Genomic DNA, 71,828 nt, shown 5'->3' on the forward strand with positions numbered 1-71,828 from the left:
TAAAACATGCCATCTCTTTTAATTATACGTATCAACCTCGAGTAGAAAATATCTATAAAACACTTTATTAAAAATTGAGGTATTCAATTGAAATAAGGCTTAATTCGAGTATTTAGATAGAATATCCTCATAAATTTAAGGGCTACCTATGTGAGCCATGAAAAATTTACAGAGAGAAGGCAACAGCCAACATGTGTGTTGTTGTTTTTCTTCTTCTATTTCATGTGTTTCTCTTTTGAGAGGAAGCCATGTGTTGTTGCTGCAAAAGAGAATGGCCTTTTTTCTTCATAAATCTCTTTCTCTCTTTTGTTTTTGTAATTTATGGTTTTAAAGTTTGTGGCTTTTTGCAAGAGTTTCAATTTACTCATCATTCCTCTTTTGTGAATCTCACTGTCTGTTTTTCTCTCTCTAATCCTTCCCCCACTCCTTAGGTGGGCCCACTGCCCAAATGGGTCCCCACAACTACTTTTTTGGCAGAAAATAGACAAGATTTGATGTGGTACAATGTTTTCAAACGAATACTTCTGTCAAATACACCTACTCGTATGAGAATTTATGTGTAAGATAAGATTATGTGATTTACAAATATGATAAGAGTAGTACTAAAAATAAAAATATTCTTAAATTAAGCAATTCTATGTAACATTTCTTGTATTATTATTCATTGCATAAGGATCTCTGAAGCGTTATTCATCTCATAATAATTTATACTATATTATTATTAATCACATAAATCATCTTTATACAATGTTTTTTCATAATTAAATTGTATGCTAAACGTGTTGAAGTTTGTCCTAAATTTCCTAACTTATTTGGATTCTATATCATAATTGTGTTTTACTTCAAAAGAATTTTTTGGTTCAAAAAGTTTTCTTTATGGAAAATGATTCTAATATATCTATCTATTTCGTGTAGGAGATGTTTTGGACTTCTATATACAGAAGATTTGTTTTTCTCATACACAACACAATAACATCCACAATGTAGTAGTTTAAAGAGTTTCGTTTGAGGAGAGATTATTCTGTTAATAGTTTTTATGATTATATATTAGTTTTTCATATGTAGATCAATTGATCAAACCTTATGAGAATATTTTTTCTCTTTTAGTATATTTTTCTTTGTTGTCTGAATTATAGCCGTCAAGGTTTGCAATTATTAACTCCGCATGACCCCCTGTTATTTCGATTCCAACAAAACGACCCGTCAGAAGCAACGATCTTTTTGCTGTAAAGAAGTAACGATTAAGGAAACTAATTAAATGGTATCAATAACTTATCAAGTAACATAAGTAGTAAATTTAATTTGGTGAAGAACAAGTGCAGTTTCTATTATTTTCAAAGTTTTTAAGTATTTTGGGACAATTGTTTTTGAAAAATATAAGACAAGTAAATAAGACAAAAGGGAGTATCACTGAGTTGAAAACTAGTCTAAAAACATAGGAGTAATAATTACAACGTTCTTACTATTCTTTTACCTTCTTTCATTAAGGTCTACGTATAAACAAGTTTCACATTTATTGTTTGCCGATGGAATAACTACTTATTTTCTTCTGGTAAATATGGTGAACTACGTACTTTAATTAGAGGCAGATTTAGCCCCAAGCATGGAATTAATTCATATGAACTCAATATTCTTTGTCCAAATTATAAATTTATTAAATATGTATAAATATTAAATTAGAAACTCAATTTTTATTGTATACTCCCTCCGTTCACTTTTACTTGTCCACTATATTAAAAATAAATTTTCACTTTTACTTGTCCACTTTAGCATATCAAGAGAAAGATAAACTTTTTTTCTTTGTTTTACTCTTAACATTAATTACTCATTTTCAAATCATTTTTCAAGTAGATGAGACTATACACACTAATTAATATGGATATTATGGTAAAATATATATTTCATTTATTAATTCTTAAGGAGCGTGCAAAATTAAAAGTGAACGGACGGAATATAATTAACTGAAAATAGTTATAAAAATTTGAGGCGGATTCATGATTTAAATTATGAATTTAATTTTTAAAGACTTAATCATTTAATTTCCTACTTCTGTTGACTATATAAAAATAATTCAATTTGAGGAAAGTGGAAAATGGCCTAAATCAACCCTTGCTGACTTTCTCTTTTTATTTTTGTACAATAACTTTTTATTCTAAACAAGAACTTTTAATTTAAACTTGACATAGGAGGATGGCCCAACTACGCGGCAAAATAAGGATAAGCAGTGTTGAAATAACCCATTAATTGGGGGGAATATTAAGTCCTTTTCAAAGGTCAAAGTCAAAAAATGATTTTGGTTTGACACATAAAATTATCCTACTCATTAAGTTTAGGTGAAGTTTCATTAATTAAGACCATAATTATTGTGAACTTGTTTTAAAACCCTGTCAGGTCATTTTCACACTATTCTCTTTAGACCTAGGATTACTTTTTCTAAATTAAGTACATAGATTTTGATTAATTACTATTAGGACTTCATGGAGAGACATCATCTCCTCTTTCGCAGTTAATAATTTCTACTTGTAGAAATTGCTGGAAACTTCTGAAGTAAGAAAGATTTACTCCCTCCGTCTCAAATTATTTGTCATGATTATTAAAAATAGTTGCCTCGATTTATTTATCATTTTAGAAGTTCAAAGCATAATTAATTACTTTTTCTCTATTTTACCTTTAATAGAATTTTATCATTAATGTAGATGACACATAAATAGAGTAAAATTAATGGAGAGAGATTATAACTTAGACATAAATAAGGATAAAGTAGGTCAAATATACCTCTCATATTTTTAAGGGACGTGTAAAAAAAAAAAAAAAACGACAAATAATTTTGAGACCGAGAGAGCAATTAAAGAATCATCTTCAGCTGCATTTTAAAGTAAAGGATGCATTCCACTGCCTATGACAAACTCAATTTCGTTGCCTGAAATTAGAGAATGGAAAGGAAAATGGAAGATAAGAGAAAAAACATTATGTCTTTTTTTTTTTTTTTTTTTATAACCAGAAAATTTCATTGTAGGTCCTATTTTTAAGTCCCGGCAAAACCTTTGAACAATTGAATAACACAGGTAAAATTTGTGCATCTGATAAATTTTTTGAATAAAGTAACAAGATAGGTAGAATGAAAAGATAGTATCAAATTGTGATCTCCCATTAAAACTTGTAAATAATTAAATAACATAGGCAAAATTTGCAAACTAGCTAAACTTGTAACCAATTCAATAGTATTTGACCGTACTGAAAAACTTGTGAACAATTGAACAAACATAATTTCTTCATTCTTTCGATTATATAGCTGCAAGGCTATTTTTGCAAAATTTCCTTAAACGGGGACAAAATATAAACACTGGCCTCAGTTATCATATTTGTGCAAATCTTCCCTTTTTAATGGTGGTATGTGACTTCGCTTGTATGTCCTTAAATATTTCATTGGACATACTATCTTCCACAAGAATATATATCAAATAACTCCTTTATGAAGGCTTAACAGATAAAAAGAAAGAGATAATGTTCTAAAACACACCTCAAGTATCACATTTTTTTTTTGAGTTTTCTACTTGAACTATTTGGTGTGAGCGTTTTCTATCTAAATTAACATCAATTAGCGCCTATGAGGTTTTTTGATTTCTTTTGCCGTTTGGGACTTGGATAATTAGAAATAAGAAGAGGGTTGGGGGGGTGAGGGGGTGGGTGGAATCACTAGATGTAACATAAAAGAGAAACACGTTTTTTGACTTGTCAAGTCTATGACTGAGATCCTTTTACTTTTAATTAAAGGTTTTAACGTCGAGCTCCGAAAATGATTATTTTTCATAGGAGAAAAAGGTACATCCTTGGTGTGTCCTTCACTCCTTCCGACCCAAATGACAAGTCATATATGATAGTAGTATTAAATTATTTATATTTCATCCGTTTCAATTTATGTGCTACATATTTTTCTTAATTCATTTCGAAGAGAATGACATACTTGTAAATTTGAAGCAATTAATTTTACACGTTCTATTTCATCCTTAATGAGAAGTTTTTATAACTAACACAAATGTTATAACATATTTAAGGTCACAAGTTTAAGAACATAAATTTCGAAAGTCAGTATTTGTTTTTTAAACTATTTATTGATTCAAACTATATAGCACAAATTGAAATGGAAAAAGTATAATTTAGCATTACCGTGAAAATGAAAATTTGGAAAAGTGGTTATGGTCAATGACTTTTAACCTTCATGAGTTTTCATTTCAATTTTCGATGTTTTACAGAAAGAAGGAAAAAGAGGGTCCAAATAATGGAGAGCTGACCCATTCAATTCAAGAATATATATATTGCAGAGAAGAATCTGAAAATGATTCCAAATTAATAAACTGGATTTATGATTTTGCATAACTGAATCTTGGACTGCTTCAAATACCAGACTCTGTCAGTCTTCCTTGACGTAAGCCTTCGCAAAAACTTTTTTTTTTTTTTGGCCTTTTGTTTTTCTTTTTCTTGTTCTTCTTTTGTAACCTCCCATTATTTTCTTCCCCCCTTTTTTTTTCTGCCCTTCTGCTTGAGAAGCAATGAAACAGATCCAAATATGTGGCACTTAATTTCTCTCTTTCACAAATTGTTGAAGTCAAATCAAATTAGTCATTTTTTATTGTTAGGAAATTAACGGAAATGCTCATTTAAATAATTGCCCGAAAATATTCGTATTTAGAAATATTGCACTTCATACTTTAATAGGACAAATATTTACAAAATACACAGTAAATATATATTGTCATGAAAAAATTGCAAGTATATTCTTCGGGATAAAAAATAAGAAGAACTTATATTCTAATTTGAAAGGTGGGCGGCCATCAATTATATTCTAATGATAAAAGAATTTTTAAGATCATGACAGTTCTTTTTATGGTTTAACTTTTAAGTTACTTGACCAATTTAGTATAGAATTAGAGTAGGAAAGATAAACTTGGTTTTAGGACTATATTTCTTGGTTTTAGGACCCAATGCCGTTTTGTTCCATTTATATTTTAGTTGTTTTATTGATTTAGAATTTAAATTATAATTTAAACCTTGCCTTCATGGAGCCTTTAAATTTTTTGAAGCAATGTCACATTATTCATTTTACCTTTTACCATTTATTTTTTATATTATATTTCTAAAAGAAATTACGTGTACGTGACACCCCTCGGATCAACATAAATATCTAGAATTTACTCTATTTATTTTTAGCATTGAGCCATTATATTTCTAAAGTTATAAGTTTTTACATATAAATTTGTACACCGCATCAAAAGTTTGGGGTTCAATTGAACCCCAAATTATAATGCTCAACACTGTGATCCAACTCTTATTGTTGTATGCCTTCGAGGTATACAATTACGTGAACTGTATAATTCGAAGTTCTTATTCAATGTACGAAACTGTGTTATTTAATTTATTTTATGGAAAAATTTTATTAATGAATATAGGCGAATAATTTTTTTACCTTGCCTAAATAGTCCTGTAAAAATTCATGTATTATCTTACAAAATTAAATATTTAAAAACTATACGAAATGTACTTGAAGCTTCAATTTTGCTCACTTAAATATATGCCCGTCAAAGTTTATTTAGTTTGACCGTCGGAAAGGGAATATTTTGAACAAATAGAGTAGTTTCATCATCCGGGAAGTATCGAATTGACGTTTTAATAAATGGAAAACTTACATAAATAGCTACCTTTTATAAGCTCCTAACAATATATAGCTACAAGTTTGTAATTTACAAGCCGTAGCTATCTTTTATGTGATTTCAGTTGTATTTCTCTTTTTTTAAATACAGCAAAATACATGTATCATAAAAATAGAATGATTAAATCCTTTAAATACACGAAGGAGTTTCGGCTGTATTTTCGTGTTTTTAAATACAGCGAAATACATGTATCATAAAAGAGTGGAGTAAATCCTTTAAATACACGAAGGAGTTGTGTATTTCATTGTATTTATATACTGATAATCCTTTTGTTTTCGTTATATATATTTAACTATATTTCAGTGTCGATTTATCAATTTATTTTGGTTGTATTTGAATGTATTCGACTGTATTTAAATGAATTTACACTAAAAAAATGACGAATTGAAGAATACAATTAAATCCGACCACAATCTCCGCCGAAAAAATAAAATACACTATATTTAAAAAGGAAGAATACAATCAAAATCATTTGGATCTCCAACGAAATACAAAATACCACTGTATTTATACTAAAAAATGTATAATATATGTAAATCCTTTTAAAAATACACTATATTTGGGTGTATTTGAATATCAAATACACATTTTCTCCTTTGAAATAAAGAAATACAACCGATTCCAGTCCCAATGCTCCCTCGGATCCCAAGCGCTCCAAAGAATCGCCCATTTCAAGACCCTAATTTCGTCTCGGAGTATCAAGTCGCAAGGTCGAAGTCCAAAAATGCAGAAAAGCATCTACTTCTTGATGCAAAGATATGTTGCCGACTTTGATCGAAGTAGAGAGAATATAGAAGCGAGGATAACGGGGAGACATGAGTATTAAAATATCGACGTCGAGAGGCAAATCAACCCATATCAATCCAGATCAAATTTCCAGATCAGATCTAACTCCGGCGGTGCATATGAGAGAAGGGAAAAGAGAGAGTTGGGCTCCGATAGAGCTCCGCCAGAGAGAGGTGTTGTTGTCGTGGTTCGTCGCCGGAGTTCCGGCAGTGGGGCAGCGACTATTGTGTTTGTGAATAGGAAGGAGAGAGTTTTTCTTTAGGGTTTGGAGGAGATGAGAAATTTTAAATGTGTAGTGAGGGAGAATACATAGAGGTATATGTATTTTGAAAGTTACTGGACCAGTTATAGAATGTAATTTTGAAAAAATAAAGCTACGAAAATTAAATAAAAAATAAGATAATTATTATTCATAAATAAGTCTTAGAGGTAGCTATGACAAGTAAATTTCCCTTATAAATCTACACTAGTTATTCATGCAACAATAACTTTATGGATCTTCATGGATTATATATATATTTTTTTTAATTAAATTCATCTTATGCTAATATTATAAAAATAATAATTCCATCTACGTAAACTTGCTCACATTATCTCTCAAGCGCAAATAATAAAGTAAGATTACGGCAGTCAAATCATGATGAAATCACACGTTATTCATCGCTCTTTTTCGGTTGTGCTAAATAATTAATTGCCCATTTCTTCTTTCATTTTATGTTTTACAGAATTTGGATTACACATTTTACAATATTAGAAATCAATCAATTTTCAACGAGTTTTTCCGATCGATTTCCAAGGGAACGTCCGTCGGAAATCGTCTGATTTCTACTTTTCTAATAGTATTACAGTAACTTTAATTTCATTTAGTTTAAAAACCTCTTGATATGAAGTACTATACTTACTGTAGTAGATTGATACAATGCAAATCAAATTACGTGGACCAGTGAGTTTAAAACACCAAGTGCCTTAGAGGAAAGAAAAATGTCAATAACTCAAATCTGGAGGAAAAACATGCTCAAATGAGTGATGGTCATCACCACGTTAATAAGTAGGCCAATAATGTGTATGCCTTGTAATAATGTGTACCATCGCAATGGTGCCAAAGGGGGCCCTAAATAAGCATGCAAAAGTAAAGAAAAAGTGGTCGTTATACTCACATACACTAATGATGAAAATGCACATAATTTAATCATATCAGACACCAGCATGTCTAGCCTACATACTCAGATTTTAGGCTATTTGTTTTCTTTGTTGGCTGACTTTTACAGCTTAAATTGCGCCAACATGGGAGCTTTCTTCTTCTATTTCATTTTATTTGTATTTTATATGTCTTGGTCCAGATCTTATGCTAATTCTATATAAATTTATGCTAATCTAAAAGTGAAAAGCTTCAAGCCGAGATGTTAAGAAACTAAAATATCCCGTAAAGTTGATGGACCATATACTTTTTATTATGCATGAGTATTAATGTAAAAAACATAAGTCACAAATTTGTGGTGAAATTTTAAATTGCGCCAACATGGGAGTATTATTCTCACAAGTCATCTTAACAAAGTGCGAATATGACCAATTGCGCCAACATGACATTCTCAAATAGGATTTAAATAAAGAATGATGAATCTGAGAGGAAATATTATAGGGGAAATTTCAATATAATACACAATCCAGCATAAGAAATTATATTCACGTAGTCATATTTTTAACGGAAAAGGGCCAAAAATACCCTTGAACTATTAAATTTCTTTGCAAAAATACCCTTCATCCACCTTTGAGGCCTAAAATACCCCGGACGTTAACCTTTGGGGCCTAAAATACCCCTGGCGTTAACCTTTGGGGCCTAAAATACCCTTATTTTTAACGGACCCATTTCAAAACCCAATTAACAATTTTATTTATTACGTGGCAGCTTCTCATTGGTTAATAAAATAATTAACTTAAACTAATTAATCCCCTATTTAACCCGATCCAACTAATAAGCCCTACCAGCCCAATTAAATAACCTATTATCCATATCAAAAGAAACCCTTGAACCCATTCAACTAATAAGCCTGACCCTTGAACGGTGCAGACATTTGGGTGGTGATTCAACCAATACATGAAACAACCGAAAGAAACGGTGTTTCGTTTCATGGTTTATTTCTTACAGTGTTTCATGGTCGTAATTTCAGCTAAAAATGACGTATTTAATTTCCTTTAACAAGAAATCTCTTGTAGTCAAATTTTGGTAAGTTTTCAAGTGTTTCAACGTAAAGGTTTATCAATTTAACTGATCTTTTTTATGTTGAGTTATTTATTGGTGAATCATGAATGTATGAAGCAACATATATATAGCAATGCAAAAAAGAAAATAGAAAAGAATATTACTTTTACAGGGTGGTGTTTAACTAATTCTACTTTGAAAGTTTGAACTAAAATAAAATAGAAACAGTGTATTTCTATTTCATTGTTCGTTCCTTTCGGTGTTTCATGTATTGGTTGAATCACCATCCAAATGTAGGCACCGTTCGAGGGTCGGGCTTATTAGTTGAATGGGTTCGAGGGTTTCTTTTGATATGGATAAAAGGGGATTTAATTGGGCGGGTAGGGCTTATTAGTTGGATCGAGTTAAATGGGAGATTAATTAGTTTAAGTTAATTATTTTATTAACCAATGAGAAGCTGCCACGTAATAAATGAAATTGTTAACTGGATCTTGAAATGGGTCCGTTAAAAATAAGGGTATTTTAGGCCCCAAAGGTGGATGAAGGTATTTTTGCACCAAATCTAATAGTTCAAGGGTATTTTAGGCTCTTTTCCGTATTTTTAATTCGCATTCGCATAGACACTTTTTTACGGTATACAACATTATACAACAACATACTTTATACACCTATTGTAGACAATGTATCAACCTTGTATTAAAGTGTATAATAATGTATAAGACTCGTATATAATATTATACAAACTTATATAAGAGGTGTTTATACATAAGAGAGGGTTTATACATAATGTATAAGAGGTGTTTATACACACTTCTACCGTATAAAAATGGATAATAGTATATAAGAGGTATTTAAAAACATTTTACCGAAACCCTAGATCTGGTTCGCCGGCGCAGCCATCGGCGACGACAACAAGAATAGTTCCCTAACCACCGACGGCGCTCGCTTCTCCTCTCACATCTAAAACAACGGCTAGAGCGGGTAAAAAAAAACATGGGCTAATCCGGGTAAATATTTTCTTCAAATTGCCAAACAGTGTCATACAGTTAAACTTGTCAACCGGTCCGGTTTAACCGGTTCCGTAATCGGACCCAGTGGACTGGTTTACCGGTCATCGGTCTATCGGGGTTCTATACCGGGTCGGTTTTCAAAAAATGTGACCGATTAACTTGTTAACCGGTTAAAAAAAAAAAATTAAAAAAAAAAATCTGCACCCACTGGACCTTTGGCCAACGGTCCATTTTGCAAAAATGGTCGTTGGCAACGGCTAAAAACGGCCATTTTGGCCTCCCTTATTTCAAACCCCCCCCCCCCCCCCAAACCTTTTTTTTTATACACTTTAACCCATCCCCTACCCCTATGTAAACCCCTCTCCATTTTATTTTCATCCACACCAATTCACTCTTCTCTTTCTTTCAATTATAGCTACTTTGCAACAATTAGCCACGTTAAAATTCTCTCAATTAAATACTATAAAGTTTTATTCTAGTTTCAATTTTATACTTTGCAATTATAAAAAAAAATTGTTGGTGATTTTGCAACAATCCGAAGTTGCTCCAAAGCTTTGGTGGATTTGCAATTCTAGCTGCCTTCACTTTGGTGGAAATTAGTCCAACAATTTGGTACCTTCGTTCCAACTCTATCTTTATTTTTCGCTATTTAATTTACGCAATTTAATTCTAGCAATTTAATTTGTTGCAATTTATTTTCTTGTGATTTATTTGCGTGTGATTTAAACTATTTCTATTTAATAATGTCGAAGAGAGTGAGACATGGTGGCGGTAGTAGTGGTAGTAGTAGGGATGGGTTTATGGAGGAAATATTTGTGAACGAAACACCTAATTTAGATATTAATATTGGTGGAAATAATCCACTTTTAGATCATGAGGTAATGGAACACTATACCGATACTTTTAATGATATTGATGATGATGATGATGAAACACAAGCCCCCGAAAATCCCATAGGAGATACACATCCTGTACAATCACATACACAAGAAAAATCGCCAAAAGCTCGTAAGCCAACTGCTAGAGTTTGGAACTTTATGACTAAAGATAAGGAAAGACAATTAGCTATATGTAATATATGTGGAAAAGCATTTGCTTTCAGGCAACAAACTAGTAAGGATGGTGGAACGGGTTCACTAACGGGTCATATGAGAACTAGACATAAGGATGTTTGGGGAGAGAAAACGGGTTCAAATGTGGGGGGTATTCAACAAACAATAGACCCACGAACCGGTAAAAGTTTTAGCTATGACAAGAAAAAGATCGTATAGAAATAGCTAAAATAGTTACTTTTGATGCTCTACATTTTCCTTTCCTTCGGGTTTGGGTTTTGTTACTTATATTCAACGTTGTTATAATCCGTTGTTTGAGGGTATTCCTAGAAGTACTTGTAGATCGGATATTATTGATTTATATAAAAAAAATATAGATTTTATTTGCGCCATGTATTTAATTCTTTAAATTGTAGTGTTTCTCTTACCGCCGATATTGGTCTTGGTCTTAACAAGTTAAATTTTTTTGCTATTACATGTCATTGGGTTGATGATAATTGGGTGATGCAAAAAAGAATTATAGCTTTTTTATATGATGAAGGGAAAGGTCATCATGATGAAAAAATTTTAGCGGACAATGTCAACTATTATGAATTTTTTTAACTTTTATAGAAAAACACTTTGTATTGCTTTAGATAATGCTTTTAATAATACAAAGGCGGTTGGTCTTTTAAAAAGGGAATTAAACCCTCCGCTAGAAAATATTTCTCATGTGAGATGTAGTTGTCACATTTTAAACTTGATTGTTAGAGATGGTCTTGACTATTTTGAAGATTCTATTCAAAGGGTTAGAAATGTGATTGCTTTTCTTTTTTGTAATGCTAATAAGCAAAAAATAAGAGATTTTAAGAATTCTTGTTTGCAAAATAACCTTAGACGTAGGAAAATTCAAGTAGAAGTTGACACTAGGTGGAACTACATTTACAATTATGTTACAACAAGCATATGATTATAGGATTCCCATACAACAAGTTTACAACCATTTTAATACGGAAAGTGATGAGTGGATAAATAATGATTGGGAAGATATTAAGGAATGTATTGAACTTTTACAAAAAATTTATAATGCAATTCTTGCTTTTTCTAGACAATTCTATCCCATGGTAACTAGAATTTTAGCCTACTTAACGGAAATAGTTAGAGTTTATATGAGTATAAAGATAAATCCGGTTATCAAGCGGCTATTTTTTCTATGACAACAAAATTTAAGAAGTATTTTTTTTCCCATCCCAACTTTATTTATATTGGGTTCTCTTTTAAATCCTTGTTTTAAAATGTCTTATACTAAAGGATTGGTTGGTCAAATTTATAAATATTTAGAAATTTTCGAGGGAGCTAAACCATCTTTACTTGACACCGAGCTCGCGGTTGATGCCGAATTTAGAAAAGCTTTTACTCATTATTCTACTTTGGAAGAAAGTGCTATACCCGTTGCTCCACGCCCTACTACTTCTCAAAGTAGCAAAAAGGGTTTGTCGGGTTTGTCGACTTTAAAAGTTTTACATTCACATCCAACTCCTTACATTCACATCCAACTCCTTCTCATAATGCACTTTGATGAATATCACCTTTATTTGATGCAGCCAAATGTGGATATCAACCAACTAGATGATTTGGACGTTTTAGCATGGTGGAAGAAATACAAGGCGAGTCATCCGATACTTTCAAGAATGGCTCGAGATATCCTTACGGTTCAAATATCAACCGTGGCTTCGGAAAGTGCATTTAGCTAAGGAAGACAACAAATTGGAGACCATAGACACTCATTATCCAGATTTAGCTTGCAAGTACTAGTTTGCATTCGCGATTGGATTAGATCGGAGCGACGCAACTAAAACTTAAAAACCGTGGAAGGTGAAGAGGAAGAGATTGAAGATTTGATAGCAAGTAGAGTAGACCAAATGGAAGACTTTGAAGATATCTCAATGACCGAATTTAATATTGCGGAGATTAGCGAAATGATTCACACTTTTTGATTTTATTCTTGTACTACTTTTTGGCAACTCATGTATTATTTGCAAGTTAAAAAAAAATTACAACTTGCAAATAAATGTTATCCATTAATGAATAAAACACATGGCTCATTGAGCTTTCTTCTATTTACTTGTGTTCATATTCTTACTTATATTAAGTGAGGAATATACCTAAAATATACTTATAATATACATCTACTTAAATTAAAAAATAGAAAGTTATACACTTGGAAAAATAACTTAGGTTATAATACATATACATATATATATATTATAAGTAGCTAAGCATATAAGTTAAGTTTTTTAAGTTTATAAATTTCTAAGTATATTTATATTATAAGTAGTATATTTAGGTATATCTAGTATAAATATATTTAAGTTATAAATAGAAAGTTATAAACCTAGAAAAAACTTAACTTATATGCTTAGCTACTTATAATATACACATACTTGAGTTATAAAATAGAAATTTATAAACTTAGAAAAAAAACTTAAGTTATATAGTAACTTAACTTATAAACTTAGAAATAAATTAAACATAGTGTATATATATAAGTATATTTATATAATATACATATACTGGACCTTGAGTTATAAAATAGAAAGTTATAACCTTAGAAAAAAAAACAATCTAGAATTTTATAATATTCATAAGCTTTTAGTTAGTAAATATATAAACTTAATTTATGATATATATAACTTAAGCATATAACTTAATATACATATTTATATATATACACACACACACACATATATATATGTTGTTAGTTAGTAAATATATAAACTTTAGTTATAAATTTATATAACATATATAAATATACCCACAATATACTAAGAAATACTATAATATACATATACTTAAGAAAAAATAAAAACAAAAAATACTTTTTTTACGTTTTTAACCGGTCGGGTCCGATTTCCACATTTCCACCCGGTTAACCGGTGGCCAGTGGCCAGGGTTTTTGACCGGAAACCGGCTGATTTTCTAACCGGTTACTGGTTCCGGCCGGTTTCAACCGGTTAACAGGCTTACATACAGTGTTATTTTTTCCAAATTGTCATACAGTGTTATTTTCCCAAAATTCTCATAAGTCATCTTAACAAAGTGATAAATATGTTTTCTACAATTATTTCCTTTTAAAATTTAGATATTTTAACGAAAATTTTTATTACAAAAAATGAAAATAAAATTTTCTGTGAATAAATTATCCTAATAAAGTGGTGAAAATCAGGAGTTTTGGTACTTTGCAAAATTGACGACAGCTGAAAGAAGAAAAATAAATAATGAGATAAAACATTTGAGGTATTAGTGCTCCATCTTATGTTTAACGAAGTCAAACACAAAAATTGAGATTTTTTCCCCGTGAGTATCAATGACAACCTACTACTTAGGATTGTTCTTCAAAACTTAAGAAGGTTTTTCAAGCATGATCATCGATCGTATTAAATGCCACTTTGTAAGCATTGATATATTCGTCAAAAAATAAGGCCAAATATATATTTAATTCATATTCATACGCTCCTCATGTTAAAGATATTATGCACTCTTCCTTGAGCATTTTCCAAGTTGTTTACGTACTCAAAGAAGTATAAAGATCGTAGAAAGATAAAAGCTTTTTGTAAGTGATATGGATACAAATTAATATATTATGCTATTATATGTATCTGGACTCAGAGGGGGATTCAGATTTTAAATTTATGGGTTTAGCTATTTCAAACTGAAAAAAAAAAAAACTTAATTATATGTGCCTAAGGGGAAATGACCCCTCATCAAGGAGCGCAACAAAGCTCTAGCAAGTTCCATTTCTGAACAAGAATTTAGTATTGGATTCCCAACAAAAGATTTCTTATATATTTAACAGATTTCTCAATATAAATATACGGTCTACGCAAAAGTTATTGAATTTCCGGTAACCCCCATCTCTAACCCTAGATCCGCTTTGTTTGGACTTAAAGCAAATATATATAGTAACTCATTTAACTCAAAAGCACCTTCTAAAGTATTGTTTATACAAATTTACAAAATAAAATAAAAAATCACTCACTGATAGTTTGATACAAAGGATGCACCATACTAGTTGTTTAGGGGTCGTTTGGCAAAGTGTTTTAGGTAGAATAATACCGGTATAAAATTTAATACTAATACAACTAATACTAACATTACTTATACACCATATTCAGTAATGTTCTTATACATAATAAACTATGGCATTAACAATATCAGTATTATTATTATTATTATACTTATACTCCCTATTCAGTAAGTACTATCTAGAAATTATGCAATGCATATTATTTTGAATACATCAAACCAAACAGTCAATAAAAAATAATGTCAGCATAATCAATCTCAACATTACTTATCCCAATATTACTAATCCCAAAATAACTTGTCTTCCAACCAAACCACCCCGTAAGAGTAGTATGAAATGATCAAAGGAATGGGACCGAGTGGGCTGTCGAGTATCAAAAAAGATTCTACACACAAGAAGAATAAGACTTTAACTTATATAACCAAGCAAAACTAGCTGTGAACAGGCTATTGCAAATTAAGAGAGATGATTGCAAAACAAGCTACTGCATATACTAGTACAAATTATTAATCACGCAGTCATAACTTTTGCTCAATAAATCCCTCTAATTGATGTGATGTGCAATCTCAAAAATCTCATTCATTCTTATCACCTTATAATAGTGATGTCCCAATCAATTTGCACCCAAGCATACGAGGAATTTGAAGTTTCATATCCTATACTTTTTGCTCACTTTTTTTTATCGATAGGTCGGACACTTGGTGCTCTTCTAAATTAATTCCCCTAAGATTCTAATTTTTTTGTTAACGTCTGGTAATTCGATTTTCTGTGAGTTACTAGGACTGTAGAAGAATTCAACTTACCGTCATTAAGTCGCAAATTGTGGCAAGAACCATTAATCCCTCTTGGCCATCTATAGCAGAATTCTTTTTGTCTATGTTCAGTTATAGCACGAAACAAAGGGAGGAAAAAAGGTATTTTAAAAATCCCAGTCGTTCTTTTAAGAATAGTTTCATATATATAGTTTTCTCCAAATATTAGACTTTCACATGTAATGTTCAAACCTGTTGGTATGAGCAATGAAATAACTGTTATTAAACCTGTATCCGAAAATATACTTAAATCGGAAATTGGAAATTTAATAAAACAACAGAATCTGGAATTTTTCTGCAGAAACAGTATCTTAAACAAAAATTTCAGAATTAAATCAAGCCCACTGAATGCACAGTGTGTCCTTAAGGAAATTATTCCCCTCAACGTACCCGATGTTGAGGAATATATCCTCCCATAATAGAACGATTTACTAAATGAAGCCGAGCGAGCGACGATGACTACGCGAAGCTTGCCTTCTTCGCAAACCCTTTGGAATGCTTCTATATTTAAGTACAAAGACTTTTCTTTCCACTACCAATGAGAGAGAAATGCTTCCTCCATAAAAGCAAAAGGGAACAATTCATTTTCCCTCCACATTTCTTCCTCCATTTCCCATTCAACCAATCATTAAAACCCTATAACATAGTCTTAACAATTGTCTCTCTACAAATTCCTATTTCAGTTTCATTATGATTCAAGGGTGGAGCTAAAGAAAGATAGGTGGTTCAATGGAATACAAAAATTATACTGTGTAAATAAGACAAAAATGATATTTTTGTTATATACGTCTATTGTTGAATCCCTTAACAAAAGGGAAGGATCTAGTGTAGTGACAAAGGAGTTCAAACTTTCTTTAGATCACAAGTTCAAGCCCCAAGCATGATACTCTAATTTTTTGTATAAATTTCTAGCTCCACCACCGTTCTGAATTACGGTGGCGGGATTAGCTTTTTTATTTAGGGGATCCAAAATACAAAGAAGTAAAAATATGAAGAAGCCAAGGGGATTCAACATCTACTATGTATACCTAAAATATAATTTTGAACTTATATATATTTAGTATAAATTTTCTACGACCCCTTCATATACTCTAGCTCCGCACATGCTGAATCATGATTTCACCATTGTTTCTCGTGGTGTTACAAGTTAAGGAACAAAATCTTTCTTGTACCGAGTCATGGTAGGATGTGTTATGGGAAATCTAAAAAGTTACTTTTGATTTCTTGAGTAAAGTTATCTAAGAAATTAATTTATGCACAAGCATAGAAATCGGTATTTTATTTTAGAAGAAGCCAGCAAAAGTCAAAGCAAAAACGTAAATTATTTGAAGCATCAATTTGTAGGAATGAATGGCACATGGGCTATAGTCTGTGATTGTTCATCATCTGAAGTAATACCGATATTAAAGGGCAACAGGAAAATGGGGTAACGCTAGTCCCAGGGAAAAAAGCCCTGCAAAATTAGAAGGCAGCTTCTTTGCCCGCTTCAACTGTGCAGATGTAATACTATATGTTTTGACATATTATAAAAGAGTTAATGGCAAAAGACACAACTGAACTATCACTTTTTTCGTGAGTTTCACACCCCAACTCAGTTGTTCACTTTTTCTAACTGAACTATTACCATCTATGTATTAAATCATACCTCGAAGCTAATTTGACCAACTACATATTATGGTAATAGTTCATGTAGGAAATGGAAACAACTGATAGTTCATATGTGAAGTTCGCGAAAAATGATAGGTCTAGTGTTTTTTTAACGAATCTCTTTTTAAAATGTATATCCATTTGATACAATTAGTCTTTATTATATCCTTCTTAAAAATCTACGGGCTATGTGGTCCAAGGACTTCCTAACATCTCACTGAAAGTGTGTGATGTTGAATTTGAAGAAGAATAATTGACCTTCATTGTTTAATTTCGTTTTCAATAAAGAGTAGTGTGACAAGAAAGAAATCGATAAAGCATAGATAAATTGAGAGCCACATTGAGGGTGGTTGGAAATGTTTTGCTATTTTATCACGTTCGGTTGGCTAAAAATTTTAGAAAAGTTTCTTAAAAATGAGAAAAATGACCTCTAACGGAAGAAGGGAAAACAAGTCTCACAAGTGACATTTCACATTATATCTCCTCCACACCCTAAACTCACCCCCCACCCACCCCCACCCATCATGTGGGGGCGGGTGGTGGGGTAGTGGGGTGAGGGTTAAGATAGGTGAATCATTCAAGGGTGGGGTTGGTGGTGGGGTGGAGGTGGTATTTTTTGAAAAATATTTTCCACTAGAAAATCAGTAAGAAATTCACTTATTTTTTAAAAACACATTTTTCATGAGAAACATTTCCTCCGTACCGAACACATTTTCTGAGTATCGTAACGTGCCGAGTTGGCAGCCTGCCAACAACCAAAATGTTGCTGGAAGTGCGAGAAGACTTGTTCTGTCATTGTAAAAGACAACTAGGTAAGGGTTGTTGTTGTCCCAGGGGAAAGGGCAGCAACGTGCTGTGGTGCAGTCTCCTTTGAATAATAAATGTGCAAACAGGTAATGTCCATTTCTATATACAGAATTTGACAATGGGCAACGGAAATATGTGGTCCTAGGGACACAAAGTATTCAGTTGGATCTACACACCAGCTCATGCCCATGCTACTTGCCGCATAAAGGAACAACACACATTCTTTTGGAAATAAAGAAATGAGCCAACGGAATGAGGAAATAATTGCATTAACCAAAAAATAAAATGAATTCCATGATACATTTTTGATTGAACATTAAATTTAACCACAGGGGAACGTGGAGACATTGACAGCATTGCAATCGACCTTCGTTTCGTATCCTACACTAAAACCAGAACTATTGAACTTGGAAGAACACCAGCAACTTATAATATAGCATTGTTACCAGTCTATGTACCGGGTATCAGTTAGTGGCATTCCATGACGTTTATCGTCTATACACCATTAATCACTGCTTCATGTACTGTTTTGCCATCTTCCACGATCTTCCCATTGATTTGGGTTCTGGGCCTCTACAGAAATGGCAGAAAACAGTGTCAAAGCTAATCTCATTAGTGACTAAAAGCTATGATCCCTAAGATGGAAATGCATAAATCTATATACCCATTCTGCAGGATCTCCAGAATTTCCATTCAGCAGTTTGTGATTCTCTTCTTTAGACTTGCTATCCTTGGTCACTGGAAGCAACAAGGCACTCGTGCGATCAGGCAGTTCTGCAAGAAAGAACTTAGTGCTTTAGCTTTTTAACATTTTTTGTGCAATAACCAGAGTTGGGAAGTGAAAGTGGAGGAAGTGAAAGTGGAGGACAAAAACTAGATAAAATAATTCTTCTGAAGATAAATTTAGAATTGAAAACTAACCTGGTAATGTTTTATCAATGAAGAACACTACAAGGTTGACAGTGTACCATGCTACAACAACGTCAACAGTGTAATGCTTGCGCGATGCAATAATCAATAAGCTTTGTGCAATAACAGCTAACCAAGCACACTGTTTTATAAACCTGCAGAATAAAATCAAGCAATCAGTGATAAATACAAGCTGTGCCGAGACACCTAAGACAATATCGATATGCAGCATATGCAAAGGAAGATGAAAGTTCCAGTCACTCAGTTCACACAAACTTTCAGTAACCCACAACACAATTTTTTTATTATTTTACCAAGAAAATATAAAAAAGTTCGGAAGGAACCTTTCCCAACGTAAACTTACAGAATCCAAGGAAGACTTATCTTCCAGGTAAATGATTGAAAGAAAAGGAGAAAAAGAAGCAAAAGGAAAGAGGGGGAGTTGGAGCACCATCCCGTTAATTAGGTTAAGTACTTCCAGTACAACTCGCAATGAACTCCCTTCCCCGCCAAGTAATGGATGATTTGCATAAATTTGTTGTCACAGACTAAGATTAGAATGAGTATCAGCGCATTTCCCGCAGTGATTAAAAGTTATTTGATCATTATTACTGTAGTACCTTCGTGTTCCATATTTCTGGTATGTCCGCACAAAGACTAGGGAGAATATCATATGAGATGAAAATATTAGATCACCACAACCATAAAGCACGCCCCGAGGAACTGCACATTCATAAACCTCAGGTAAGTGTCTAAATTAAAGAATGTCGCTTTAGATGCCAGGAGGAGCAACTACTAGGAGAATGCAACTTACCAATCAGTAGCGCTTGTAAGATATTGTCAGGAGGAGGAAGTGTGGCAAGCTTTGAACCCTGGTAATTTGCAAGGGGAGAAATTAGTTGAGGCTTTTGCCAAAATAGATAATAAAGTAAGCTGAGGCACTGCTGACAGACAACAAAACAGCTAGAAAAACATCAATTAAATGAAAATAACTTTACCTCACGACAGTGATAGTTTGGACCAGGAAGTTGTGTGGAATAGAACGTTAGGATCCGAAGGAATTGACAACCCTGTTAAAAACATTTATTTAACCAACTTAGAATATATAACAGATATACAAGAGAAAGTAATCCTGGCAAAGAAAAAGGGCACTTACGACTAAGAATGCCAGGACCCTGCACCATATCAGAACTGTATAGATCTTTTTGGTCTTGAAAATAAAAGGATGGAAGGTCCACTGCAGCAAAGCATGAGAAAAACATTACAATCAAAGACACTAAATTAACTCCGCAACAAAGTAAAGATTAAGACTACCACATCCCCAAAATCCATTCCATGGTAAAGGAAAATCTGGTTGACCACCATATCAACCAAATTTAAATTAATATTCAGGATTTCCCTGTTTCTAAAGCCTGAAGCAGCTTGGCATCACGGTTTGCCTAAAACTAATGCAAGTGTGCTTTTGAAAACTCAAATTTCAAGGCATAAATACAGTAATGACAGATAAAGGATGCAGTTTCACTTATAAGCTTGCCAAGACAAAAGACAAAAAATGAGAAAAGTCATAGAGAATCAAACTTACCAAGACAAAAGATAGAAAGATGGTAGTGAACACAGTTTCACTTATGTAAGCTCTATCTTGTCCAAGCTCCTGGAATTTTAACCCATACAGAAAAGGTCAGTATGCATCTCCAATAATAGTCGGGGAGAAGAAAAACAAAAACAAGAAAACCAACCGGAAGAAGATAGAAGCCGACGTCCTGAAGAATTGGTCCAGGCCGATGAAAGTAATGTACCCCTCTAGCAGCGAGTCCATGGATGTACTGAACAAAGGAATATAGAAGTTTCACAACTCAGGAATAATATCAGGAATAAAAACGACTACAGAGCAGAAAAACATAAAATTATCACATCATTTGCCAAAAATCACATAAAACAGCCATAGAAAATGTATACAAAAATGTGCACATGTTCAATGATTCAGTAAGAGATCAGAAAGACAAAATTTGACAGCTCCCAACCTCCCGTCACCCCGTATAAACTCTGCCCTGTCTAGACAGAGGAAACAGAAAACATTGCTAATAGAAACATTGACCAAAATGAAAGCAGTTGACTACAAATGAAGGATTTTGTAGTAACACACTGTAGAATCAAATGCAGTTGAATTTCAACATAACTTATAATACTTGCTCCTCCAGCAGGTCCAAGCAGAAAAACAATACTTTTTTGTAAAAGAAACAAAGGACAACAAAATCTAGTTCTCCAAACTTTAAAAGCGAACTTACTACAAATGGAGGATTTTGTAGTAAAACACTATAGAATCAAAAGCAGTTGAATTTCAACCTAGCTTATAGTACTTGCTACTCCTACAAGTCCAAAGCAGTTTCGACAATACCTTTGTAAAAGAAGAAGGAGAATAAAATCTAGCGGTCCAATTTCTAAAAAGCTAATTGGCTACAAATGGAGGATTTCGACGTAAAACACCGTAGAATCTTAGAGGTGAAGTACTGTCCTATTATACCCTTCCTTCCCCTTCTTACTTCCCAGGGCCCCCACTACCAAAATTCTTTTCTTAATCATTATAAACTCATAAAGAGCATCCCCATGGCACTAAGCTCCCGCTATGCGCGGGGTCCGGGAAGGGCCGGATTACAAGGGTCTTTGTACACAAAATTTTACCCCGCATTTCTACAAAGAGGTAATGACCTTTCGTGGAACCCATGACATGGAAATAATTTTATCAGTTACGCCAAGGCTCCCCTTCTATCCACTAATGAAGTAAAAATTCAAATTTGAAACTTCTAGAACCCTCCGTAAAGTTAAACTATGATTGAAACCTAATAGAACTTTTAGAAATCCTAATCACAAAAGAGCACCAAATGGTCCATGAAATCAGGCAAGCCAAAACAACCACAAAACAAAAAGTAAAGTACAAAAACAAAAGGAAAATGAAATTGATCAAAGGGAAGAACACACACATATATATACACACCTGACAAATCAAACCGCCAAGAATATATTTCCAATTTTCTGCAAGAAGATTAATCTCTGTTGTTGCCTCTGCACAAAATCTCTTCCACAACTGCTCACCATAACAACAACAACAACAAACACAATCAGCAAAAATAAATCTCCATAAAAACAAAATTAATTAACTTCCATAGCAAAAGAGAAAATAAAACGAACCTTTGAAGCCTCGCGACCAATGTAAAACGACATATCTCTATCTGCACCACCAACCAGGTCCATATTACATCACAAACCCACCATGATGACTTTTGGCTTTAGGTCACTAATTTTATTATGTTCTTCAAGGATACTACACTATAAACAACAAGTAAGCAAGGATAAAGCCAATTTTTAATAAAAGATCTATTTAATCTTTAATAAGCCCAATCCCTAGTCACTTCGGAACAAACAATAAACTTCAACCCGATCGCTAAACCGAATCGGAACCAACCGATCTCGAAAACCTAATTACCAAAATCGGTAATTGACAACTTTGTAAAAATCAATTGACAAATGAGTGTTACAAATATGGAAACTATCACTGGAAAAATTAATTTTACACAGTTAGCCGGAAAATTGTGTAATTTTTTTTCTCTCTCTAGAAACTAACTTCTTTCTCTCTCCTATTCTTTTTGATTTCTCCTTCTACTTTGTGTCTACTAAAAACGCGAGTTGGACACGGAGGACAGTTGAGAAGAGAGAAGAAGAGATTTGAGAGAAATATATATAAAGTTCCTTTTCCTCCTTTTTTTCAAATGAAGAGAAAAAATAATACTCAATAAAGAAGAAAATTCCTCTTGCGAAAAAGGAAGGAAATTGGAGACTGATAAAGACCTTCCAAGTTGAAATTAAATAAAAGCCTTTAATTTTTTATTTTTTTTTAATGTATTAGTTCAAAAAAACGAAATTTTATCAAGTAATTAACAGAAAGTTAGATTGAGCAGCAATTTGTGGGATTTGAACTTATACACTGCAGTTTGAATTAGTATGACAATTGAATATTCGACATTTCTCTTGACTTGCGATTTTTTTTTTTAAATAGTTTTTTGCTCTTTAATTATTTATGAAAATACTTTAGATATTTTCAACTTTGCCTTCATATATATACTTTTCAACCAATATTAATTTCAATTTTTCGTACTCAATATTATTGTAGTTCAACCAAGACGAATAACTTTCATCTAAACTCTACATTTATCAATATTTTTAGGAACGAAGGATATTTTTTTTTCGCATCAATGGATTCCCGACTTTTAGTATTTACTCTTTTTGGTAGGGTTTAAATTGAGTTCAACCAATTGATTATCTTCATGCATAAGATCCTAGATTACCTAGTAGAAAAAGATTGAAAAATAATCACAAACCTCCCTTATTTCTTTTCTATCTAATGATTTTTGAACTTTATATAGAAAAGAAATAGAAAGAGATGTTAGGTATCAAGGAAAATCATTTACTATGAATAAATAAATTACAATTTTTGGCAATGTCATTTAGAATATAATAATTTTAAAAAGTACTTCCAACACTCAGAGAATGCTTTTTAAACTCATATTAAATTCAAATATAATCGATTTTAAACTCATAGTAATTCATACTTCTAAACATATTGAACTATACATAGGGTCTAAAGAAAGCGTATATATGGCATCTTCTAGGTGCGGAACGGTCTTTATTTTATTATCATTTTATTTTGTATTTATTTGGTTACGTTATGATTTTGAACTTCTAATAATAGGATCAAATATAAAATTTGGCATCGAACATAAAAATTTGGCAAACTTTGATTTCGAAAGTTAAAAGTCCAAGATTAAAAGATATGAATCTACACTAGCTGAACTTACCAAGTTAATAGTTATACATATAGTTCTTACGTGCTAGTTAATTAATTTTAGTACAAGCATGATCTTAGCAAATCTTTGTAGAATTAAAAACAATAAAATAAAACCTCTTTATAATCTTTGAACGTTGCACATGGAAGCGATGATTGACCAACTTGTTTCCTTTTCTTCAGATAATAAAATAATATAAAATAGACGTTATATTCGAGGAAATAAGAATTACTTAATTAAGAGGAAGTGTTTTTTCTAGCAAAAATAAAAACAAAAAGAATTTGTTTTGTAATGTTTTTGGCGGAATCCGAAGTCACGAGGCTCACACGGCTCGACGGCCAAGAAGAAAGACTCAAATTTTCTAACACAACTGAACAATTTTATCGTTTTCGCATTCTCTTTATTTTTTTATATTTTTTTTTTCTATGATTCAATTAGAGATTAAAATATTGGGGATACTAGACTTACTATATCCAATATTTTAATGTAAATCTAAATATTTAATTATTTTCACTTAAATTTATTCGATTAAAACTATTTATAATTAACAAAGCTCTAGTTAAAAAGTTTATTTGACTTACTAAATCATAAAAATATCATATTTCGTCCGTTAAATAAGCCTTAGGGGCGTGGTTGCCGGGATAGGAGTTATGCCAGTATCAAATTTTAAATTAAATTGGGAAACTTACCTTCAAGGAGAAAATATTTATATGCTTTAGCCCATAGTTTGACTTTTGATTATCTCATGTTTATCATTCAAAACCTTTTTTTAGTGAACGTATTTATGACACCCACACACTATATATAAACTATACCAATATTGAGCTTTTTGTGTTTTGTTAATTTTGACTTTATGCACACTTATTATATACGTTTATATAAGGTTTATACCGATATTGTATAATCGAACCAACCGATATTTTAATTGCTTGATTGAGATATTTAAAAATCGATATCCAATAAACCAGTAAAAAAGCGCAATTATCCAACGAACTGTGTATAATGTATCAAATTTTAAATAAATTGAAAATATGTCTATATGCTTTAGCCCGTAATATTTTATGTTGGGTTATATAATTTTTTAAATTTCCCAAATAAAGTTGTCTAGCATTTGGTTGTGTGTATTAGCTAAAACGGAATGAAATTTACACTAAAATTATGGAATTATCGTAGCTCATATAAAAGGTGAATTATAATCCTGAAATTACCTTATTTTAATTCTAAAATTATAATCCTGGAATAACCTTATTTAAACCAAAGATTCTTTAATAGTGGAACATATAGATGCCTGTTTTCACCTAGTAATTTCTTATAGCCAAAGTCATAAGGCATTTATGCTAATGAATATGGTGCAAATTGAACCTAACAATATCATTATGCCAAAGACAAAAGTGTTCTTTTTAAAAATTTCAAAATTTCAAAACTTATTTGAATCTATATCCAGATATATATATATTCCATAATTCCATAATAGTGTTGAGAAAGGGAACAAACAGGCTAGAAGCCAGGTAGGAGACAACTCACAAATGCTGGGTCCACGTGGGAATCATTAACTTTTTAATGAACCGTTTTAAACCGATGTGGTTAAAGCCTTAATTTTTGGTCCACTTCATTATCCCATATGCCCATAATCTTTTCACTTTTTGGCATGTCTGTCTCTGCATTTCTCCTATTTTTTTAACTATATACTTTAGGTGCAATTGATAAAACCGTTGTGTCCCACTGCATAAAAAGCCAAAAGTTCGTTTTATACTTTTCACTATTATTTATGTAATTAAATTGGCATTTCAAATATATGTTCAGTCTATCTGGCAACTAATGTGAAGAAATTTAAAAAAGCTTGAGTTCAAATAAAGCCGGCCAACACAATGATATTATTTTAAATTATTTCTCTATCTGTTTTAATTTTGGATTTTGAATATAACAGATAGGATAAGAATTTTAATGATATTTTGAATGTTTTGTTGAGCTTGATCGAAAAGTGGAGTACCTATTTTAAATTAAAAAATGTTCTTCTATGCAAATTTTCCTTCACTTTACCTTTGTCTCTTTTAGTTTTTGATTTCCTGTATCAGTAGTTTTTTAAAAAAAAATTATATCAAGATTACTGAAAATTAAATTTATTAAAGTATGCAAACTCAATTCGGTACTTAAGTAGGTCGGCTATCAATCAATTCGGTAGATATAGAAACCAAAAAGTGTAATACTTTTTTAAACAAAAGTATTTATTTTGGCGAGTGAATTTTAGGAATTATAGTTAAAGCATAAAGGTTGAAAATGTGTATTCTCCATTTTGTTGTTTTGGTTTCCCACCAACTCGAAAGAAGAAGAAGAAAAATATTTGTAGGGTTACGTGCAGAGGAAAAGCATTTACCCTTTTATTTGTTTAAGGATACGTGCTAGGGAAATTGCGGGAGAAATGGGTTTTTAGCCCTTTACAAAAAAGTTTAGTTTTATGACATATTTATAAGAGATCTTCATTTTCTTACACATGAGAGATCTGGAAAAAAATATATAAGAGATCTGAAAATATCATTTTTTTCTATTCAAATTGTAAAAGGGCTATAGGTCTAATTTCCTCGGAAATTGCCCACATTCCCATAGAAAATACACCGTGCTAGGGAAATTACCCACATTCTCATAGTAAATACACAAGACAAATGTGAAATTCGTAGGGCGTGTTGGTTAAGGAGGAAACAATACTTGTTAAACTTTTTCATATCTAGTTGGTCAAAATATTTTCCTTTAAAAAAAAATAAAAAAAAATATATATATATATATATATAACTTCTTAAAGGAGTAGGAAAAACAAATTCATAAGTTACATTCCAAATCAATTGACCCCCGCGCACCGGAAACTAGCCAAAAAAGATTGTAACATAAAAACTGGAAAGTGTCTTTTTTTTTTTAAAAAAAAAGAATTGTAAGAAGCCAAAACAACCACCTCCCTCAGGCCCCTACACCACCTTTATTTTGAAGTTGAGTTAGGTCCAAAATTCACATATTTACCTGGTATTAAAGTTGGGTCCATTTCAATTCATTGTTTTAGATGTTGGATTTCCTATCTTATATTGTCCATGCTCTAGATGTTCAGTCTTGTTCGTGCGGGAGGAGAGGGTGTTGGAGTACCACATCGCTGGAAGTGGTGTGTAGTCTTGGACAGTAGTCTCGTCGTAGCTAACTTCTGGATTGAATTAGGTTCAAGATCCTCACCTCCCCTTTAAAATTAGCATGACTTGGTATTTTTAAATGATGATCATTTTCATTATGCCTTATTAATTAGCAAGATTTTTTTTATGTTGTTTCATTATCTTTGTTGAAGATTTTATTATAATGTCATTACTCATTTCACATTTTTATTATTTTCTTAAGAAACGCCTTAATTATATAGTTGTATCTTACTAGAAGTAAAAATTATATTTTGTATGAAGATTTTTCCCGAAAAAAACCCAAGAAAACCGAAAAACTAGACTTTTATTGATTTTTATTTATCGATTTAAAAACCCGACACAATTGATTTGGTCTGGTATTTAAAAGGTCTGAACCAACCCGGTCCATGTACACCCGTAGCCCTTAACATAAATACTCAAATGAAAGGTTAAATGCCTAAATGCCCCACTCTCCATTTAACAAAACCTAGGTCCATTCTTCCGATCCTAATAACTATCAAAAAATTGTCATCTCGTGTGATAATTCATAGTTTCTAAAAGTGCTATACCTATTCAAAAATTTCAACTCAATTCTATGACGAGAAACTAATACTAATTGAATAGTCATGAGTAGTTGTGTTTGACATTGGTCCTATATACAAACGAATGAAAGTATCTTGTTGAATTTTTCTTTGCCTTTAACTAGTTCTTGGCTTCTTGGCCCCATTTTCAACTTAAATTTCAATCCCGTATTTTTTCAAATTTCACCAAATCACGTCCAAACGATAATTTTCCTAACACAAACAGGGTAGCTAAAACATATCTTTCATAAAAGAAGAACAAGTTCCAGTAGAATTAAAGCAGTGGACTATATTATGGTAACCAACTAACTCGATGAATATGACTTTGAAATTTTAATGTATTTTGGCACTAAAGTTATGATAATGGGGGTATTGGGGTTTCAACTTTCAACTATATACTAATAAAACAGAATTAAAGAACATGAAATGTCTGCGCGCTCAAATTCTTTGAAGTGAAATATAGTAGTAATTTATAGTGGGGTTGAAATTTTGAAAATGCTCGAAGATATTCAAAGGAAGCACGTTTTTCAAAACCTAAAAAGTCTAAATTGGGTTCCATGGTCAAAATAATGGTGGCGTCAACTCATACTTTTATCATCACAAGAAATCAACAATTTTTATTTTAATAGTTTATAGTCTTCTAGAGTTTAGTGCTTCTGAGATGGGAAACCAAAACAACTGAATATGATGTTCTAGCCCAAAAAAACAAAAAAAAAACAAAGAGAACATGTATATTGGAAGTGGCCCTATCATTTCTTGCTATGTATGGATGTTTGTTCAAATCTCTGACAAATTAGAACTTAGAAGTATACGTATATTTTTTTTAAAGGTCAAACCCATCGACAAACACCTGTGGTCGATCACTTCTTTCACTTCGGAAGACCTAAAAGTACCCTTGCTCCATTTTACACTTCAAAAGGTGGGCCATTCCTATTCCACTTAGACACTTTTTGCACCATTATCAAGCAAAACCAACACCCGCCTCCTACGTGGATTAAGCGCCAATTAAATTGTGCCACTCATTTAAATTGTGTCAACTCAATTAAATTGTGTCAACTCATTTTAATTGTAAATTCACTAATTTATAAATTCGTGGAGTTTTGACCATTAAAAATTAGGCTTTTGGGTTATTGGATGTGCAATGAGGTGGCGCCCCCTTTGGTGTTGGTTTTGCTCCGATAACAGTGCAAAAAATGTCTAAGTGGAATAGGAATGACCCACCTAAAGTGTCTAAATGGAACAAGGGTCACTTTAGGTGCTCAACTGAAAGAAATGAACGACCACCTGTGTCTGTCGATGGGTTTGGCCTTTTTTAAAATTACATAGTTTGGGGAGTTAATGATTTTCGATCAAATTTTAGGTAAGAAAAAGTAAGGCCAAACCCATCGGGAGACATCTATGGTTATGGGATCTTTCACTTAAACACTTCAACTAATCTTTGTACCATTTAGACACCTGAAGTAGGATTCTACTGTGTCATTTAGACATTTTCCGCTGACTTGGCACATTGTGTGTGCTGCACCTATTCTGAGCGCGTGAGGAGGTTTTTTTTTTGGCGAAAAATATTTTATTTCTCCTTCTTCTTCCCCACTCTTTCTCCCTGCTGCCTCCTCCATCTTCCATCACCATCCACCAGACCACGCTAATTTTCGAAATGGAGGAAATCCGATGGTTTTGTGGTAGTTATTCGGAAGAGAGTGAAGGATGGTGGTGATTCACTCTGGGGTGGAAAAATAAACTTGGGTTTCATCTGTGTCAATGGAAATTATGAGCTAAAAATGAATGTCAAGAATCAAGAAAAAGGGTGCTCTGAAACCATTAATATGACTGTTAGAAATCAATTATCCCTGCAACACAAAAACTAACTGGCAAATCGATCAAAGAAGAGGCGATAATGTGCTTGACTTTGGAATTGAAATTGTTTGTCTTGAAATTGAAATTATTGTCTTTAGCTGGTTCGTCATCGTTGGGCCAGAGTTCCCTAGCGTCGAACTTGTTTCAGCTGGATCAACAGTGGCTCATTGCTCGGAGTTTGTCGGAGCAGGTGGCGTTGGAGTTCGTTGGAGCAGGTGGCGTTGGTGGTTCGCACTTGCAGTCCGGTAGGGGGTGGGATATAGAAAATAGGTTTATTTATTTATTTTTGCTGAAAAATAGTTTTTCTTTTCTTTTTCCTTTATATTTATTATTAAATTATTATTTTGCACCCAAAATGCCACATGCCTTCTTTTAATTAGCCATCATGCCACGTCACTCGCGATTGTATTACACTCACTCTGTAATTTTAGTTGATTTTCTAAAAAGTGTCTAATTGGAACAAATTTGATATAATTTGAGTGTTCAATTGGTACAAAGTTTAGTTGAAGTGTTTAAGTGAAAGATCCTGCCAACCATAGATTTCTAATAATAGCATGCAGAAACAGTGTTCCTACGGGCAGTCGAACATTAATTTGTAACGTCTCTTCTTAAGCAGAGAAGCATAAGTACGAAAATAATTAAAAGGAAATAAATTCTTACCAAGCTATTTACCAAAATATTCGTAGTTAATTAACTAAGTTGTCTCATGTTCTCTTTTTTTTTCTTTTTTTTTTTTGGTTGAAATTAACCCACATGTCATAATCATTTTTTTTTTTTTTGGTAACTAACATTTTTGTTAATCACCAAAGTAATTACATTGAAGAACCACACCTAGAATATAACTCAGTCAGCTATCTAAAATCCTGGACTATTATAGAGATAAAGAAGACTATAAACTACCAGAAAATTAAGCTAAATGGTAAACTGCTGGACCAAAGTTTTGATTGTAGTAGAAGCCCTAATATTACATATGTATCCTATCTCGCTGATAAGTTGAATGTGTCCCTTTGCTATCTTCTTAAATCTCTTCTGATTTCTCTCAATCCACATAGCATGAACCCATTCTGTATAGGCCAATTTGAAGATTTGGGCTCTGGTAGTTTTCCCTTTAGACATTTTGATGATCCACTCTTCCATCTGATCCCATCGTGAAGTCTTGAAACTGGAGACTCTCATCCACCGTAGTACCCCCTCCCAAACCATAACAGAGAAAGCACAATCCATATACAAGTGATTCCTTGTTTCATTGTGAGTACCACATAGGCTGCAAATAGGAACAACAAATATGCCCCAAGAAGCAAGTCTGTTCACTGTGATTAATCTGCCCTGTATTTGAAGCCACAAGGTGCATTGAGCTTTTGGCCGAGCATCATTTCCATACCTCAATTCCTTCCAAATTATTCTTTCATTGTCACCAATCAACTGAGGATAAAACTATCTGATTTGTGGTGTTGACTCACTGCCACTGTGCCTTTTGCTTCAAACATTCTCCTCACCGTCCACCTTGCCTGTTGGGGATAGGGATTTGGTTGAACTGTTGGTTCTTAATGTAATAACAATGCAACCATCTAATCCATAACCTATCAACTTTATGTTCAATATCCCAACTTGCTTTAGCTATTACTACCTTATTCCATAATCTTATGTTGATCAGACCTAGCCCACCAATAGATTTCGGAGAGCATACCTTATCCCAAGCTATTAAAGCTTTCTCTATAATTGTATCAGTGCCAGACCACAAATAGCTTCTACAGTAGCCTCAATTTTACTTAACACTTTAGAGGGAAAAAACAAACAACTGAGACCAATATGCTTGGATTCCAAAAAGAACAGTTTGGACTAGTTAAGCTCTCCCCGCATAGGAGAGCTTCTCAGCAATCCAAGAAGAGATTTCAGCTACCTTTTTATTAATTAAGGGTTGGCATTGTAACAGTGAAATCTTTTTAGATGATAAAGGAATACCAAGATATTTGAAGGGGAGCTCATCTTTAGAATAACTTAGTTAATGTAGGATTTGATCTTGAATGTTTTGAGAGACACCTCCAAAATAAATGGAGCTCTTACCAAAATTAGCTTGTAGCCCAGATGCAGAAGAAAATTCCTTAAAACACCTATGCAAATGAGAGGCAGATTCAAGATCCCCTCTTGATAATAATAGCAGGTCATCTACAAATGACAAGTGAGTCGCTGCCAATCTTGAGCACTTTGGGTGAAACTTGAAGCTCCTGTCCTCCTTCCACTCATTGAATTTCTTGCTTAAGTACTCCATAGCTAAAGCAAAGAGGAAACCAGAGATTGGATCTCCCTGCGTTAATCCTTTAGCTGCATCAAAGGGGGTTGTTGGTTCACCATTCACCAGAATATAATAGTGAATTGTTTTCATAAATTCTAGTATCCATTCAGTGAACTGCCTAGGGAAGCCAACTTCATCTAAAATATGCTCTAGATATATCCATTCAACTGAGTTATAGGCCTTTTGAAGATCTATCTTAATCATACACCTAGGGGAAATGTTCTTCCCAGTGTAGGACTTAACCAGTTCTTGAGCAAGGAAAATATTATCTGAGATCTTCCTACCTGAAATAAATCCAGCACGTGCTTCACAGATTACTGATGCAATAACTTTCTGAATTCTTGAAGCAAATATTTTAGATATGATCTTATACAAAACATTATAACAAGCAATGGGCTTGTACTCCTTCACATTTGTTAGATGGTCTGTCTTAGGGATTGAGGTGACAGAAGTACAATTAACTGTTCTATTCGGCTTTCCAGTAACAAATTTATTTTTTACTGCAGCAGTAATATCAAGCCTTATTACACTCTATGTCCTTTTAAGAAATAAGCATTATACCTATCCACCCCCGGTGATTTGTCATTCCCTATAGAGTTGAGGAGAGATGTTGTTCATGGTTAAGTTTAGGCCCCTTATACATTGTGATCTTATTGACAGCCATAAAAAATGAGCTAGATGTCCCCATAAGCCCTTTGTAAAATTGTATAATCTCAGCTTTGATATCATTAGAATCAGTTAGTTTAATACCTGAAAGGAATGTAAGTTCCATGATCTGCTTTCTATGGCTTCTTTCTTTCATGACTGCAGCAAAATATTTGGTATTGGAGTCTTCCAATTGAATCCACTGAGCTCTATATTTCTGTCTCATTATACTCTCTTCTACCAGCTTCCACTTGTCAAGATTCATGAGAGAGTGTCTTTTAACTTTGAGCACTAGCGACTCAGCATAATTGCTAGCAAGTGCTGCCTGAATAGCTTTTAGATCATCTCTGGCTTGCTCAATTCTTAATGAAATAGATAGGAATTTCTTAAATACTTGTTTTGCAGGAGCTTGTTTCTCAGGTATTTGCTTTTGAGGAGGACAAACATGCCCTATGGTTAAGCACTGAGGACAAAATTGGGGTTTCCAATCAAAGTCCAACTTCTGTAGAAATTGTTGTCTATTGGGTTCCACAACTGTGATCATTTCCGGCAGTGGCTTTGAGACATTTACTTCAATTAACATCCTAGCAAAAGAGATCCTAGTTTGCTTGGTAGTATACTCATCAGCAAACAACGGTTTTCCTAAGGCACTTGCAATCCTACCCAGTGAACTACTACTCCAACAGCTCATGGGTAACTTTGAGAATTTGACCCAAAGAGGGATCTCAGTCATAAACTCATGACCAAAATCAAAAGCCGGAGTCCATGATTTTAGAACTATTGGTCGATTTCTAATGGTATACGGCCCCGAGAATAGGATATCATTCATATCAGTAATATCTTGAAATCTTACCACATAGTACCCATCCTCATAAAGATAGATATCTGGATCAGTTGTATTATTCCACATTTGGGACACATATGCACAAGGGAATACCCAGGGGTCTCACATATGACATAAACAATAAGGGCACTTTTCAATTTTATATATATATATATATATATATATATATATATATTTTAGGGGTTGGGGGGGGGGGGGGGGGGGGGGGGGGGGAATAGGGTAGAGTCATACCATTTTCAGCCGATCTTCCAGCGAACAGGGAGTTCCATTTGGATTTAGTTTTAGGTGGATCTGGCTCTTTAGGAATCATCGGAGGGATCTCCTTAGTTACTGAATTACTCTGTTCCTAGGTTTTACCAGCTCGTACCTCACTAGGTGTAGTTACCACCGAAGTTGTTATTGTTGAAGATTAAGCTTCACCCTCCAGTTGAGAGCTCACCGAAGCTGGTGTATTAGTTACTTCTACTATCCCCACTTCTTTGCGAGTCGTAACCGTTGAGCTCGAAGATGGGTCTTGCAAAGTTGACTAGTTTAATGGAGTAGGTGTTGCTGTTTTCTAAGATGTTGAAGCTTTTCCATTCGATGTAGGAAAGCACCGAGCTACCAAAAGCAACTTGTGGTTATTTTCTGGGTCGACCTCGCCCCTTTCCCATGGACACCAAGGCACACGTTAGATTAACCAGCGCCTAGAGAGAAGCAGGAACGAAGAGAAAGAAAGCTTTTTTATCTCCTCATGTTTTCATTTGAAATCACTTATCTATTTAATATATCTTATACTAGTAAATATTTTAAATTAGTTATCTATTTAGATAATTCAGATAATATCAATAGTAAAATGGACCTTTACATGTCTTTTTTCATAATTTGGCACTTAAAATATTTTTCGAATAGATTTGTCAAGCACAATTCTTTATCTAGTACAGGAAAAATGCTTCTCAAATTGTTTGACCAATAAAAACAATTAATTTTCCAAAATATTTTTCTTATACTTTATATGAGAATAAATCATTTCAAAATAAGTGTATCCTGAAACCATGGCAAGCAATTAATGCAAATTCAGAATTCAACTAATAATAGCATAACAATATTGTTAATATAAGTATATAATTTATTAAGTCGAAATTAACAAGTTTGATCTCATTCAACTTAATTGTTGGAGAAAAAAAAAATCTCATTCAACGGTGAGGGCTGAAACAACTTTCGTTTTCGTTTTCGTTTTCATGGGGTCAGTTTCAAAATCCTATGAGTGCCTTATTTTACTTTTTCTTTATGTTATTTCAATATCTATACAGTCTATCTCTTGAAGTATCTTCAATCCAAATAAGACGTCAATATCAGATTATAAATGGAGATTTGAACAAAAATGTACCAAATGGCAAGAAGATTCTAGGCAACTAAGGAAGTTTCCATTGATAGTTTGATACTTTAATTAATGAAGAAGACATTGGACATGTGAAATCAAAGTTTCTTTGTAATTCATACGTAAACCATGACTAAATACACGCAAAAAAAGGACACTTTCTTCTTCTTCTTCTTCTTCTTCTTCTATATTATGGATAAAGAAACAATGACAGGAGTAGTATTATTATGATTTAGATGGGTAATTATTTCTGAATATGTGAAATGTGTACGAATTAAATGTTAGTAAGGTGACAAGTGGGCTTTCTTTAGACCGACCATAATCATGTGGTTTTTATTTAATTTCCGTCATTAGGAAATTGTATGACTCGACAAAGCTAAATGACACCTTCGATAATATTCCCTTAACTTTTTGCAATCAATTATTTGTGAGATGTTGTATTAAAGCAATTCGATCTTTAATTTGCTAAAATGTGATTAGATTAAGCTTTGAATAAGTTTGTATATCTATTTGAAACTTGTCGGAATAGTCGGGGTGAAAAGGTGAGGGCTTGAAAATATTTCAGTACATGATGAACCTTAATAAAATTACAGACAATTTGTTGGTGTCTAGTGCATTCCAATTGCAAAATCAGACATAGGATCACGAAGGACTAGTCGAAAAGTTGACTGGTTAAAGGAATTTTGTGTTTTACAATCGCGACCCATTAACCACAATCGTGAAGGTAAATCACAGGATTGACCAAATGAGCTCTCTTTGGACCGATCAAAGCCATGTTTGTTTTTATTTCAATTTCCATCATTAGGCAATTGGATGACTCGACAAAGACTAAATGACACGTTCGATTATATTCCTCAACTTTTTGTAATCAGTTATTAGTAGAAGCATTATTGATTATGTTGGTCATTTTTGAGCAATTTAATATTATAAATATGATATTAAAGTGACTCATTTTTGGAGTACCAATTTGATACACTTCTCCATTCACGTTGGTGACCATTTAAGAGGTTGAAAGTGACTTATTTTTTTTTGTAACCTCCTACTCATTAATTACCCATATTCATCCTCTTTAGTCTTGTAACTTATGTAACCTCTAAATAATAATTCTCCATTATCTATCTACTTTACTACCCCATTCATATCTTATTCAATTCAAGGATGATGTTGTTAACTATAAATAGTTAGTCATGCTAACCTTGTGGTGGGTGGAAATATTGGAGAGTTTTTGAAAAAGTGAAGATAAAAGAGAGTATTTTTTTTTTTTTTTTTTTTTTTTTTTATGTTGAAGGAAGGTGTTCTTATAGTGTAGTTTTTCGACTCTTCAACTAAGGAGTTGGATGAGTCACACAACGTTGACGGTACATTGTATCCTGAGGGGACAAGTCGTAGTTATCTTGATGGACCGTGAAGATTATGCCGCATTAACTGAATCTCCTTAAAGATAGCCGAGATATCCGCACTCAAACGTAACATATATTTATTCATTTTTTGTTCAATTTTGTTTTTCAACTGTAATTTATTGTAATTTGTAATAAAGTGATATTACTCTTCAAGAGTATAAATTGTTATTTAAATTCTCAAAATAGAGAGGGCTAAAGAAGTGAGAAAAATATGTATCATGAAAAGTGATTTCTGCACCTTTGAGAATGTTTATAAAGCATCAAGTGCATGTATTAATCTTGAAAAATTCACATGTTATTTTAGGTGAATCTTTAATTTGCTAAAATGTGATTAGATTAAGCTTTGAATAAGTTTGTATATCTATTTGAAACTTGTCGGAATAGTCGGGGTGAAAAGCCGAGGACTTGGAAATATTTCGATACATGATGAACCTTAATAAAATTGCAAATATTTTGTTGGTGTCTAGTGCATTCCAATTGCAAAATCAGACATAGATCACAAAGGACTAGTCGAAAAGTTGACTGGTCAAAGGAATTTTGTGATTTACAATCGCGACCCATTAACCACAATCGTGAAGGTAACTCATAAGATTGACCAAATGAGCTCTCTTTGGACCGATCAAAACCATGTTTGTTTTTATTTCAATTTCCATCATTAGGCAATTGGATGACTCGACAAAGCTAAATGACACCTTCGATCATATTCCTCAACTTTTTGTAATCAGTTATTTTGTAGAAGCATTATTGTTTATATTTTTTTCGTTATATAAATGGCAAAAACAAGGAAAAATCAACGGACTAATAATATCACAAATAAAATGGACATTAAATCTAACTTAACCTCAAAAATATCATGAAAACCAAATAAATATTTTACCACAGCTCGTCCATGGCTGAATATCTAAAATATGCATAATTTAACGCGACACCTAGTATCGAATAAATTAAAAATGAAAATTAATCTATCTCAAATATCATGTGAAAAAAAATTAGTCCTTGTACCCTAGATTCTTCAACAAAAGAAAAAAAGAGGTCGGGGTTTTGTCAATAGTGACATTACTGCTACACTTCATGGCTGACGTTTGGATTAATAAAAATCTTAGGCCCTCAAAATAAAAATAGTTAGATACAAAATGATCATGCAACATGTTGGCATGTTATATTAAAGCCACAAATAATTAGGTTCCATTCATCACAATTTATATTGTTTTCCTGTGAAAACGCATTCAGTCAGAAAATCAGTTAGAGATTTTTTTTTTTTTTTATAAGATTTGAAAACAAGTGGAACGTATCCAATCCCGAGAACTCTTTTATAAGCCCGGTCCGGAATAGTTTAGATCGTGGATAGAGATTAACAAGCAACAAAGATAATGCAGTGTGATTCAAGTAGCTAAAAAATAAGAAAGTAATGATTCCGTGTATATAATGATTCCGTGTATATCCCTTGTTCTTTAATGGAAAAATAATGTTTACAAGAATGTGAGAGAGAAAGGAGGAGAAGATGCCTTTCTTCCACCCTAAGCTAAGTTTATATAAGTCAGTCCTCCACTTTTTGAACCCTAAAATACGGGTGATGTGACTTCACTGTAGCCCCAACATTCGCATGTACAATGGCGTTTTGATCGAGGCGATCTGATGTGACCCGAGTGGAGGCCAGCTGGGCAACACCTCCAGTCTTCTCAAATACCTGGCCGCGGGTCCTAACCTCGGGTCCATTTTTTTTCCAATACATATACAACACTATTTCTTTTTTAGTTAGTCCCAAACAGAATGATACATTTTTATATATTTAGTAACAATTCAACTTTAAATTCTCCTTTTTACGAAATGATTTCTAACCACACAACTTTCTATGGTTTGTTTTAGACTACAAATTTAAAAAGTCTTTCTTTATTTCTTAAATTTCGTACTCAATCAAACATCCTCATATAAAATCGGACAGAGGGAGTTAATTTCAATTATAAACAAATGATTTTAAAGGGCAGCGAGTTGAAGGAGTCAATGGTCAAAATGGGCGTTGTTCCACTAGCCGACTCGTTTCCGATCAATTACACCATATTGAAAAAGATAAGGGCAGAAAATGAAAAAAAAAATAAAAAAAAAATAAAAAGAGATTATGTGCAAACATATCGAATAAAATTCGGATTATGGAATTGTGGAGATACTGGTCTTTGGCCGCCCCTTATTCAACGTGACCACGACTGTTTTCAATGTTCTATTCTTTTTCAAGATGCTAATATAGAGCCGGTTGGGAAACTTTTGGAAAAGTTTCTTTTTCCCCTCAGAAGAACATTATAAGAACAACGTGTTTGAATTATTGTAACTTTAAAATAGTAGATAGATGAGATCTTTCCACCTTTAAATAGTGGTCTCGAATTTGAATACTGGGACTGAAAATGAATAAAAGTGAAAAAATTAGCTAATAAAAATATAATTCGTTTAACCTGCCTAAGTTTGGGCGGAATAATGACCCGTTTATTTATTGCTCAATCCATTTTGACCTGCCAAGTTTTGCTTATACAAAGTGGCTGATTTGAACTAAAATATGTAGGCCTAAAAAAGATTTTTTCTTGAAAAATGTTATGAAAGTGTCTTTATTTTTTTTATTTTGTTTTCTAAAATAGACTTTTTGGAAAATCTTAACCGCGTCTCAAAATCATTTTCGCAAGATTAAAAAGTTCCCCTTGACAAATGCCTTTATTTTTCTTTCAAAAGATAGAAACAAAATAATTTTTTTTTTGTTTAGTGGAAAAAATAAATTCAATAAATATCCTATATGTGTTCATACGGAACACGGCTAAAGTATTTCAACTCTTTAAATGCATTATTCTGGTGTATGAAAGCTTTTTCATGGTTTTGTCGCACTTCTATATTTTTCTCCTTCCAAACATGTCCAATTGTGACTTTGTTGACCTTCAATAAATATCTACAATCTTCAAAGATGCGTCTAAGAGAATGATAATATATGTCCTCTTCAGTAATAAGCTTGATAACAATTAAGCAATCTGTTTTCACTTCTTATGCTTTATAATTCATTTGGGCTTCGGCATGTTTCGTTCTCCGAGAATAAAACTAAACAAAATTGTTTAATCTATATCAACAAACACAAAAAACTAAAAGAAAAAGAATTTCCTTTCCAAAATATGTTAGGGTCACATATGGACCAAAACCATATATAACTGTTTCTGATCGATCAACTTAACAGAGTTGCAGATTATGAAATCCATCAATGGGTCCTATATATACCTGTACATTATGTTTTTGGATTGTAACTAAAGTCCTAGATAACGAATTAAGATTTTTGATGGGTCCAATAAATTATATAGTAGTACCATATATCAGTGACTCTTGTCAACAGACAAACAGCATCACCACTGTTGCATCTTTCATTTGTCTTCTCCTTAATAGTTTAGCATAATTATTTATTTATGACAATAAGAAAAGAAAGGGGTTAACAATAAGAAAAGAAAGGAGTTAAATTATTCTTGGTTATGGTTGGTTTGATGGAATTCATCATTTTTCGTGGAAATGTTTTTCATATAAAATATTTTCTTGGAAAATGATGACAGGAGAGTGGAAAATATCTTTTACGATACTGTATATTAAATTTAGTAATAATTTTATCAAACCCGAGAGTGCTGAGATTACTAAAGATGTTTAATCGTAGTTAGAGATATGAACTTTAAAGTTAAAAATAAATAGAATAATATAATAGACCCCTCTACGTGTTCGATTTTAATTCCTGCCAACATGAAACCAGATTTAATATGGATTACTGGAGTATAGTTTGTGTTTGTCTAATTTCTTTGTTGAAAATCAACTCCAAAGGAATGATTTCGTGATTAAAGAAAGAAAATGGATAGTTCCTAGTATTTCATAACACAAAATAGTAATAGGACTGTATATGCTTTAGTAGAACTTCAGAAATCTTGATTTTATCACAAACAGTTTAATTATCAACTAGATTTGAGAAACGGCTCATTAGCTCAGATTAATACATAAATTGACTCTTAGTTACTAGTATATTACTCCCTCTGTTCACTTTTACTTAGAACGTTTCTCTTCTCTTCTTGAGAGTCGATTTTACTAATCTCCGAAGCCAAAATTAAATTAGATTAATTCAATGTTTTATAATTAAAATTTAGATATTCAAAAACTATACGAAAAATACTACTCCATAAGTTGCAATTCTTCTCATATATTATGATGAAAAATACATCTTAAAATGTTGGTCAAATTTCATGCAATTTGACTCTCGAAAAGCGAAACGTGAAGAAAAAAAGCATATATGTGTTTTACCCCGAAATTGGATAATAAGTTGAATTTGTAAATGAGGTAAAGGATATGTAGCACTTTAATCTATTCTTTGATGAACAAAAGATATACGTGTATATTTTGCTTATAACGGCTTAAGTAGTGAATGAGTTGATATGCTAATGGTTGGGTAAAGATGTTGGGGTTTATTTATTTGAGCTAAGATTTTACTATATATTCGTGCAATGTTGAATGAAATGATTCAATAAATTATTTAAAGTAAATGGACCCAAAATCAAGAAATTAAAGCGAGAGAAAATTTTAATATATATCTTCTAATACAAAGCTCTTGGATCCGAAAAGCCAACCTCTAAAAATAATGAAATGCCCCTATTTATAGTTTTTCTATATGGGCCCTCTATACATCATGGAGCCCTTTTAGGATAAAGAAAACCTAATATGGATAAGGTTAGGTCGTACGATCTGACACCCGTACGACTGTCAGAAGCAGGTGGCAATATGATTTCCACACGTGGCGGGCGAATAATCGATTATGGGACCAACGGCCACGATCGAATGGACATGAAGAAACGAGCTAACGGCCACGACCGGTTCCGCTATGTTTGAGCAAGAAGCAAACGGCCACGATCGACTCGGCCATGGAGGGACCGGACCAACTACTACGGTTGAACCGGACACGACGACTTTAATCAAAACTTCTTTAGATGAAGCGCTATTGTTTGCCTTCTTTCCTTTATCGCCCCCGGTTTGCACCGGACAAACGTTAACCGGTTTTTACCGTATACAATATGTATATAATGTAAACTACCCAAACTTTACAAATATATTCAGACCGTTGTAACACCTGGAAAAGGTAACTTTCAAATCCAAACAGAAAGTGACTTGATAGGATATCTCGATTATTATTGCTCTAGAGTAGATAACTCCTTATCAGTGTAGAACGCTGAAATAAAGTTAGGATGTTGAAGTGTCAATAGGAAAAGTTTTTGGAGTAGTTGAAAAGTCTCAATCCAAGTACGTAAGCTTTACTTTAATTTAGTACTGCTTCTTCTAAGCATTAGAAAGCTACAGTACTTTTTAAACTTTTTAATCTATCTGTATACATATATATATATATAGTACTACGTAATTTTAGTGGCAAATCTATAGTACATTCACGCGTTTGCAAGATTCTATGATTTCTAGTTCGAATTCTATATATGTGTTGGTGCGAAAAACAAGTATAAATAGCTTTAATAATCCATGACATCAAAATTTTGAATTTGCACCTAAAGAATATTAGACAATTTAAGTACTATGACTACGTCGTCTATTACAAAAAAGTCAAGTTAAACGTTGTTGAAGATCGTTAGGCATGCACTTAACTTTGAATTAGATGGTGCATTTTTTTTTAATCTTTTTTGTTATAAATTTAATTTAGTTGACTAATGTATGGAAAATAAAAAATGTCACAAATATAATATCTTAATAATGAAGTTATATATATGGGTATAAGGGGAAAGAAGAATGAATCACGTAAGTTCTACATTTCTAATACAAAGAGATGAAAGTAGTATATATATTTTCCAACTTCAGTAGTAGTTGGCTAGACTTAACGCCTAAGTTGAGTCTGCTTGTCATCCAAATTATAAAAATCGATAAGGGCAAGATCTAAAATAACTTACTATCATCAAAACCCGAAACACAATACAAATATATATGCACAAAAAATCAAAGAAATTCACATATAGCATATATACATAAAAAATTAATCTATTTACATAGTATAATTTTCTGACGGAAAAATGTTCCCCACCTTGAACTTAAGATTGGACTGGGTGGCCACTTGGCCATGGAGAAGAAACCATTCTTTCATTTGATCAAGTCCTAATTTCATTGAAAGTGTCGTTTTGACAGGTTAATTAATTAGACTTGAGAGATATAAAGCTAATACGCATCTTTCAATTGCCCAATAATTAAAAAAGAGAACATGGAAGTTGCAAAACATATGAACAAATTTCAACCTAATTGTCTTTTTTGGGACAAACAAAAGTAGGTTTAGGGGGATGACAAACAGACAAGATGTATGGTTTTTGACGATAATCTGTTTTTTCACAAACATGTAAAATTATTTATTAAGTTGATCGATTACTAATTATTCTGGTCAATTAAATTTTACTGGCTCTATTAATTCGGAGATTAAATCTGATGTGTCCTTCAACTTTACATTCTCGTTTTTCAATTTCTCCCTAAAAAGAAAAATGTAAGTGATCTGTTGTTGAGGCTAAGTAGTTTCTCTTTTTATCAAAGTAAGTATTTAGATTTTAGGGTAGGATAGACCTGTGATAAGAGATAACGTAAAGAGTTTTGTGAGCACTAGAATAGTTCTAAGCGACCAATTAATGTCCTTGAAACTCCTAATACGGGTTTTAATGCCTATGACCATGCATCATTGTGTTTGGTCATTAATATTTGCAAGGTAATAATTTTAGAAACCTCTCTCTAAGTAATTTCTATTGTATTTGTTTAAACTTAGGGCTTGAATCAGATCGATGATTTCCCGATAATTGGTATTCTTGGGATGAAATTGTAGTTTTCTATATCAGAGGTGATTTTCTATTTTTTTTTAAATTATTCATTTAATTTATTAAAAGGTATAATAAAATTAAATTTTCAAAAAAAAGTATAACAGGAAATTGGTTAAACTATACTCTCTCTGTCTCAATTTGTGTGATACACTTTCCTTTTTAGTCTATCAAAAAAAAAAAAAAAGAATGATACATTTCTATATTTTAAAAAATAATTTAACTAAAAACTTCCCCGTTTACCTTTAATGAAATGATTTGCAGCCACACAAATATTTATGAGTTTTTTAGACCACAAGTTTCAAAAGTCTTCTTTTCTTTCTTAAACTCGGTGCCTAGTCATACTATATCACATAAATTGAGACGGAGGGAGTAATATTTTTCGTTAGTGATAAATAATTTCAAACGCTTGTTACAAAGAAATCAAAACAAATAAGGTAAATATAATGAAGAAAATCACAAGCAGGGGCGGACACACCTTATAGCAAGGGGTGTCGTCCGACACGACTTCGTAAAAATTTTTTAATCAATATATTTATGGATATAATCTGAAAAATCAGAATACCTGTATATATTTTAAAATGACATCGATTGGCGTGCTCCGCGGCTCGCTGGCTACACGCCTGTCTTATAGCTTTCACCATGAGATCGAACCTCTTGGGCAGCTAACTTGTGTGATTTTTTTAACCACGTAATTGCTTAAAAAAATGCGCTCTTAATTAAACTCCACAACGCCCAAACTCTTCTCCAGAAGGATCAAACAAACCAATCAGCCAAGTACCACCATGAATATGTTTTAGACATCACCTTTATTTAAACAAGTTCAAAATACTATTCATTCTTTCCTCTAATTTGTGCAATATGTACTCTTCATTAAACGTCGACACCTCTTACGAAAAATCTTGCGTACTCCACTGATCACAAGAGAAGTTAGTGTTATGATGCAAAACTTGGAGGGAAGATTTTGAATTTATCCCTATTTGCATATTCTATCAAAGACGATTCCATTCCAAGCACTTGAACCAAACCTTTGATTACGAATGGAGAGGTACTTACCAATTTCTTTGGTGGTTATAATTTTAGTTTCAAATACTACGTTTCAACTTCAATATCAAATATACCTTTTTTGTCAATTTTAACAAAATTTTGTTCCAACGCCTACTATTGGAGCCGTTCGGTCATAGATTTTGGCTTAAATTTGAAATAATATCTGTAGATGATTTAAAATAAGCATTTATCAAACTGATTCATATTTGAAATATATAAAATATAAAGTTTAAAATTCTCAAATTTTCTAATTTTTATATTTAAATACAATTTCAACTTGTAAATACCCTTTTTCAACTTCAACTTCAACTTCAACTTCAAGTATAACTTCTCTCACATTTCAACTAACTCTTGTCCAAACGCCTTGGACCCAATCACTTTGAACCAAAGGTGTTTGTAATGGGCAGCAGTGGGTAAGAGCCCAAATATGAAGAAAACCCAGTTATTGGAAGCCCAATTACCATTTTCCCCCAAGAAATTTCACGGTTTGTCCTTGAAATGGGCTAATTTAAAATTATACCTTTCAAATAGGCTGGTCTAATTTTTGCAGTCAAAATTAAATGGGCAATTTGCAGGATTGCCCTTCGCTAGAGGTGGTCTTTAATTTTTACCCCTTAAAATGGTGGTCTTTAAAATTTGCCCTTCAGGCAGAAATTCTGCCTTTCGACAGAAGTTGCATGGGCAGATTTGCAAAAATTCTGCTTAGCGAAATTTTGGCTTGCGATTTTTTTTTAAACTGAGTTGGGGTTCGAACTCACAACCTCAGGGTGTTAGGCGAAGGACAATACTTAAAGACCACCAATTTGAAGGGCAAAAATTAAAGACCACCCCAAATGAAGGGCAATCCGCGCAAAAAAAAAGAAATTAAATTTATGCCTGGCAGGATATAAGTTCTTTGACGATTCAACATAACTTATGAAATATTATGATGCAAAAATATAAACTTCAAGTAATTACACGGCTTTCCCTTCAAATGGGTTGGTCTTTAATTTTTGGCCTTCAAATGGGCTGATTTTTAATTTTTGCTCTTCAAAATCGAACTTTAAGGCATAACTTGTGGATATTATGATGGGAAAGTAACACTCTATGTCTATTTGGAGAAAATATTTACCCAAAATGACCTATATTGCTAATATTACCTGAAATGACCCTTTTATACAATATTGTACACTTTTATACAAGATTGATACATTGTTTATAGTAAGTGTACAATGTTGTATGTCGTGTGTATAGACACTATTGTAAAAAAAAAAAATTGGCTATTGGGATGTAAACTAAAAATATGGCTGTGTGGATGTAATATTTTATACTGGATTGTATATTATTGAAATTATTCCAACTAATGGCATGAATTCCATTTTGTAGGACAAAAATTTAAGACGAGCACAAAATTGGGATAAAAGTGCAAATGATCCAATAAACTTAAGCCGGACCAAAAAATACAGTAGTTTGTTTTGAGGGACAAAAATTAAAGACGAAATACAAAATAGGGACAGAAGTGTAAATGAGCCATTTTCCTCACCAACCAAGCACACGTGTTTGGTTTGGCTTCCTCAATCTCCATTGACTCCTAGCTTCCATATTCCACAGGTAAAGTTTAAAAAATTAAAACTATTTCCTTCTGGGATTTGGCTTTCTTTAATCTCTGATGAATTCTTGGAATTTTATGTAGTGAAGCAGTGTATTTGCAATGTGGTCAGCTTCAAATTTGCAGCCTATGTCTTTCAAACCTCAACCCCACCTTTGCAATGACGTAAGTTTTTAGTTTTTCAACTTTTCTTTTAAGGTACATTTGAAATAATAGGTAAAAGAATTATATTTGGTGGCAATAACTATCTTAACTTCAATTCCAATATCTATAATCTCCATGTTGACCTGTTTCTTTTTATATAAGAATTTGGTTTCCTAATTCTAAACAACTTTTACCAGCATAAAATTACATAACTGACTAAAATAATCCGTACACACAATGCACCTAATTTAAGCATACCAAAAGTTAACCTTAATTTCAACTAGTTGGTATCGAATGTTAGGCTATTGTATTCTGTTTTTTCTTACTAAGGGGTCGTTTGGTTGGAGGTATTCGAGAAAACTTTCTCTGTCACGGGCCGACTCCTCCTAAGCGGCAGCGGCACACAAATAGCCCGTGCGGCGCTCGTAGTCCCACCTGACTACAAGCCAGCCTTTCCTTATCCCAGGTTTTCTTGGCACGACCCCATGCCTATGGTGAAGCTTGCCTCAGAGGCTTAGCTTTCCTTGTGCCGCCCGTTTGATGTCAAGGCTTCAGCCTTGTCTTGCTATCATACTCTTGTGGCGCATTTCATATGCTGGGTCTCGTCTATGCGCACCCCTTGGGTTGGCTACGGACATACATGTCCCTCGCCTGGCACTGAGCGTCGCTCAATGGTATTAGCTTTGGTATTATATAACGAATACCTGTATTAGATTATTAGTTATACACCCTCTATTTGGTACTATTCTAATACATAGTAAACCATGGCATAAGCACTACTATTACTATTTCTATTATAAGACACCCTATTCAGTACTATTTAGAAATTATGCAATACGTGTTATTTAATACAACAAACCAAACCAGTGATAAAAGATAATGCCAGCTTTACTAATACACCCTATTCAGTACTATTCTTATACACCCTACCAAACGACCCCTAAGTCTACTTGAATTTCGAGTGATTTTAGCTTTTTTGAGTCAACTTACTTGGTCTATCTTGTCCCTCTTTTAATACTTTCAAGATCATTGTTTCACACCTTTGCATTGGTGCATTTGGACATGACTAAAATCATCTCAAGAAACCCTCTCTTATTTTATCATCTATGTGTGCTTCTTTCATGCTAGCATAAAATAGTTTAACTATGATAAATCCTTGAATATTGATATAAAGGATTCATATGGTCGACCTCTGGTAATTTTGGGAGTACAAATTAGTTCATTGATTAAAGGTCCTTCGTTCATCCTACAACCTTTTTGGTCTCTAAAGCTAATGATTTAGCTTTTTGGATTTCTATAATCAACAGTTGGTATTGACTTGAATGTTTATTTTTATTTTTTTCTGCATGTCATTAGTGTTAAATTTGTTTGTAATTGTAGTAGTGGGTAGTATCTAATATTATGCAATGCTAAAGGAAAAGGCTGGTATCTCATTTGCATAAGCTTATTATAGTTTGTGAAACATGTTCTTAGATTTCTTCTTATGAGGATTTCTCATCTATTTTTTTTTATGACATGGGAACCCGCAGCCGCTATCCTTCGGGTGCGCACAGAGTAAACCCAGCTCCTGTGCAATAGCTCGCAAATCACACAGGAGAGGTAACCCGCATTAGGCAAGTCCCGTGCGACGAGCTCGACCCAGCAGGCAAATCCCCTGCTGTTCGTAGGCAAGGGTTTTCGAACCTGAGACCTCCATTATGAAAGCCCCATGCTAAGGATTTCTCATCTATAGTGCTGATACTAAGCAATAGTCTAAGGTTTTTCCTTCTCTTTATTAAGTGTTCAGAGTACCTTCTCCGATTTTATGTCGGAAGGAATAGGTTTTAGGATAAAAAATACCTTATTTTTCTATCAAATATCTATTAGGATGTCCGATTTGGTAACCAATGTAAACTTGCTTTTGTTTTTAACAAATTAACGATAATGCATGTTATGCATTTTCCTTTTACCATACCCATTCATTGGGCTAAAACAGTTATATATTTTGAGGGGAAGTTTTCATTGAAGTGTCATGTTTTTTCTTTGATGGTTTGGAGATTCTTTGGATTTAGTCTTTTGAAGAACAAACTTAAGCAGGCGCTTTACCGAAAAAGAGGAGATGCATGGCCGAGTTGTATTTTAAAGTAGAGGAATATCTACACCTTAAGAAAACCAATCAGTCATCTGTATTTGGAAGTATTTAGCAGTATAATAAGTCAGTGGGTGCAGAGTTTGCGGCACTCACACTCCCTTGTAATAATTGGGTGCTGCTTTAGAAAAAAAAAACATATATTAAAGTTCTTTTTGCTATGATATGCATAGTTCACGCTGCAGACATACATCTTCACCTTAATATAACATCTGTATCCTTGTAATTCACTTTCCTACAGATATGTACCTTTGAGCTTCTAGCGTTTTCAACACCCCAATTGTTTCAGGCTCTCAGGTCAAATCCTCTTCACATCTGAGATAGTTCATTACGCATGTCAACTGGTAGTTGAATAAGACTCACTGAAGTTTTGACAATTGCAAGGAGGTTCATTTTCAGAAACTGCAAAAGCTCTAATTATTAAGTTCTGTAAGCTATTCATTTGTTGTGATAAGTCAAACAGTTCTCTCTCCCGAATTACAAATAATAAACTTCCGAATTTGTCTACCAATCTTCTTCTCCAGTTGACTTCCTTTTTCCATAGTTTTGACTCGTATCCACCACCTTGTGTTTTTTCTTCTTCCAGTGCTCTTTGTTTTTCCATTTCCTTCAAACCACCTGTTTCAGTTCCTTTTTCGTATTTAACTAGGTAGAGGATGGATAAGTATACAAGACTTTATTACTAGTCAAACAAATAATTTTACAGAAAAGGGGAGAGAAGAAAAGATCAGGACATTCAGCTTGAAAATGTCATTGTTGAAATTGCAAGGAGAAGTGTTCGGAAATAAATGAATTAAGGTGTATGCAAGCTGGCCCAGGCAGCATGGTTATAAAAAGAATGAATTAAGCTGGAATTCTGGTGGCATTGTAGAGGTGGTGGTCTTGAAGGTGCAAGTAGCTTGTGCTGCTAGTTGGCTGAAAGTTGATTTAGGTCCTAAAGGTCAAGGCCCGCAGCAAGGAATACAATTTTTGATCAAACAGGAAGTGGCCCTTGGTAGATTTTTAAAAGTGTCTTCATTCCTGTCACTAAGTTGTTTAGTGGTCTATCTTCTTCCGCCTGTTACTACTACTGTTTCTCTTCCTATGCTTCTTCAGTCTTATCACTGCTGCTATATTCTGTGAATGACTTTGGTCTCTTTCTATCTTTCACTTTTACTGCTCATTTTCTAGTTGCACTGAAAGCCTAAATTTTTCTATCACCAGGGTAGTTATTATGCAGAAACAACTCCTAAACCTCTTATTCTTTCAGCTGTGTTTCATCGCTATTCAAATTTTAGGCATCAGAGGTGATCAAATAGGACTAGATCACAAGAGTGAATGAAGCTGAAAGAGTTCGGTTTTCGTAAAGGGAAGGGCAGAGGCAAAAGACTGTATTTTCAATTTGGAGTCGGTGAATTTTTTTTTTAATTTTGTGCGTCACACTACTGACACTAGTTGTGTGAGCTAAGTTGAGCGGACTCTTCATTCTTTATGCCAACCCGTCTCGAAAGGAGACTGGGATGGGTGCGGATGGGGTACACGTCTCGGATTCAGTTAACCAACTTCTGATACTTTGACCAGAGTCCATGGACAGTGGAGCCATAAGATTGAAGTTGTTCCCGTTCTCTTTGAAAGAAGGTGCTTTGGATTGGTTGGAATTGTTGCCACTCAATCTATCCATACATGGTTTGAGTTGGTGGCGAAGTTCTTGGCCAAATATTTCTCACCAGGTAGGATGAGCTATTGATGTTTCGACATCACCCCTACCGCAAGCACTATATGAGATATGTGAGAGATATCGGAGGATGGTAAAGGAGTGCCCAAATAATGACATGACAGATTAGATACTTCTTCAAACATTTTAAGGTGGTCCCAACACCATCAATCAATCTTCTGTGAATCAATTGGCCGGAGGGAATATTATGAACATGACATATTAAGATGCTAATGAGGATTTGATGAAATGGTGGAAACATCATTCGCTTGGCAATCTAGAGCTAATATCCGAAGGTGATACGTCAATGATAGAATTGACCAAAGAAATGCAAGCTCAAGGCCAACAAATTGTTGGGTTAACAACTACATTAAAATTGCGGCCGTGAATAAACTTCCAAGGCAAGTCGACACCATGGACAATGTTCAAGGGCCGGGTTGTAATTGAATGGCAATGAGTAATCAATCTCAGGACCAAGAGAGTATTTATTTCGCTCAAGGATCCAATCAAGATGGTGATTTCTGAAAACAATGCTATCAAGTCCAAAACGAGGATGCTCAATATGTGGGTAACTATCAAGGAGGTCCACAAAGATCTAACAACCAAGACCAATGGCGACAAGGAAATCAATGGCTAGGAGGAAACTCCAATTGGTCCAATCAAGGTTGCAATGGTAGTAATCAAGGTTGGAATGGTGGTAATCAAGGCAATCGAGGTTGGGGGTCTTCCCGACAATATCAACAAAGATCTTACCAACCTCCATACAACAATTATCGAGTGATTCAGAATTAAGAAGATTAATGGAAAGGGTGATAAAAAATCAAGAGCAATCCAAAAGAGAGCGAGAAATGAATGAAGTGTTGAGTTCGCCAACTACTCCAATCAAGCAAATTGAAACTCAATTGGGTCAAATATCTTCTCAATTGAATGTGAGACCAAATGGAGCTTTACCGAGTGACACAATAACAAATCCAAAAGAACCAGAAGTTGCACAATCAGTTGTGCAGGGAGTCGAGGCCACAATGAGACTCCCTTAAGCTGTGCAAGACATACTGGCAACTCAGAGGTACAACTCATTTGCAGATGATTATGGGTTCACCATGGATGATATCCCAGCTGCACTACCACAGTTTAATGCAGCAATGGGTTAACTCTAACATGTCTTGGCCCATCAGTGTCACTCTCGTGCAAAAGTTCTTTGTTTATGCATATGCATTACCAAGGGAAGAGCACAATACAATATCACTGTTTGTAATTCGAGGTGTGAGGGTTGCTTTTACTGCACAAAAGTTCAATTTGTTGTTGGGGTTGGACACAAGACCAGGGCCAGCTAGGCAAAATTTTAGGTTGCGCTTGGTTTGAAATATGATTTTAGGCTTTCCTCGGAACTCTTGAGATTTTATTATGCCTACCCTTTTTGCATGACTACCCTAGTAAACCCGTTTGGCTTTTTAGCCTTTTCATTTGACAACCACATTATAAGCCTTTTCCCTTTTGAGCACTTGAAATTACAACTACAACCAAAAGCCTAAGTGTGGGGAAGGTAATGGAGAGAATGCATTATGGTAGTTGAATGGAAGTGATCTATAAAAAAAGAGAAAAAGAAAAGTGAAAAAGAGATATGTGAATAAAAAAAGCTTGGTGTGGAATAGAAAGGAAGATGAGAACAAAAGAAGTTTTAAAGGAGAAGAAAGAAGAAAAATGGTTGAAAAAGAGTTTGAATAAATGGGTAACAAGGTGAAAAGGTAGAATTTTGGAAAGAAAAGTGATTTGAAGTGTGAAATTGTAGTGCTTAAGGAGGTCGTAGTCACTCATTACCCATATTGATATCCTACCTCCAATCAAAAGCCTGCATTACATTCCTGCAAGTCCTAAATGATTTGAGCTAGATGCACCTGCATTAGTGGAGATTTACCCAAGAGCAAGCTTATGGCACTACTTTTGAGCACTTGAACTTCTTTGTGAGAGAGAGTGTTAATTCTTCCTATTTTAACATCCCACCTTTGTCTTGAAATGCATATAGTGTGAGTGAGATCCTTTTTGAAAGTGAGGGCACATGAAAACTTAAGTTGTGAAAATGTTTCTTTTGTCAATTGAAATGCATGACCAAAAGAAAGTCATTGTGTGAAGAAGAGACAATCGTGAAGCTTTAGTGTCATGACTTGGATTGTTACTTTGATCTGTTTTTATTGTTTTAGCACTTGAATGAAAACGGAGTTCTACTAAATTGCGATGATTCGTATGCTTTAGATTAATTGTTGGTACCAATCGAAGTCGTGAGTTTTGTGCATATATTTGGTTGTGACTTGGTTGTGGTTGAGCTTAATTGTTGGCTTCAATGACTAGTCGTTCTCATGAGTCTATGCTCGTGTTTGATTTTCTTGAGAACAAGTAAAGGCTTAAGTTTGGTGGAGGATAAGTCAGTATTTTTGCCAACTTCATCTATCTTTAATGATAAAATCATGCCCCATTTGTGTGATTAATTGACTAATAATGAATAGGTTACAAAACCTATGACATTATACGATAGAATGTAGTTGACAAATATGCCTACTTATCACTAGTGTCAGTTGTGTGAGGCATATAACAAAGTTTTTCGGACTCAAATGTATAGTGTAGCGGTTTAAAGGGGCAAAAGAATTCCCATATGAATTTTTAGATTTTCACAAAAATTGAAAGAAAGAAAGGAAACTTGAAGTGTTTATAGACGTGTTGAATTTTGTAACTTAAGAGGTCTCGATCTATTTATTACTCCCTCCGTCCCAATTTACGTAGCACCATTTGACTTGGCACGGAGTTTAAGAAAGAAAGGAAGACTTTTGAAATGTGTGGTCACAAGCCTTATATAAATGTGTGGCTGTAAATCATCTCATAAAGTTAAATTGTTTTTAAATATAGAAAGGTGACATTCTTTTTTGGACAGACCAAAAAGGAAATGGTGCCTCGTCAATTGGGACAAAGGGAGTAATTTTGTTCTGCTCCTATTTAATTTATCTGAAGAAAATGTGTTACTTACAACTCACATTATGTGTATATTTTCTAGCTGCATTTCACCTTCATTCTCCGACTTCAAATGCAGGGCTGCACTGAGTTCAGACAGCGCATGATTTTTGCTTGGTCCAGAATCAACCGAGTCGAGATCAGCCACTGCCTTACCTCACAAACCAGAAATTTCAGTAAGTTCTCCTTGCTTGGTCTGAAATTGTCTTTAAAACTATGATTTGCCTCTTTTAGGATTCAGAAAACTAGTTAAATCACGTAAGACTGTTGAGTTCATCAGATATGATATGCCATCATTTGTTATCCTGCTAACTTGGAAGAGAGGAATAAATATTGAAGATTCATATAACTAACTCCAACTAGTTTAGGGTTGCAAGTTGCAACAATGCCAATGTTAATATTTTTGGGACTATCATAATGGTACTACTAGCTGATGGGTTGGCATTTTCTTTTGCTTGGATTTATAGAAATCAAGGATAGCGTTATAGGAAGAAAAGAAAAAAAAAAAAAGCAACGTCTAGCATAGGACTGGCAAAATGGTTTTTTTTTTTTTTTTTTAAAAAAAAAAAAAAGTAACCATCCAATCCGATTCATTAGACATGAGTTGGATAACTGACTTTTTAAAAATGGATTAAATATGGATATTATCCACTAAAAAAATGGATATCCATGTTGTCTTCTTGTTATTTTTTATGAGTTGTTGTTTTCTGCCACTGCTAGTCTAGCATTCCACCTACTTCTGGTTCTTCGTAGCATCTTACAGTTGTAAAGTCTTATATCAGTAACCTATGTTTTGAGAAAGCATTATATATTGACTCGTAGTGACAGATCCTTAATTCTTGTCATTTCCAAGTGCCTGCTTTTGTCCTCCATATTTAGCTGTCGTTGCTGTGGAGAAATCTTGAAATATGTACTGTATGTAGCATGTCAAGTTAACATTTGTTTATCTCTTTCCTCTTTTTTCTAGGCTTCTATTTGGGTTACTTTAGATTTCTTCTCTTAAGCTATAAAATGGTCTAATTGTGCATTTATCCAGAACAGCACCTTTTAGACAAGCATCCCATTCGCTATTGCGGGGACGATGCCAAGTCACGAGTGAAGATTCAGGAGGAACTTTGAGTGGCGAAAGCATCTTGCAAAATGAAGAAACCTTGGCTCGAGATTTAAAGACTGCTATTAAAGAGGAGAACTATGCCCAAGCAGCAAAAATCAGGGATAGCCTCCGGCTTCTCCAGGAGAATAGTAAGGCGTCTGTACTAGCAGCAAATGCTCGATTTTACAATGCTTTCAAGACTGGTGATTTAGCTTCTATGCAAGCCCTATGGTCGAGGGGCGAGAATACATGCATTGTGCACCCTGGGGTGAGTGGCATATCGGGCTATGATCTTATAATGGGAAGCTGGGAGTTTGTGTGGGCAGAATATGAATTCCCACTTGAGATAGAGATCAGGGATGTCCAAGTTCATGTTAGAGGTGATATCGGGTACGTTACATGCGTTGAAATGGTCAAGACAAAGGGTAGCAGCTGGGGAAAACAGTTTGCTACTAATGTGTTTGAGAAGGTTGATGGGCAATGGTTCATATGTATTCATCATGCCTCTTATATTGACCTGTAATTTGTGAACAAGAGAGCTGTTTTAGGAGTGAGAATTGTATAACGTCATAGGTTTTGTAACCTATTATTAACGAGACATACTAGCATAATAGATTAGTGGCATGTTTGATCAAGCTGTTGAAATCAGCTTATTTGAGAGGTACTTCATATCAGAGGTGCTTTGAGAGAGTTGCAGTTACTTTTTTATAAATCATTTGAGAAGTAATTTTGATAGCAGTAGTTTGTGTTTGGTCAACATTCTCAGAAAGTGTTTTTATGTGCCAAATTACCCAAAAAAAAAAAAAAAAAAAAAAACAGTATTCAATACGGGTAATTGTCCTAAAAAAGTACTTATATTTTGAAGAAGCTACTTTTTTTCACTTCACCTGGACTGTTACTACCCAGAAACACCTTTTCTTCACAATAAACTTGGCCAAATAAATTCATACTAATGCCAAACGAGCTACAAAGAGGAATGTTTGAAATCTTTTGTTATGACTTGGATGAGGCAAGCAACGAGATATAAAGCCAGAATGAAAGTTTTTTTTCCCCCTTCTGAATTTAGAATATACGTCTGATTTCATTTTGCATAAATATACCTCTTTTTATTCTGTTAAGTGTAAATTTTTTATTGTTTTTTATAGTAATTTTGCCTACCAAGATTTAGACGGATAAAGAAAAGTTATCTTGTATTCAAATGAACAATCTTCCACAGTTTTCATCTCATTTTATTGATCATTAGGTCACACTCTTAGGTGCATTTCTTTTTGCATAAAGTAGCCACTTCTGTGGGGGAAAGGGGAAATGAAATGAATTCATCAGCATAAAGAATTTAGTCTTCGAGATTATAAGATCTTGTTACAGGACCAAAAAAGCTTGAGATCCTGGGGTAATTTCTTTTGGATAGGTCTCTGTAGTGTTAGACTGTTAGATATAACATCAAGACAATGTATAGGCAGAAGTCTCTTCGTTCAATGTAATTTGGAAACCTCAATAACAGTACGACCATCAACATTACCTTAGATAAAAACAAAGGAAACGAAATACAGCCACTGTATATATTCAAGAGTTCTACTTGTTCTATAGAGCCTTTTCCACTGAGTTCATTCTACACCTTGCGGCATGACATTATTTCCTAACATATAAGAGAATTTACAGCTGATCAAAGACGTACAAAATGAGAGGTCGAAGATAGACTTATTCGAACCACAGATTCAGTTTGCGACATGCAAAACATGTGATTCTCAAGAAGCTAAACCAGTCTGATTAAACTGAGATTCTTGCTTCATCAGTTTCCTTTTCATCATACACCTAGATCCTCCCAACAGGTGAGGGGGGTGGTTGGATAGTGGTTGTAGTCTTCATCACCCTCATGGCATCTGAAGAGCCCTTCTGTCTGTGAGATCCAATTTCAAATATGTCAGCTAGTTTAAGATTAGTCAGAGCAGAGACACAGATGGAGAACGCCTCTAATAAAGGAACCGATGAATCAAATTCGACTGAGTAAAGTCCATTCTTGAGTGGTGCCATACTGAATATAGGCTTGCTCCTCTGTTCTCCTCCCTGTGAGGAAGCATAGGTAACCAAATATTATTATCAAGAGAAACAGCGAACAAAGTGAAAGTGAGTGCCACAAACAAGTACATACCTGAATCAAAAGGTTTAGAAAATCTTGGCTCCTGCAATTCTTATCCTGTTCAAGTATTTTTAGCTTGCAACCGACATCCCATCCTCCACAATCACATGATCCACCAGATCTCCATCGTTCGAGCAATGAGGAAGGAGCTCCATCACTTGGCAAGCTATGTGCACCACCAGGAAGAATGACTACAACATCACTGTATGTTTCACAGGTCTGCATATCTTCTTGTTTGTATTGACTTGAGTTCATAACAACAATGGCGGCAAGCTCTCTTTTTTGAGAAGAATCAGGGACTTGCTTGTCCACCTGTCCACAATCAATGCTATACAAGACAGATTCCCTTTGCACAGATATGCTTTTGTGGTCATGTACACTTGAGTTTTGAACTTCGGAACAAGAAATCTCCATCTGACCAATAACTTTATAACCAAAGCCAGCAGTTTTCTCTTTTGGTCCATGGCTCATCCAACTCCCACTCCTCCTTTTAATTTCATGGACTGCATAGAAGGCATAAACCAAGCTACTTCCGCCCTTCCCAGACATCGGCAACTTCTTGACAGCTGCAACAAGAATGCCACCATCATCCTCAACCACAAGTTTGAAAAACGGAACTCCATCCTTCAGTGTAAGCAGCAGAATAGCCTGAAGAGTTGAGGGCTGATGCTTTTTCACATGAACGTGTTTACTGTGGTTAGTGGGCAAAGTATTGCCATTTGAGTTTCCATTAGGACGCGGAAATGTCTCGGCTGAATGAACGCCCTTAGGCTTCAGAAGTGGATCTAGGAGTCGTCTCAAAGGGCTAGATCTTGCTCTGTTACCAGCATTTGGCTTCTCCCGATTACTGATATCTGTACCACTGGAAGAAGCTCCTACTGGGCCAGACTTGGGCATGCTATTTGTACCATTCAATGGTGGAACAGTCGAGGTCTCCTTAAAACTGAAACTTCTGCTCATACGACTAAGACTGCTGAAGCTAAACCTCTTATTAGGGGATGGATGTCTTCCCTTCACCACTGCCTGCTCTGCAGTGAACAAATCTGCTCTCTGAGAAGTCTCAGCTGGGACACTCAATTCTACATCAGATTTATGGTGTTTCAGACATTTGGCATCAAATGAAGAGCGAATATTTATCCTCCCATTTTGACGTGGGGATGAGCATGAATCTGTAATGCCCCGAGCATTGGACAATTGGTGTTGCTTCACATGAGACTCCGTATTCGTTGCAGAGCTTGCAGGCAAAGGACATGAATGTGGAACAGCACGCAGTTCTCTAGAGAAGGATTCCTGAGAAGAGCAATCAGAAAATCCGGTCCTCATCGCCTCAGCTGGTTGCTCATCAAGAGATGTTCTCGATTCTGAGAATTGAGAGGCCTTCGTACTTGTTTTCGAACGACGTTGGGGAACCAAGAGAACAATATTCTTGGGTTCAGCAGCATAATTTTGGGAACTAAAGTTGTCTTCATTGGGAACAAGATTCTTGTTTGTATGACTAGGAGGAACACTAACATTCTTAATCGGCACCCAGGGCAAATCTTCTTCATCTGGTCTCATCTTTTGACCAGGATCGCGATCACGGTCCATGTATTTGCCAATATTTAGTTCAGAATTGCGCCTGCGGGGTGGTATCTCCTTCCTAAGACGTTGCTTCTGCTTCCCATGCTTTGTGGGGCACCGAGTAGTTTGCAAATCCTGGGTCTGCATGGAATCTGATTGGGATTGCTGGACAGGTTCTGCAAGCTTTTGTTCACAAGACGAAACGCTCGGTGGTAATGGCATTTGCTTTCTCTGAGAAGATATGCCATAAGCAGTGGGAGGCCTTGCAGAAACAAATGAAGAACTACCTGATAACGTTTTACGATGACAGCTGGCAGGCGGCATATGTTCATTATACTTCCATTTCTCCAGACGCTCCCAATCAAGGACTCCAAAATTCAAAGCCTTTCCTTGAATGTTCTTTCCCTTTTCCGCATGCTGCAGATAACCTGGCAAATTCGACATGTACTTGACAAGCTCGTCATCTTTGTTTCCCTTATTTCCTAACCACTGGTATGGTTTATCTTCTGTGCTTTCAACTTTATACTTGTCTTTGAACTTTGAACTTTGATTTGCTAGGGATGATTTGATCTCTTTTGCAGCACTGGAGCTTTCATGATGACGTCTAGTTTCTAGTCTGTGCCCCATTCTAAAACTTCAAATGGCATAAAGTCTCATATTATACTCCTCCCTTACACCTTCTTTACTGCAAAGGGTAAAAAAGGTCTTAGTAATATTCGAAAGACGTAAAATAAAAATCACAACAGAGAAATGTTACAACATCCATTAGTCATTGTATTACTAGAAAAGGATTAGAATGATATGCCCAACCACAAGGACTTCTATATGAGACAATTGCACAAAAGAGTTGGAAGGACTGAGCAGACTAATTAACACAAAATATCCATCATACTTCTTGAACCAATGTGGAATCATTCAGGCCTAAGAGAACAACAGACTCCTAGTTAGTCTGATGTTTGACAGAAAACGGTAGCTGCTTTATCAAGAGCAAAGGTATGATAAAATTTGAAGTGTTAACAAACCAATATACTAAACGCTCCAAATCAGTGATCAATACCTTTTTCTAGCAATAAGCAATCAATAATTCAGATTCTTTAGAAAAAGGCAATTTGCCAACTGTATGAGTATACCGGCAACACATTGTAAACAGATTGGCAAAGACTAGAGGGGAAAGTAATATAATTAATCAATTCCATATTCACAAAGCACAAGTAGAACTTAAAGCAAATAGGACAACTGACAGATTTGTGGAAGTCCTAAGAGAATTTGAACAAGTGCATAGCTAAAATCTCATCATTTGCAGTAAATTATAACCAAACGAAGCTTTAGAATCACCTTTTGATTCTTACATAATCACCTTTTGATTCTTACATACTGTATCTTCCAGGAAGATCTGTATATAGACTAATAATAAGAATCAGAGCAAGAAAATAGAAATATGGGGCTTGTATTGCAATAAAGACTTTCCATTCATATCCGAAACTTATCGACTACTAAAACAAGCCAAAAGCATTTGCTTGGCAACCCAATAAGACATATTTTCTTCACATGAAAAAGCATGCCTGTAGAGAACCTGACAAAAGTGAGAAAAATCCAAATCCTAACTGGACCAAAAGTAACAAAAACATCATCTTTTTTCTGAGTCTTCAATTACAAGATACTGTGTACCTAAAGCTACATAATACAAAACACTTTAACTTACAGATTGAACATTTTTCACCCAACTGGACCCAAAGTGTCACAAATCTAACTCATTGTTCCAGAAAAAAGAACAGTTCAACTTGAATGTCATTTTCATGAAATTTATCAATTAAAAAAAATCCTGATTTCTGAAACAAGATCTGAAAGCCAATAATCAAAAGTATTAATAACTCATAGATCCAGCTAAATGTAGCTCAGTACAAAAAGTAAATAGAGTCAAAATAGCTAAAAGAATATATAAGGCCTTTACTCACATAACCCTTAATATTATTGGGCCAAGTATTACACAAAAAGGGCTGTTGCATCACATTTCATAGAAAAAATTCATTTCATAGAAAAAATTTCAAGAAACGTAGACCATTAATACATTATCAACAGAAACCCCATTTCCACATTTTTAGTGGTAACAAAAAAAAAAAATAAAGAAAATGCAGACCCATAAACACCACAGCATTCACTAGAACCCCATTCAAGATTTCGAGCAAAGATATAAAAGATTGTTGTAAAATGCAGACCCATAACACAATAATCATGGAAACCCCATTTCAAGATGGAGTGATAAAAAAAGGAAAAGACAAAAAAGAATAAATAAAATCAAGAAAATGCAGACCCATAACAAAACAACATTCAGTGGAACCCCATTCAAGATTTTGAGTGGGCAAAGCAAAAACAAAAAAGATTCAATCCCATAACACAATATTTAATGGTAACCCCATTTCAAGATTTAGAGTGATAAAAAAGAAAAAGACAAAATAAATATCAAGAAAATGCAGACCCATAACACCACAACATTCACTAGAACCCCATTTCAAGATTTGAGCAAAGATCAAAAAAGATTCACAAAAAATGGAACATTGACGCAAACCCCATTTCAAGATTTGGAGTGATAAAGAAGGAAAAGACAAAAAAGAAAAAAAAAAAAAAAGGGGAACTTGGAGAAATGAATGTACTTACACTAAACGCAAAGAAAAGAATAGCAGAGCAGAGAGAGAGTTCTCCAAAGCTGAGAAAATCTTCTTGGAATGACACGTTTTCTTGAAAACCGGAGGAGTAATCAGAGAGACTGAGAGTATACAACAAAGCTGATTATGATACGTATAGAGAGAGAATACCCCGCGAAAATCTGCACTATATTACTCATAATAATGATGTATAAAGAGAAGAGAGAGAAGAGGGAGGCGTTTCGTTTCAATCCAGTCTTTTGCACTTTTGTTCCCCTATTTTCTGCGGTCTTTTTATTTTTGCCTCTCCTAACAAATTATTTTTTCGCTAAACATAAGTTTATATTTTTGCATCATATTTCTTTCGGTCCATAATAACTGGGGTTTTAACATCTAAAAATTGATCCAAAATAATTGATGTTTCACAAAATCAAGAAAGTATTTAGTTCTCTTTTCTAAATTGCCCTCGACATAATTTTCATATTCCCATAATAATTATGTCAACTTAAAAAGAAAAGAAAATCATAATTAAGGTTATTTTAGTCAAAACCCCTCTTAACTTTTAGGAATTAGTGAATTCGTTAATACTTGTGCCCAAGCTTAAACCCTCAATTATTTTAGATCGGAGGGAGTAATATTCCAATCTCTACGTTTCTTTTCTTTTTAGTTTGTCCCAAAAAAGTCTATTTTTATATATAGTAGGGCGAAAATTCAAACATATACGTGACAAGAATATAACTACAAGATTCATATGACATTTTAGTACATTATATAAATTTTTAATGGTAAAAATTTATCCATACTAGGTGTTTACACCAAATCAATGCAATTTACTATAGTTAAGTAATCTCATGAAGTGAACATATACATTCATTAATTATGGCTAACTGATAGTTGTGTGCATTCATACACATGATATATATCCATTGGTTTAGTGTAAACACCCGATACGGATAAGTGTTTACCATTTTTAATTTAGGATCACAAAATTCAAAATTCTCTTTTTATTTTTTAAAATCCGTTACTAATCAAACCAACAAACTTAAGTTGTAAGGTAGGGAGTATTATGCAAGTTATATCCCGCGTCTTTAAATAACTTATGCATCACCAGAATTAAGTTCGATTTTTGAAGGATAAGAAATTAGTGGTCGTTTGGTAGGTAGCCAAAATTATAATCCCGGGACTAATTTATCTCATCACTTGGGATTATTTTATACCATCTTTTAGATGGTATAAAATAATCCCGGAATAAGTGAGATAAAATGAAATATCCCATCTTTTAAGTTGGGATGTATTTTATACCTTGTTTGATACAACTTGTAAATTTATTTCAAAATAAATTTATACTTTCTATCAAATATGGTACAAAAAATTAGTCTTTGAAATATTCCAGCTTATTCCATGTACCAAACGACGCACCTATTCGAAGGGTAGAAATTAAAGACCATCTCATTTGAAGGGACAAACGGTGCAATTTTTTCTTCTTCTTTTTTTTTAAAATCGGACGGTGAAAAGTGAAGTGGGCCAGTAGCTCATTGGTCGCGTCAAGTAGGAGTGTGCGTGTGGGCCCACATAGTTGTTGGGGCCCACATAGTATTTGGGCCCCACTTATTTGACATGATTTCAACGTCTCGAATCCCTAGGCCCAGATTTGGATATCAGTTATTAATGGGTGAAACCCCAACCCCCGACCTCTCACCCTCTATCTATCACTCTGAGGTTCCAGAATCTCAACTCCTTTTACAACTACTCTACCTCAATTTTACCTTGTTTTTATCCTCTCTGAAGAATTATTAGAAGAAAACGAATTTTATTTTCCATAATAATGAATTGAAGGTCTATCGAAAACGATCTTTCTAACCTTTAAGATACAGTGTATAATCCACCCTCCTTAAACCCTGAGTTGTTGTAGTATAATAAAGGACTAAAAATACCCTACTAGATTTCAGTGGCCAGACCAAGAGGCATTAAATAAATTGTTTTTTTTTTCTTCTTAAGAATTAAATTGTTTTTCAGTTTTTAATTTGTCCATATTTTCTCAAATAAAATTAAAAGTCATCTGTCACTTACAATATGTTTTTAGTTAATTAAAAAAAGAATGACTTCAGTAATATTTAAAAATACATTCGTTTCAAACTTCTCGTTATCCTTAATGAAATAATAACATGTTTTATAGTAAAAAATGTTATGAAATGTTTTAAGAATGCAAATTTTAGGCGTACTTTTGATACGTGCCTTTATAAATGTCATCATTCTTGAATTAAGTGATGAATCAAACACCACCGTATAAAATAAACTGAAAGGTACAGACTCAAGAATGTATAATTTCCATTTTGAAAAATTAAAAGTGGTACTACTAGCTAATTAATTGGTCAAAATTTTATTACACTTCGAACAGCACGAAATGACAATGGAAATGATATCAAGGTATACTAAACAAGTTGGTGATTAACAGAAAAAAGGTGGGTAGAGAATAAACTAAGTTACAAGTTATATCTTCCTTAACATACACAAAACAAATCATCAATGTTCATAATTCATGACTTGGTGGAAAAATAAGAATAATTTAACCTATCATGGGAAAATCAAAAAAAAAAAAAAAAAAAATCCCCCAATATATGGTTTTCTTACCTACTCATTATTTTATTTTCTTCCCTGGGGGGAAAGGGTACCTTGTTTGTCCATACATTAAACCCACTTTGAAGTAGTTTGACTGGAAGCTATATATATGGACATTGTGGGATGAATCTTTGAAAGAATGATAATTTAACCAATCGTGGGAAATGAAAAAAGAAGAAGAAAGAATTGAAATCATACAAATTATGGATAATATGCACTGATAGTGTTAGTTTTTTTTTTTTTTTTTTTAACACTATCAGGTCAATTTAACATATTTTAGTGGGTTATTGCTTTATTTTTAAGGTTATATGTCAAGTTTGATATTTAGTGTTACATCATATATGTTATTATTATAAATCAGCAAAACCTGATAGTGTAAGATATTCAAGAAAAAAAAAATTCTTCCCTGTCAGAAAGGGTGGCTTCAGTGTCAATTGAAGTAGTTCGAAAGGAAGCTTTTATGTACAGAGTGAGGATGAATCGTTGAAATAAGAGGCTTACACTGTTTTATTCATTTGTCCATTTCCATTGTACATATGTATAAACGACATTTTTAATCATGGTGAAGAGTGAAGATGTCTCTTTTGGACTTTTTGGTGCTAGAGGTTGAAAAATGTCCCAATGCAATTTTTTATTTTTTATGTTAGAATTATATTAGCCATTTGCACGTTATTTTATCCGTATGTGGGGCTCCTTCCTATTCCTTCCTCATCGTTATTCTTGTGATAGAAAATAAATGGCAAATGGTACCATTGTTAGAAATATTGTTCATAAATGCATGCATAGACATTAGACAGTGGAACATAGAATGCTTAATTCTATGGGGCCTTACATTTTTAGCCGGCCAAGCAGAAAAAAAAATATTTGTCCACCTAGCCATTATAGTCTATAATAGTCGTCAGTATATATCTATTAATTAAAATAAAGAGTTTTTTTTTTTTTTTTGGATTGTTGGAATGCTATGTAGCGTAAACATCCCTAATTCCACAATATAAAGTTGAAATTAATACGAGAAAATAGCCCGTAAGCAAGAACATACATGCGAATGTGTGTAGATATATAACTTCGAGTTCAATTTGATCCTCTAAGTTTAATTTATTGATAGTTGATAAACTGTATGAATTAAAAAGTACCAACCTATGGCATTTATTATGTAAAAAGAAAAAAGGACTTATTTTGCTCTCTTTCTTGAATTGTCCGAAAGTATGTTTAGCTGATTTTAGTGGAAAGTGACTAGGAATTAGGAATTAGTAATTGCAAAAAGATTCCTCTTTAGAAAATAATACTCCAGGAAGAAACGTTATTGTCCAAAAAACAGTAGATCGATTTGGTACTTTGGCGCCAAAGGGAAGCTAAATGGTCAAAAAAGAAAGGAATATAATCTACTAGTGTAATAATTATTTATAAATAAATAATGAATGACGATGTCTGCAGCACATGTTTCCAGAAAGGCCACGTCAAATAAATTGACATTGAAAAGACCTAACAATAGAAATACTCTTTCTAGTACTATAATAATAATCAACATTGGATTATATTATAGCCCAAATTAAAGTTAACGATGAATTCAGAATTTAATTTATAAATTACTGTGTTTTAAAATTACGTATGTCCAAAACTTATTAGTTATTGTATTTATAATTTTTGTGGGTTACTTGCACATAAATTTATTAGTTACGTCGAGAATAAAGAATCAGACAAATTCAACGTCATATCCATCACCGCAAGTAGGTGAATCATGTATCCATAAAAGTCTTTATCTATATGATAGAGGATGGTTCAAACTTAAGCAATTTACTTTTTGACGGAATACATTGTGGGTCTTTTAAACTTATCTATAAATTTCATCTAGACTCTTGAAATACAAACCTATTTCAATTGAGCATGTGAATAAATAGTAAATTGTTCATATTAGATATTTTGGCTCAAATTTTGAAAAAGATTATGCACGTGTTTTCAAAATCCATTATATAAATAAGTTAACCGCCTAAATTATGTGACCTCCTTTAATTATTATACACTAGCCTCAATGAGCTGCAATACCTCATTAGTGTTCCAATTGAAGTTGGTGTGTATAATATTTTCAACATAATACTCCCTCCATCCATTTTTACTTATCCTGTATACTAAAAATATATGTCAATTTTTGCTTGTCCAATTTTGGTAAATTAAGAAATAGTTTATCATTTCATACCTATTTTACCCTTATTATTAATTACTGAGTTAGAAACTTCAAAGAATAGTTAGTGACTGCACAACTTTTAAAGTATGTTTAATTGATTTCAATCATTAGGAGGTCTTAGTAATAATTAGAAATGATAAAATAAAATTGTCATTGATCTATTAATGACTTCTTAAGGAGTGTGTCAAGTCAATCTGAGAATAAGTAAAAATTGATGGAGGGAGTAGCTTTTACTCACATATGAGACACCATTAAGTTAGTAGAAAAATTGCATATTTTTCAAGAGAACATTTCGATAAAAAAACATTTCCCGTCGCATCAAACAAACCCTTGGTTATCCATGATGTTCAAGAATGCACGATATTTCGAGACCGATATTTCAAACGTCTTTGGTGGATACTTTGCTCAACAATGAAGATAAGAATTAGGACAGTCTAAGAACAATATATATGGTAAAATTAACATACACAGGAAAAAAAAATAGTGGCGTTGGAGTGGAGGGGTGTCATATTCAAGAGATATTATTAGTTTATTACCACTAGTATTTTGTTACGAAGGGGACTTTGAATGGATATCATAAGATACTGTTCATAAATTTCAACATCCATGAAAGTGAAGTGAAAGCACCAAAAGTTAATTCACTGATCAAAAGCCGCTTTCTCTGTTATTTTAACTGAATACAATAATTGATATCGTTCTTGATTCTTAGGTCCAAAATTTGCGCGGGTAGCGAGTTGAAATAAGTATTTACCCCTCATCTTTTTAATCTTTTTGCAATTTCAAAGCACTTCTTTACATATGTGGTTTGGGGTCCTTGTCTTTTTTTTTTTTTTTTTTTCAAGAGTAGATTATAAAAACGGATCGATGTGATATTCTCTACTCAAAATTGCCAAATTTGGGAGATTTCATTTTGTAGCATTACAAATTTTATTTGAGGGAAAAGGGTCAAAAATGCCCCTCTACTTTGGGAAAAAGACTAAAAATATCTTTCTGAACTAATTTTGGTTAAAAATACCCATCCCGTCATTAAAGTTTTCAAATATATCCCTGTCTTAACAGAAGTCCGCAACATAACTCGACTTTATTTTTAAATAGCCCATTTAAAATCGACCCAACTAAATAAAAAGAGCATAGTGGCTCCAAATGCAGGACTCAGGAACAAGTTGATCGCATATGAGTTTTTTATGTAGTTGGGTCGGTTTTAAATGGAGCGGGTTTGAAAATAAAATTGGATTGTGTTACGGATTTTCATTAAGACAAAGGTATATTTGAAAACTTTAATGACAGGAGGGGTATTTGTGGCCCAAAATTAGTTCGGAGGATATTTTTAACTCTTTTCTAAAGTAGAGGGGCATTTTTAACCCTTTTCCCTTTATTTTAATTATATAAATTTTTAATCAAAAAAACAAAAAAGATACCCACAAATAGAACACTTGAAACTTTTGTAACATCATACTTTCTTCTATTTAAACTATATGAGCCCGTTTGGATTGGCTTATAAGTTGCTTATAAGCTGTTTTCAGCTTTTTTGAGTGTTTGGTATCACAAATTAAAGTCATTTTGTCTTAAAATAAGCTTAAAAAAATAATTGGGCCCATTTGACTTAGCTTATCTAAAGCGTTTATAAGGCGAAAACAAACTTATAAGCCAAAAAAAATAAGTTAGACTACCCCAACTTATTTTTTTTTGGCTTTATAAGCTCGCAAACGAACTTTATGCGCATAAGCCCATCCAAACAGGCTCTATATCAGCATACAACATTATTTTCTCGAGAAGAAAAATTGTGTGTTTGGATTACCTTTTCAACAAAATGTTGATATGTGAATATTTGTCTGGGAGAGCAGTGACGGAGTCAGGATTTCCGCCGAGGAGGTTCAAAATATAAAAAAGTAAACATACGAAGAAGCCTAAGGGGGTTCAACATCTACTATATATACATAAAAAATAATTTTAATGTTGTAAAAACAGTGTTTTCTTCCGCCGAGGGGGTTTGGATGAACACCCTCGGCTCTATATGGCTCCGCCACTGTGGGAGAGATGTACCGTGGATCTTTTTGTTTTATTTCCAAATCACATTGTGTTTTGATTTTGGAAAACAGTTGCTATTAGAAACAAACGCCCATGTTTTCAGTTGTTAAAAAATAATTTCCACACCTTTTCTAATTCTTATGGAGCTATATTGCCGAAAACAGGAAATAAGGTCCATTTTAGCTATCCCGAAACGGCCTCCCTACCTCCTAAGGTAAGAGTAGGACTGTGTACACTCTATTCTATTCTTTCCGAACCCCGTTTTGTGAGATTTTATTGGGTATGTTGTTGTTGTTGATTACTATAAATAATTGATTCAAAATATTTATCATTTTAAAAGAATTAATGATTCCTAACGAATTATATAATAAAAAGAAGAGTAATATTAATTGAGATCAACAAATAAATAAAGGTAATTTAATTAGAATTTTCTTTTAACTAATACATCTTTTAAGGGCGTACAAAACACAAATAGTACTCCCTCCATTTCACAATAAGTGGTTTTTTAGGCTTTTCAGTTTGTTTTCAAAATAAATGGTGCTTTAAGATTTCAAGACTACTTTGGGCAAATTCTTCCAAAATTGCCCTTATTTAAATAATCAAGATTCATTAACTGTTATTTCTTTTTCAAGAATACTTAGGGGTAAATTAGTAAAAGCATGAGCAATTTCTGAAGGGGTGTGTATGAGCTAAAAAAACCATTTGTTATAGAATAGAGGGAGTAAAATAAACCGGAGGGAGCACAATTTGTGGAACTTTTTGACCAAGTAAATGGAGGCGTGCGTGAAGAATCTTTAATCCATGCTACACATGAAGAAAATAAGGAAAACATAGACAAAATTAATTATGCATATGCTTATTATTTTTGGACAAGCTTTAAGGATCATTGCTAACCTGTTCCCCTTTGCCTTGCCAAGTTTCCAATCAATATTATCCTATCTTTTCTCTGTAAAATTTTTTCTTCTTTTAATTGGTGAGCAAATGGTGGATTTACTAAGTTGTGTTATGAGTTTTTTTACCTTTCCTTTTCTGTTTCTTCATTTTTTCTTTTCTTAATTATGAGATATAGTCCTAGTTCAATAATCACGTGGAATATGTAAAAGAAGAGTCTAGATTATGTGATTGTTTACTTTTTTATGATTGGAACTAAGTGGCGGGTAAACGAAAGTTTTTCTCTTTTGACTTGTCAAATATTATAAATTAGACCAAAGTTAGGATCACTGAATGGGTGTAGTAATAATAAGATTAAACATTAAAAGACGCTCTATGCGCGAGACCATCAAACTGATATCCACAATTTAACTTTGAAAACAAAATGCCCTCTTATGTAATTATGAGAGGAAAGTAATGAATTACTAATGCAGCCTGAATTTTCATTAAGAGAAATTAAAATTTGAAAAGTAGATAGCTGGTGTCAACAAAATTCAACTAAAGTATGCAATTATATATAAATAAAAAAAATTGACCCATCTCCGCAATGTAATTTTCTTGCTAAGGGGTGTCAATTAACTAACATTCGGGTCTTCGACAAGATATAGCTTCTCCCTTGACTGTATAGATGAATGAACGAACACTATGTGAGTTTAATATCTATCATATTCCACATTAACCAATTACATGTGTGACATAAATAAGAATGTTGATTATAACCTCAAATAATCAGGTGAAAACAGAATCAGAATCTGCAGTCTTCAGGTCATGGACCAGAGGACTTGATAAATCCTCTATCCCGCTACTTCTTGTCCTTCTTTAGGAACAAAGTCAAGTTCGTTATAATCAATAAGACAAGTCAATCATCAGGGAAGAGCTTTCCAAATCCTATTATCTGAAAAAATGCTAATAGTGTTTATTTTATTTTAGAAAAGATAAGAACGAAAATGAACCAAAAAAATTTCCTAACTGACCAGTCAAATGCAAGTTAAGTAAATGATATCCTTGTAGATACCGTCGGACCTCTCTATAACAATATTCGTATTAAACAACATCTCTCTATAACAATCAAGTTTTTTTCAGAATCGATTTTTTATGTTATATTGTACTTCTCTATAACATCATTTTACCTTTAAAAGCAACAATCAACTTTATAACAGTATACTCTTTGTAAAATCACCCCATATAACAACAATCTTCTTTTTTTAATAATATAATAATTACCCATCTTTATAAAAATAGAATATCATGATATCAATAATAATTGTAGAGATTTTGACCAAAAATTTGATCCTTTAATACATAATTTATGACAAAGAATATCATTTGAGTATATATCGATATAAAGATTTTCTTCGTTATACTAAGTGTGATTAAGCTTAGAATTTAACAATTAAAAATAAAAAATTAAATTTTACACATCTTTTGTGCATATAAAAATGAAATATTATCTAAATGGCAATGCTGTTATAGGTGTATAACAGTCATTCTCTATAACAACAAAAAAAATTCGAACCCAACGATCTTTGTTATAGAGAGGTTTGATTGTATAATTTTTTTTACTTGATTTAAGTCGGGCCTTTACAAGGCGAACTCAATCCATGTTCTTCAAACACTAAGATCCGTTAGAATTTCTTAGAAGCTATTCCATCCTAAATCCTAGTTCACACCTATAAAAAGAGTACATATTCCCTTAAGAGACATCTTGTATATCCCATAAACTTTTGGGTATTCATAAAGATATCAAGACATCAAATACTATTATATTTCTCAAAGCTGATTGAAGTGATCATCAAGAGACGTTCTTCCTCAAGATCAACTTGAAATATTGAAGAACTGTCCAACTTTCTTGGCGATCAAATACATCACACGGAGGTCTTCATCATCCCAAGTCCGAGAAATACGCTACTAATGTCTCTCAAATTACGCAGAAAATTTAGTATAGAAGAATCAAGAGAACAAACAGAATTGCACTCACACTTAATTAATAAAATTACTTTTCTTTAGTTTTGTGATTGCAGTTTATTTTTTATATTTCGAAAAAATTTGTTGCAAATAACAGCGTCTCTATCGCACAAAAGTAGGAGTAAAGTCTGCGTACATCCTACCCTCTACAGACTCAACTTGTGAGATTACACTGTAAGTATGTTGTTGTCGTTGTTGCTGCAACTAATCCTAGAGGCTTTTCACATCTGAAAGTTGGACACTATCCCAAAACGCCGCAAGTCATAAAGTAAAGCAAACCAAAGTTGGCTAAGCTTCACATAGGTGGCGGATCAAAATATTAAAGAAAAAGGAGGGAAAAAAGGAAGAAAAAGAAATGATGAGAGAAGAATGTGGCACGCCTGTTAGTGTGAAATCATCCATCATTACCTTTTACTAATTATCTCTTTATTTCTTATGCCTTTTCTTGTTTTAAAATGATGCCAATCTTGTAATGCATTCGTGTACCACATTCAATGTGCAAAGGTTATGGACGATTTTCTATATATATCCTTTGTCAAAGGCTATTATTAAATAATCTTTTATTATCAATAAAGGTTGTAGTGGAGTGGTATGTAATTTTTCATCCTTAATCAAAAGTTTTGATCGCATCCGACCTAGATATGGATTATTTCCAATAAGGGTTGTAGTGGAGTGGTAAGTACTCATTGTGGTAAGTACTCATTCATCCTTAATCGCATCTCGAGTTCGAGTTCTGGATGTGTAACTGCTTTAGTTAGGGAACACTTACCTCTTAATGGTGAAATTTTTTAGCGAGGATTCATATTTAATCGAGCTTCAATGTGGTAACGAACCTGGCAGAAACCTTGAAAAGATGAAATTGGAATGAGTAGTTGAGTCTTTTATGAGAATTCATAGACAATTCGTGTTTCCTTTTATTGCAAATGAATGGTTGAATATAGTTTGCTTGAAGGTGAAGCATGTGTAATCATGAAATTCGAATACTTAGCCTTTTTTGCATAGAATTTGCTAAAAATCCTCTAAGCACCTTTTGAGAATAATTCGTGGTGAAGCTTAATCCTCGTGATTTTTTAAATCTAATGCCATATTTAGTAAATAAGCTACTACTAACAAAGACGTAGCATAGGTTTATCTGCATGGAGTAATGCACATTGAGGTTGTCTATAAGAAAATACTAAAAGATGTGAGCATTGTTTGGTTTAACCAGAACCAATTTTCATTAGAAAAGAATGAAAAAGTATTTCTTTCTAAATCATTAATTGATATTTGATTATACGTAAAGATTAATATTTTTAAGAAACATCATCCGACAATTCGAATACAGCTTATAACATGATCTGATAACTCTGCATGCAAAATAGAGAAAATAACCGGCCATAACAGATTAAATAACACTGATAATTTCAAGCGTGGAAACCCAGAACCAGAAGTAGTAGGATTGATTCTAATAATAATAAAATAAATAAATATGTCGAAATGTTTTTTTTTTCACATCTATTAACGTATACAATTAAATTCATAAGATTATATGTTCGTGGGTGAAATGTTAAAATAAAAATAAATGAAGGTTACATAAAATAGTTTGTTTTAAATTAATTAGTAGCTAATTAGTTTTTCTTTTCTATCGTGAAAAACATAACAGCTTAAACGACAAAACAACGACTAATGATTTCTCTATATTAAGATTACCTTAAAGAACATATTACGCAACATTTAGTACAGAATCTTGTTCCCCCACCCACCTACCCTACCATACTTGAGTACATGCAAAGCTAAAAACTGAAGGTGTTAGCTTACATACAGGTTGCGGGGAACTTACAAACAGGGAAATAAATTCTTAAGACAATTACTTTTGTAAGACGAGTTTTTTTGGTTTTCCAGCCGGTGTCCGATACTCGCATTGAAGCCCGACTATATGCGAATTCACGCCGCGACACTAAAAAAAATTGTTAATTTACGGAGGTTGAAAGTTGTAATTCGCGGAAGTTTTAGCCTCTTCTAGCAAATAGTAGAGGCTAAAACCTCTGCGAATTGCAACTTTTAACCTCCGTAAATTACCTATTTTTGTACTGCGAGAGCCCCATTCGGGGGGAAGCACTTCCTACCAAGAAATTTTTCATACCCAAAGCTCAAATTCGAGACTTTTAATTAAGGGAGGAGCAGGATTTGAGAATTATATTGAAATTGCTATAGTCTCAAAATTATTCACTCAGTAGTATGTGTGGACCTAACTGATCAAAGAACTTTCTTTAGTTTATTTTCATTTATGCAA

General features: G+C 33.4%; 3 protein-coding genes across 4 annotated transcripts; 1 reads left to right on the forward strand and 2 right to left on the reverse strand.

The window, feature by feature from the left end:
- Nucleotides 1-18,341: 18,341 nt before the first annotated feature.
- LOC132057047 (phosphatidylinositol:ceramide inositolphosphotransferase 2-like) lies at nt 18,342-22,306 on the reverse strand. The gene is made up of 11 exons (XM_059449486.1): nt 22,184-22,306; nt 21,990-22,079; nt 20,734-20,820; nt 20,580-20,648; nt 20,154-20,234; nt 19,996-20,067; nt 19,812-19,869; nt 19,618-19,720; nt 19,010-19,152; nt 18,753-18,862; nt 18,342-18,661 (listed from the first exon to the last, which is right to left on the reverse strand). Exons 1-11 carry the CDS (start codon nt 22,244-22,246, stop codon nt 18,584-18,586), a joined length of 954 nt encoding a protein of 317 aa, XP_059305469.1. The 5' UTR covers nt 22,247-22,306; the 3' UTR covers nt 18,342-18,583.
- Nucleotides 22,307-45,442: 23,136 nt separating this feature from the next.
- Nucleotides 45,443-54,250, forward strand: LOC132057048 (uncharacterized). Its single transcript, XM_059449487.1, has 3 exons — nt 45,443-45,600; nt 52,480-52,576; nt 53,442-54,250. The coding sequence occupies exons 1-3, from the start codon at nt 45,538-45,540 to the stop codon at nt 54,014-54,016; spliced, it is 735 nt and encodes a 244-aa protein (XP_059305470.1). The 5' UTR covers nt 45,443-45,537; the 3' UTR covers nt 54,017-54,250.
- Nucleotides 54,251-54,988: 738 nt separating this feature from the next.
- On the reverse strand, nt 54,989-59,887 carry LOC132057049 (uncharacterized). 2 transcript variants are annotated; one of them, XM_059449488.1, is made up of 3 exons: nt 59,846-59,887; nt 55,643-57,875; nt 54,989-55,557 (listed from the first exon to the last, which is right to left on the reverse strand). In XM_059449488.1, the coding sequence occupies exons 2-3, from the start codon at nt 57,815-57,817 to the stop codon at nt 55,306-55,308; spliced, it is 2,427 nt and encodes an 808-aa protein (XP_059305471.1). In that variant the 5' UTR covers nt 57,818-57,875; nt 59,846-59,887; the 3' UTR covers nt 54,989-55,305. The 2 variants fall into 2 exon arrangements, with proteins under 2 accessions (XP_059305471.1, XP_059305472.1); XM_059449489.1 differs by lacking the exon at nt 59,846-59,887 and adding an exon at nt 58,893-58,962.
- Between the last annotated feature and the right edge of the window lie 11,941 nt (nt 59,888-71,828).

The sequence above is a fragment of the Lycium ferocissimum genome, chromosome 5 (assembly GCF_029784015.1).
Source record: "Lycium ferocissimum isolate CSIRO_LF1 chromosome 5, AGI_CSIRO_Lferr_CH_V1, whole genome shotgun sequence".
Classification (NCBI taxonomy): Eukaryota; Viridiplantae; Streptophyta; class Magnoliopsida; order Solanales; family Solanaceae; genus Lycium; species Lycium ferocissimum.

What these genes read in the sequence shown, in the direction of transcription:
- LOC132057047 (XM_059449486.1), bottom strand. Translation starts at nt 22,246, where the DNA reads ATGGACCTGGTTGGTGGTGCAGATAGAGATATGTCGTTTTACATTGGT. An exon ending in CAAACTATCACTGTCGTGAG is followed by an intron (nt 19,870 to 19,995) that starts GTAAAGTTATTT and finishes GCAAATTACCAG; the next exon opens with GGTTCAAAGCTTGCCACACT. An exon ending in CATTGATAAAACATTACCAG is followed by an intron (nt 18,863 to 19,009) that starts GTTAGTTTTCAA and finishes TCTTTCTTGCAG; the next exon opens with AACTGCCTGATCGCACGAGT.
- LOC132057048 (XM_059449487.1), top strand. Translation starts at nt 45,538, where the DNA reads ATGTGGTCAGCTTCAAATTTGCAGCCTATGTCTTTCAAACCTCAACCC. An exon ending in AACCCCACCTTTGCAATGAC is followed by an intron (nt 45,601 to 52,479) that starts GTAAGTTTTTAG and finishes CTTCAAATGCAG; the next exon opens with GGCTGCACTGAGTTCAGACA. An exon ending in CTCACAAACCAGAAATTTCA is followed by an intron (nt 52,577 to 53,441) that starts GTAAGTTCTCCT and finishes TATCCAGAACAG; the next exon opens with CACCTTTTAGACAAGCATCC.
- LOC132057049 (XM_059449488.1), bottom strand. Translation starts at nt 57,817, where the DNA reads ATGGGGCACAGACTAGAAACTAGACGTCATCATGAAAGCTCCAGTGCT. An exon ending in TTCTAAACCTTTTGATTCAG is followed by an intron (nt 55,558 to 55,642) that starts GTATGTACTTGT and finishes GCTTCCTCACAG; the next exon opens with GGAGGAGAACAGAGGAGCAA.